Source organism: Papaver somniferum, chromosome 9 (assembly GCF_003573695.1).
Source record: "Papaver somniferum cultivar HN1 chromosome 9, ASM357369v1, whole genome shotgun sequence".
Classification (NCBI taxonomy): Eukaryota; Viridiplantae; Streptophyta; class Magnoliopsida; order Ranunculales; family Papaveraceae; genus Papaver; species Papaver somniferum.
In genome coordinates, this window is record NC_039366.1 from 123,503,647 (window position 1) to 123,575,735 (window position 72,089).

Below are 72,089 nucleotides of genomic sequence, written 5' to 3' on the forward strand. Positions count from 1 at the left end.
CGCATTAAGAAGTAATGGATACCAATAAAGACTAATTAGAAGGGTTCAAGCCATCATGATAAGTTGGTTAAGAAGAAATTAAAGAGATAAAGACTTCACCTATAAATGGCATGTCTACGACTGTTCGATCTGCCTCAACAATTTCCAAAACTCTGATAATGCATGTTTGCTGATCCGGGTTTATAGTCTCTCCAATTATACCTACTGTTTCGAATTCATCAATATGGAAACTTTGGTCTTGCAACTCCGGAGGTCCATCATTGTTAAAATTATAAACTTGATTTTAGAAGTGTCTAAAATTATCTAGGCCCAACTAGTCTATTGTAGATTAGTCCACAATACTCTAGCCCATCTAGAGGCTTCATGGCTATAAGGGCCCAAGCTTACTAGAATATTCATGAATGTACAAAAGATTCTAAACTATCTAGAAATATCTAGCACATGTTGTAGTTAGTTGGGATAGATATTTCTCTAGGGAGTTCTAGAGAATTCTTAGGTTGGCTATAAATAGGGAGGTAGTGCAACCAAGTGAAGGTGTAATTGAGTGAAAAACAAAGTTAGTGGTAAGGTGAGAATTAAAGGGAGTGTGTGTAAGAAGTAAGGTCTTGTACCACCAAACAAAGTTTTGAGAGCAATAAAATTTCATTTCTCTTAAACCACAGTTGAGTGTCTGTGAGCCCATTCTCAAATCATTTTCAATACCCATTTAGCCCATTAACTCCAAAATCATTTCCAACAAAGTGGTATCAGAGCCATAGATCCTAATGGATAGTGAAATGTTTCCGTTTCATGTACCTAAACTCACCAAAGATAACTATGAAAATTGGAGTATCCAAATGAAGGCGTTATTAGGCTCGCAAGATGCATGGGAGATTGTAGAGAAAGGTTATGTTGAACCGGATGATGAAGCGGCGCTTCCGCAAAATGAAAAAGATGCGCTGCGCATTTCAAGAAAGAGAGACAAGAAGCTCTCTACCTCATCTATCAAGGAATGGATGAGTCGTCATTCGAGAAGATATCAAGAGCCGCTAATGCAAAGAAAGCGTGGGAGATTTTGCAAAATTCATTCAAAGGCGTGGACAAAGTAAAGAAGGTGCGGTTGCAAACTCTAAGAGGTGAGTTCGAATCTCTCTCCATGAAAGAGTCCGAATTAATATCGGATTATTTTTCAAGAGTTTTAGTTGTTGTTAATCAACTAAGAAGAAATGGCGAGGTCATGGGTGATAGTCGTGTGATTGAAAAAATACTACGGTCACTTGTTCCTAAATTCGACTATATCGTCGTTGCAATCGAGGAGTCCAAAGACGTTGAATCCATGACCGTGGATGAGCTCATGGGATCTCTTCAAGCCCATGAAGAAAGAATGAGAAAGAGAAATAAAGAGGGAGCGGTAGAAGTTCTACAAGCTAAGCTTACTTTAAAAGACAAAGGAGAGAGCTCTAGTAATAATGCTAGAGGAAGAGGATGTGGCTACTACGGCGGAAGAGAAAGAGGCAAGCAAAATAACGATGATCAGAGAGGCCAGAGGTCAAGCTCCACAAGAGGTCGTGGTAGAGGAAATAATTCATGGCGCAACAATAATAGGCCAAGGTATGACAAATCTCAAGTCGAATGCTATAATTTTCATAAGCTTGGTCATTATGCTTCGGACTGTCGATCTTCTTCAAATAATGTCGAGGAGAGAGCAAACTACGCTAGTAAAGAAAATCAAGAAGACCAGACCTTGTTGGTGGCATGCAAAGGAGGTGACTATGATGAAAACTGTACATGGGTGCTTGATACGGGAGCAAGCAACCATATGTGCGGCACGAAGGAAAAATTCGTGGAGCTTGATGAATCAGTTTCCGGCAATGTGACGTTTGGAAATGGAGCGAAAACTCCGGTGAGTGGTCTTGGCAAAATTTTGATTCGATTAAAAAATGGAAGCCATCAATTTATTTCTAATGTTATTATGTCCCTAACGTAAAAATGAATATATTAAGTTTGGGACAACTCTTAGAAAAGGGCTATAGGATGAACATGGAAAACCTTAGTCTTTTCATAAGAGATAGGAGAGGAAAACTAATTCCAAAGTGCCAATGACGGGAAATAGGATGTTCTATCTGAACATTCAAAATGACATCGCGAGATGTCTGACTGCTTGTGTGAAAGACTCGTCATGGCTCTGGCATCTTAGATATGGACATCTAAATTTTGGAGGATTAAAGTTACTGTCCAAACAAAATATGGTTAGAGGTTTGCCAAGAATAGACCACCCGGATCAATTGTGCGAAGGATGTTTACTTGGAAAACATTTCAGAAAAAGTTTTCCTAAGGAAACACTGACGAGAGCCACAAAGCCACTGGAGTTAGTTCACACGGACGTTTGTGGACCAATAAAGCCAAGCTCGTATGGTGGAAATAACTATTTCCTCATATTTGTCGACGATTTTAGTCGAAAAACATGGGTTTATTTCTTGAAACAAAAATCGGAGGTTTTCTCCAATTTCAAGAAATTTAAATCCATTGTGGAGAAAGAAAGCGGCTTCGAAATTGTGTCTATGAGATCAGATAGAGGAGGTGAATTTACCTCGAAGGAGTTCGAGTCTTACTGTGAAGACAATGGAATCCGTCGGCCTCTTACGGTTCCATATACACCTCAACAAAATGGAGTTGCTGAAAGGAGAAACAGGACAATTCTCAATATGGCTCGGAGTATGTTGAAGACAAAGAGAGTGCCCAGGGAGTTTTGGGCAGAAGCAGTTGACTGTGCGGTTTACCTGATAAACCGATCCCACAAAAAGCGTGTGGAACATGACTCCTTTAGAAGCATGGAGCGGAGTGAAACCCGGCGTCTCACACTTACGAGTATTCGGAAGTATCGCATATGCTCATGTGCCGAACCAGCTGAGAACGAAGCTGGATGACAGGAGTGCCAAGTACATATTTATCGGTTATGACTCTCGGTCCAAGGGATACAAGTTGTACGATCCAATCAATAGAAAGGTCATCACAAGCAGAGATGTGGAGTTCGATGAAGAAGGCATCTGGGACTTCGGTGTTCAAGAAAAGGATTACAATTTTCTCCCTATCGTAGAAGAAGAAGAACAACAACCACCGGTACCAGAATCTCCAGCTAATACACCACCTCCGTCTCCTTCAGCGTTGCACCAAAATGATCCATCATCAGCAGATGAAAGCTCAAGCGAGAGGCCCTTACGGACGAGGAGTTTAAATGATATCTACGGAGACAATATATCTCTCTTTTGTCTCTTTGCAGATAGTGAACCAATAACTTTTGACGAAGCCGTGGAAAGTGAAAAATGGAGAAAGGCGATGAATGAAGAAATTAAGGCTATTGAGAAGAATAGCACCTGGGAGCTTGTAACACTTCCGAAAGGACAAAGAGCAATTGGAGTAAAGTGGGTGTACAAAGCCAAGAAAAACGCAAAAGGGGAGGTTGAAAGATACAAGGCAAGATTGGTAGTAAAAGGATATAACCAAAGAGAGGGCATCGACTATGATGAGGTATTTGCTCTGTTGCTCGTCTTGAAACTATAAGATTAATTATCTCTCTAGCTGCCCAGAATAGATGGAAAGTCCAAAATGGACGTCAAGTCTGCCTTTCTAAATGGGCATCTTGAAGAGACGGTATACGTCGAGCAGGCCGCCGGGGTACGAGTAAAAGGACAAGAAAATAAAGTCCTGAAGTTGAAAAAGGCTTTATACGGCCTAAAACAAGCGCCGAGAGCATGGTATAGCAGAATCGACAAGTACTTCCAAGAAAATAATTTTAAGAAATGCCCGCATGAACATGCTCTCTATGTGAAGGTGGATGAAAAGGGAAATATGTTGCTCGTCTGCCTATATGTGGATGATTTGATCTTTACCGGCAATAATCCTACAATGTTCGAGGAGTTCAAGAAAACGATGACGAGAGAATTTGAGATGACGGACATTGGTCTTATGTCATACTATCTCGGGCTTGAAGTAAAACAACAAGAAAATGGAATATTTATATCTCAAGAAGGATATGCGAAGGAAATCCTTAAGAGATTTAAAATGGAGGAGTGTAATCCGGCAATTACTCCCGTGGAATGCGGAATCAAGCTATCAAAGATCGATGAAGGAGAGAAGGTCAATCCGACTCTTTACAAGAGCCTTGTTGGAAGCTTGAGATACTTAACTTGTACAAGGCCAGATATTCTCTACGGAGTAGGACTAATCAGTCGCTACATGGAAGCACCTACGGTTACCCATATGAAGACTGCCAAGAGAATTCTGCGCTACTTAAAAGGTACGCTTGATTTCGGTTTATTTCTCGTCGTCAGACAAGTACAAACTCGTTGGATACAACGACAGTGATTGGGCCGGAGATTTAGATGAAAGGAAAAGTACTACTGGTTTTGTATTTTTCCTCGGAGATACAGGCTTCACTTGGAGTTCGAAGAAGCAACCGATCGTCACGCTCTCCACTTGCGAAGCTGAGTACGTCGCAGCAGCATCGTGTGTTTGTCGCGCGATATGGCTAAGGAGTTTAATGAATGAACTTAAAATGGAGCAGGAAGAACCGACTACAGTATTTGTGGACAACAAGTCAGCAATAGCTTTAGCAAAGAATCCAGTGTTCCACGACCGCAGCAAGCACATCGACACACGGTACCATTTTATCCGAGAGTGCATATCGGAGAATAAGGTACAACTGAAATATACAAAGTCTCAAGACCAAGTTGCGGACATATTCACGAAACCTCTAAAGCACCAGGTCTTCGTCAGATTGCGAGAAATTCTTGGAGTTACTTCAAATCAAGTTTAAGGGCGGCTGTTAAAATTATAAACTTGATTTTAGAAGTGTCTAGAATTATCTAGGCCCAACTAGTCTATTGTAGATTAGTCCACAATACTCTAGCCCATCTAGAGGCTTCATGGCTATAAGGGCCCAAGCTTACTAGAATATTCATGAATGTACAAAAGGTTCTAAACTATCTAGAAATATCTAGCACATGTTGTAGTTAGTTGGGATAGATATTTCTCTAGGGAGTTCTAGAGAATTCTTAGGTTGGCTATAAATAGGGAGGTAATGCAACCAAGTGAAGGTGTAATTGAGTGAAAAACAAAATTAGTGGTAAGGTGAGAATTAAAGGGAGTGTGTGTAAGAAGTAAGGTCTTGTACCACCAAACAAAGTTTTGAGAGCAATAAAATTTCATTTCTCTTAAACCACAGTTGAGTGTCTGTGAGCCCATTCTCAAATCATTTTCAATACCCATTTAGCCCATTAACTCCAAAATCATTTCCAACAATCATAACTATCTTCTTTACTTTGTTCATCGGAAAGACTATCGTTTCCCCGCTGGTCGACATCTCCATCTATATGTGGGAGGTCATACGGAACACCATCCTCAGGAAACTCATTTATGTTTCCATCACTAATGGATAATGGATATATAATGATAATACCCATGATGGTCTTTTAGCCACTCTAAAGCTAGACGCACATATTCTCGACGTACTACAAATTCTTTTGTTGTTGTATTACCAGTCCTCTTCACAATCAAAATTGCAGGCAAATCTTTCGGCTTATGTGGAAGTCAAAGAAGAGTCATCAACCAAGTCATAAACCAAGGTTAGATGAGGATCAAAATCAGGGAAAATATCGGAAATTGTACCCTCTAAGGTCAAATAAAGAAGAGTCATCGACCGTCATCCCATGCCTTGATCAAATTCCTCTTCATTAAAATGCACATGCAAGGTCACATTTGACCTTATCTATCGCCTCGACATAGAAAACACAAATCTCCTAGACGAGCATAGGGATAAAATAAGCATCATCATACAGTTTAGTTTTTTTTTTACCAAGTAGAAGTGTACGTTGTCTTTTTCATTTGTACAAGTAATGTTGTGTACTCTTGTATGTATGTTGCAAAGATAAACATGGTGAGATATCCAAGTTTATGTGTTTCTGTATCGTTGTTAATGATAAGATCACATCTGTCCTACCACACTTATTTTTTTTGTTGAAATTAAATTTTTTTAATAAAAGCAAGGGACATGGGATAGAGTGTTAAAACACTATATCCCTTTCAAAGTGGATGAGTGACTGACTGTTAGACAATAAATTCTACCATGGGATGGATAGAGTGACTCTCAAGTCAAAGGGGCCTACAAATTATCTATAAATCTAAAAGATAAAAATAAAATCGTGACTCAGAAAGAATCTAAATAGATAAAAATCAAACAAAATTAATTGGTCGGATCCAAAATTAATAAAGAATATATAAAAAATATTGGAATTTTGTTTTTGACGACTAACAAAGTTTTGTCCGATAAGATTTTTTTTAAACCAGCAATAACCAAAATGTCGTCTGAATCCTAATTTTTTATACAATTCATCATATAATGAAGGTTTTCGACCACTCTTTCACTCGACTAGTGGTCGATTGAGTTTGAGGTAAAAGGTGGTTTCCCTCTATCCATAATATGATCAAATTATAGGTAGAGGAAAACTCTCTTTCACCCAAAACTCAATAATGAAAATCTTCATTACATGGCAAACTGTTTGCCATTTGAAATAATACAGAAAAACGACACTTTGTTTAACGTATGGAAAAGAATTTGAATATTTTTTAAACTACACGACAAATAGTTAGACATATGAATATTTTGAACGGCAACCGTTTGCCATCGAGTTCAACAAATTCAAAGAAAATTCTATACGACAAATTTTGTGACTCTTTCTTTCATTTTCCGGAAATGATATCTTCACCGAGGGATTATCCCGAGAGATAATTCGACTGAAACCGAAAAGGGTGCGGCCTCCACCCTTTTAATAGTCCTCCCTGTTTTTTCTTGATGGGCCGCACCGGAATCTGTTTCGGTCGGGACTAGGTAGATGTATCACTTCTAGGGCTGTTCATGGTCGGTTTTGGTTCGGTTTCTAGCCAAACCAAAACCGAAACCAATATTATTGGTTTCTAAAAATCTAAACCAAACCAATCCATTAACCATTGGTTCGGTTTCCAAATGGCTCCAGTTGGTTTCGGTTTGTCCCAATGGTTTTTGGTTAACCAATAATTATGTCAAACCAAAAAAAAAATACACAAATTTACAGATAAAAAAATCGTAGTTGCCGATAGTATTGGTTTACACAAATATACAGACAAAAAAAATAAATCAAGAATAGCTAAAGCTTACTCTAATTCTAGAGATCAAAAGAAGACATAATATATCTTAATTTAGTTATTGACAAATAAAAAAGAAGGAAGACGGGAAGAAAAAAGTCGAGTAGCATCAGCTGTTGTTGGGGGTGGAGAAGGGAGGCGGCTGAGAAAGAGAAAGAGGGAGAGTATCATAATGAAATATTATATTTAGGGTTTCTATTTATCCTCTAAATCAATGGGTAGAATCTAATACTTTTAAATCGACGGTAGAAACTAAGTTTAAAAATTAATCGGTTCCCCAGTGGTTTTTGGTTCGGTTTTCAGGTCAAACCAAAACCAAACCAGTAATGTCGGTTTTTCAACTTTTTTTACCAAACCAATCCAAATCTAAATGGTTTGGTTCGGTTTTTTGCTTATTGGTCTGGTTCGGTCGGTTTCCAACGGTTAACCGCTACCATGTTAGCCCTAATCACTTCCCTTCATTTTTCCCCCGCTGGACAGTGTTGTTTGGTTCGGGATCCCTCAAAGTTTTCGTTCAATTTTGTCAAAATTGCCCCTCCGTGTTTTCTTTCATGCCTGCGTCTTCATTCTTCAGTCTTGCACCATATTTTCCTTATTTTCACACGACCTGAGGACAACAAATTACCTATCTTCATTACTTCTTTCTACTAAAACAAAATCGAACAGCACCAATAATTTACTTCTACTCTCTCGGTTCCTTTCTTCTCCATCGAAACCGAAATCTCTCTTCAGGTGTGTTTGATTAAAGTTAGGTTTCTATTTTTGGTTTCATTTAATTTTGAAATTGGATTAGGTACGTTTGAATGAACTTAGGGTTCTATTTTAGTATTTTTTTTGGGGTTTCATTTAATTTTGAAATTGGGATGTTATAGAAAATATTGAATTATAATTCATTAAGAAACAGTCAACGTTCTATTCAGGTATGATAAAGAAGATTTAATCAGTAGATTGTGATCTTGACAATTAAGCCTGTGAAAATACACATAATGAGTTCTGTAAAGGAATATTAATTATGGGTTTGCTCTGTTGATGTGCTTGAATGGGTTTATGCTTTGTTGTGATTGATTAAGATAAGCAGTAACCACATTTTTGAATAAGTAGTAAGCCTCATTTATAATGAGCAAAATAATCACACATGTTTGTGTTGAACAAGTTGGGTGTTTCCTAGCTCTAGACTGTCGCGAATCGTTAACAACTTCCTTATTGCTGGTGGAAATGATCATAGTTTTAAATGCCCCAAAGCAGATGACTAATTATTTAGATCCTTTCTGTATATATATTGTGCTAACTTTTATTGGTAGATTTTATCTTACTCTGCAACTTGTAAAGTATATAATTTCATAGTTGTAAGTCGTTGCATAGTTTTGAAAACCTGCTACTTCATGTATAGCTTCATAAGGAGCGTGTTGGGACCTGAGAAATTATCTCAGGAACTGTTTTCGATTACAAGTAAGGCTAATAAGCTTCGGCTTTTTGTTGCAGTTTATGAAGCATTGGTCCGATGGAGTTCAGTGTAGGGTCTAGCTTCGCTGGATCTCTCCTCAGATCTTAGGGTGCAAGGCATCATTGTTAAGATTACAAGTGAGTCTCCTAATTAACTTAGTTATTATTGCTTGAAGTAGCTAGCAATTTTAATTTCTCATGATCCGTGGAACGCATCCCTCGGAAACATTGGCCCTGCATTATGTATAGCCTTGCATCATTGGAGGATTTTGCGACCCGCAGCTAATTAATAGATGGGACTACAGTTATGTAACTTGGAGAGCTCTAGGCTGTGTTCAGCCACCCTTGAAGGGATTTGCCTCAAACAGCAAAGAACTTGGAACTGGTGGTATTATTCTTATTAGTTATCATGTTTCAGGAAACATTGGCCCTGCATTGGTTTTAATTCATGGTGATCATATTGAATTGAATGGTCACGAAGACATTCAGGCAAATGTATGTGCAGTAATTGTTTCAAGTATACTTCAAAAACATGTTATGTGAACAAATAATGTTACGAGATTACATTATATTAGCCCTTACCAAGTAATGTTAATAGATGACACTTATGGTTTGGCATTACTTGGCAAGGGCTAATATAATGTATTTCCAAGCTGACACACCACTGGTTTTCTTCAAGGCCATGGCTTGGCATTATGGTTGATAATTCCCAAGCTGACATTGTGGCTCACAGACACGGTGTGGTATGCAGACATTTTATGATTTTTCCTTTTATCCGTCCTTTTAATGATTTTGATTCTTTACATTCTCGTGTCTACTGTTTTGACGAACTGCAGGTTTTGATTCTCAGTGAGAGGCTTCATGGGGCAACTGCTCAGTTTGACCAGTTAAGAGCCACACGGTTTCAAGAAGCTGTTAATAGAGCAACGCCGAGAAGAAAACCGCAAAAGGTGTCCATTTCACACTCAATGGATGCACCTAGATCTGTATGTGCAGAGGTCAGGGAGCCACATGAGTTTCCACCAGAACCTCTTAGGGTTCAGCTACAGCTCTTGGATGATGAAACACAGGCTCTTCAGGTGATTATAATTGTACCTTTAAATTACTTCAGAAACCTTTTTTGCTTTCTGAAAATGTAGTATACTGAGTTGTTTTGCTTCTCCATTTTAGGTAGAGTTGTCTAATCTTCTGGATGCTGTGCAAGAAACTGAAACGATGATGGTCGAAATGTCTGCCCTAAATCACCTCATGTCCACACATGTTCTTCAACTGCAGGCTCAGCACATTGAGTTTTTGTATGAGCAGGTTGGCGCCTTCTTGCTTTTATCAGTTTAGCCTGTTCTTTTATCTTAAGCTCAGATTTTCCTCTGCTTATTTTGTGCATTTATTGAAAACAAAAAATCCTCATTCGACATAATTATATTCCCTTTTGTCTGTTTACGCTTTTGTTGCATCATCAAGCATGTCTAAATATTAAGGTTAATTTGGTAATAGAGTGGCCGATTTTATTACTTTGCAAACGATAACAAATTAGTAAATTACATTAACCCATATGCATACATCTGATTGCACAATTTGCATTTATCCAGTCCTTGTACTTCCACCAAGTCCAAGTGTCTTATGATTTTGGCTGTTTTTTATATAGTTTTTGTTTATAAGTTGACCAATTATTTTGGAGCTTTGACTTTTGATATTCTTTCCTTTTGGTTTCCAATCACAGGCATTGAAGCTACAAACAACGTAGACATGGGTAACAAGGAGCTCACACAAGCCATTGACAGCAACAGCAGCAGCAGCAGCAGACCCTTTCTTTTGCTTTTCTTCTTTGTTCTAACATTCTCTATAGTTTTTCTTGATCAGTACAAGAGCTGAGACAAATAAATCTCTTCAGTTTGTATTCCGCCTTCATATTTTCTTCACTTTCTGTTTGTTCTCCCTTTCTTTGTTTACTTGATTTCACTTGTAGTGGGTAATGCCAAAAATGAAATCAGAAATGAAGAAGAACAGATTTAATGAAATTAACTTTTCACAGTACTGTTTTGCTAGGAAGATGTTATTGTTTGTGACATTTTTTGATGTTTAGATTGGTCCGTCCATTAGCATCCAATGCACTAAGATTGTAATTGCCATCCAAAATGAGTACTGGAGCCCCCTAGCTACCTAATTGGCATGCATTACAATTCCGAGTGGAAAATTCACTCAAGTAAATCTTTATGCTCAGGATAGGATTTGAAGGTACAACAGTGGTCTGTCATTTGTGAGTCAAACAAAAATGTTCAGGGTTTTAAATTTTGAATTTATTTACCCAATCGGTGCTTTTCCTGTGACCTTAGCTTTCTCCTAAGCTTTATCATTAAATTGAGGGCAGCAACAAAGCTGAATTTACAGAGATAATAGACACTAAACAACAAAAACTTCTCTGATCTCTTCTTCATTGTGGAGAATCTCTGTTAAAGTTTTGTTTGACACCATTAAAATTTCTGTTTGAAGCTGCACATATTTTCTTGACCAAAAACATATCAAAATAAATAAATATGGAAATGGAAGGATTTGACTCAATATATTAAAGATATCATCAGTTGTTTGATGTAGATTGATGATTACATTGTGTGATCCATTTTATAATCTCCTGATCAGAAAATCAATCTTCAAACAACTTTCAAAAGGCCTATATATCTAAAAGCTGAAATCATAAAAGACATAAAATAAACCCTAGAAGAAAAAGAAAATCTAGAAAGAAATTCAAAAGACAAGAGCAGCAGCAAACTTAAAAACTCCAAACAAGACCACCTTCCATTTCACTACTAAACCGAACTCAGACAACGGTAGTTCTTCACCATTTCTTAAAAACTCTAAACAAGTCCGACTCTGAAGAAACATTGATCGTCATAGTATAAGTTTCTTCTTCAGCTTCGGGTTCAGGATCATTCTTCCTTTCAGCATACTTGTTGATTTCTTCATCATTAAGTTTGGAGATGTACATCCTTGAAATACCCTCCCAACCTTTGATGTCATCACTCTTAATTCCCAACTTAAGAAACTTAGGATTCACTTCAATACTGAAATTCTTCATCCCCTTCTTATCAGCATAATCAGCAGGCTTCTTGTATCCATCTTTCCCTACATTGATATTAATAAACTTTTCTTTCAAATTAATGCAAACTCCATCCTTTAAACCAGCATGACTACCCCCAATACCAATCATACAGTCAAATCAATAACATTTTCATGTTCAACAGCACTCCAGTTAGATGCTATCTTCCACAAATTCTCAGATGGATTCAGATAATAGTTATTAGGGCTTCCAGCTGCTATTGCTGCATAAGCATAAACAAACCCACATTAAATATTAAAAACCGAAAATGAACAAAAAAATGAAAAAGAAAAAGAGATTCAAAGTCTAAGAAGATACCCAATTTCTTGAAGAGGTGGATTTTTGAAGAAGCAGCCATTACAGTGAAGAAATTAAGAAGCTTTATTTTCTCTCTGTAGTGCAAGCGAAGAGGTGATGAGACAATGTGGGTCGGTGCATTTATAGAGGAGGTGATGATGATTAGTACTGTAGTGGACTTGGGGAAGAGAATAATATTGGATACTCTGTCTATGTAATAGTATAATTTGGTAGGTACTCCGGCTCTCATCACTTGACACGTTTAGCTTTGGGATGATTGTGCTGATAAGATCAACGCTGACTGCAGGATCTAGTATCTACTACCTAAGCCAATCAGTTGACCCCACCCAACAATGTTGCCTCAGACTAAATCATGAGCTTTGGACAAGCTTTTGGACTATGGAGTATCTCATTTCCATACAACATATTTATTTTCTTGAACTAATAAATTCATGAATAAAATTGAATCAAGAGATTTTCAACATGGAAATGGAAGGATTGTACTCAATATATTAAAGATAAATAGACATCATCAGTTGTCTGTTTTAGATTGATGATTGATTACATTGGATGATCCATAATACAATCTCCTGATCAGAATATCAATCGATCTTTAAACAACTTTCAAAAAAAACCTATCTAGAAACTGAATAAACCCTAGAGAAGAAAGAAAAACTAGAAAAAAAATTCAAAAGACAATAGCAGCAGCAAACTTAAAAACCAAGGACTAGACCACCTTCCATTTCCCTTACCAAACGAAAACTCCTTCAGGAGTATGCAACCTTGCAAGATAGAAATTCTTATTTTCTTCAGCTTTGGGTTCAGAATCATTCTTCCTTTCAGCATAACTCTTGATTTCTTCAGGTGTGAGTTTCAAAACATGCATCCTTTCAACATTATTCTTGATATCTTCAGCATTGAGTTTAAAGATATACCACCTTGAAATACCTTCAGAAGCTTTGGTGTAATCACAGGTAACTCCCAACTGAAGGAAGTTAGGATTCAACTCAATAGTGAAATTCTTCATCCCTTTGTTATCAGCATAACCAGCAGGCATCTTGTATCCATCTTGTCCTATGTTGATATTAATAAACTTTCCTTCTACAGAAATGTAAACTCCATCCGGTGCTAAACCACGCATATAGATTGTCAAAACATTACCATCTTGATATTCAACGACACTCCACTTTGATGCTATCTTCCATAAGTTCTCAGATGGGTTCAGATAATAGTTATTAGGGCTTCCTGCTGCTATTGCTGCATAAGAACAAACAAAATCCACATAAAAATTTCAGAACCGACAAATAAACACACACAAAAAATTATGGATTTCAAAGAATTAAAGTGTAAGAATATACCTAATATCTTAAAGAGGTGGATTTTTGAAGAAGCCATGAGTGTAAAAATTAAGAAGAAACTCTGGACTTTGTTTTCTCTGTGAGGCAACGACTAATGAGACAATATAGGTCGGTGATGAGTACTGTAGTGGGATTTAGAGGAGGGAATACTCTGTGTATGTAATGGTAGAACTGGTTAGGTACTTCGATTCTCATCAGTTGACACGTATGGTTAATTGTCATTTTGGATCATTTTAGATAGTCACCTGTTAAAGCTTAATTTCTAGTAGTAGGATTCATCTTTTTCCTTTCAAGAATGGCTTTTTCAAAAAGAAATCAAATACGTTACCACGTGTAAGGAAATTTATGTCCCATCCTGGCGGAGTCAATGTCGCCGTGGACTCAATCAGGAGCCAAATTTTGACAACCTTCATTTGTATCTAAATGTATGGCCATTTTTAGCCCCGATTTTTTTTTTGTTCGTAGTTGGATGGACCTCATCATAATCATTTATGGCCATTTCGAAGCTCATTTTTGTTTCATGGCTAAGTTTGCGCCCTTCACTTGTGTTTGACATGGGTATGTATGACACTGTTTCCGACGGAATTAGTACAGCTTGTGTCTGACATCCCATATGCACCATAACTAAATTACGTTTGAGCAACTGGTAGGATATTTTCAAGACTCAATTCCGTTGGATTTGGAAGTAACCTGCAATCCAAACCTGATTGGCATGCGCATTCGCTAAAATAATAGCTAGCTAGGTCATGAAACAGCCCTACCCAACTGGCATGCACTGGATAATTCGTTCTAATAAACTTATCGCTTTGGAATCTTGGATAGGATTTGAAGGTACATATGTTAAGAGTCGAGTAACATGATTTTTAGGGTTTCAATCATCTTGCTTTTTGGTGTGACTTTAGCTTGTTTCTCAAGGTTTATCATTTTGAGGTTTCATCCAAAACTGATTAAGGCAACAAAGCTGATTTTACAGAATTCACACAGAGAGCTAGCAAACAAAACCATCTCCGGGTTTCTACACCATTAAAATTTCTGGTTGAAGCTGTACATATTTTCTTCAACAAAAACATCTCAACAAATACATAAAATGTAAATCAATATGGAAATGGAAGGATTTTACTAATTAATAATATAAAGATACTGTTAGTTTTTTGGATGATTGATTACATTTGTGAAATGCATATTATGAGCTCCTGATGATCAGATTATCAATCTCTAAACAACTTCCAAAACCCCCTAACTAAAAACTGAAATTAAATAAATCCTAATAAAACAAAATGAAAAACTAGGAAGAAACATGAAAAGACAGCAGCATCAACAAACTTGAAGACCAAAAGACTAGACCTCCTTCCATTTTCCCTTATCACTACTGCCAATCCAGATCAGAGATTCTTCCTGCTGATAATTCCTTCAACTTAGTAATGAACAGATTTGTGGTACCACCGTGATCTGCAGACGCACTGCAAGGAACAACATCACTCTCAAAATCTATTTTGAGGAATTTTGGATTCATCCCATCTTTATGATCAAAACGAGCAGCCTTTTCCTTGTTTTCTACTTTTACTATGACGGTAATAATTTTGTCTTTTGCGATAATGAAAACTCGATCTCCAATGCGACCCATATTGATACTCACTTCAAGAATATCTTCTTGTTCAACAACTCTCCACATGGATGCTATCTTCCATATTCCATAAGTTATCAGATGGATTCAGATAGTAGTCTTCAGGTTTTCCAGCTTCAATTGCTGAATCAAACAAACACATATGCAGAATGTTAAAGATCTATTACACCACAAAAATAAACAAAACAAAAATATATTTTCAGAGTGTAAATTAGTATACCTGATTTCTTGAAGAGGTGGATTTTTGGAGAAGAAGAAGCCATTACTACAGTGCAGAAACTAAGAAACCCTAAACTTTCTCTTTTTTTTCTCTGCAGAGTGTGTGTGTGAGAGAGGAAATGAGACAAAATAAACCGGTGGTTTTTATAGAGAGGGAGTCGTGCGATATTCGTTGAGTTGGGGGAGAATAGTTTGGGTACTCTAGTGTAGGATTGGTCAAGTACGCACTCCTATTCTCATCACTTGACACGTGTAGTTTTAGGAAGATTGTGTACCGATAAGATCAACACCAACTACAGTAAGCCAGTCAAATGAATCAAGAATTATCTTATGTGCAGCTTACAGCGTGGATAGGCTTAAGCCAGTCCGACTCACTGGCTAAATTGCTAATTTTATGAAATTAACCCTCATGAGTCATGACTGCTAGGCTAGCTAACAAAGAGTTGAATATTTGGGTCTGTAAAATATTCCGTTTTCCTCAAGGAAGCAGAATTTGGAACTGGATTTGAAAGATCAGACATGTTGTGGAAGACATATAAACAGTACCACTATAATTTAAACATTTCTTTTTGTCTCTAAAATCGGCTTTCCCAGTTAATGGATGAGTTGCACATTGATACCAGGTTAGGTATTATCAAAGTAATTATACTCATGATACTTGTTTCACCGAAAGATATTTCTGCCAAGAATACTCAGTATTACCGGAAAATGGGAGATATTTCCGGTGTATGCGTTACCTTTCTTTGTTACACTCCCCTTCTAAGTATGATTGGTGGTAATGATGCTTGCAAATTCACTTGATTATTGAAAAAAAAAATTGTTCAATTAATTAAAATAGATTAAATACTGTCTAAAGGGCTAGCTGTGCTACTGGTAGATCAAGAATACACATCCGAGCAAAAAAAAAAAACATTTCCTTTGCGCTTGCATGAAATGTTGTGCCGCTAATATATCAAAGACACAGTGGTTGTTCTCTGAGTACCATCGAGAGTATTGTGTTTGTGTCTGGTCAATGTGGTCATAGACTCATGTATCATGGGCCCTGGTGCGGTAACTTTTAGTAAAACATCTGCAGCTCATTCTTACCATACTGTGTGCAAGAAGAGTACGTACTTAATCATGTGAAGCCCTTTTTCTTTTTTTTCTTTTTTTTTTGTAGATTTGTAGTCCGCCATCCATGAACCTAGCTAGCTGCCTAGGGATAGAAATACGTTTGAGCCTAGGATTTGAAGGACTGTACAAGAGTGAGTTGTCATTTGTGAACAGTCAAGTAACATGGTTTTTTTGGGATTCAAAATTTTGAACTTGCATTACCCAATTTGTGATATACATTGCTTTTGGTCTGACCTCCTTGGCTGGTTTTACTGAATACACCCATAAGAGACTAGCTAGAAAACAAAATCTTCTCTGATCTCTACATTGTGTGGAGAATATCTCTCTATGTATTTTGGTATTTGTGTACGTATTTTCTTGACAAAAACATCTCAAGAAATACATAGAAAGTAAATCAAGACATTGATTTTGATATGGAAATGCAAGGATTTTACTAGTAATATAAAGATAGATAAATACTGTTAGTTGTTTGGATGATTGATTACATTGTCAAATCCATATTATAAGCATCCTTATCATCAGAGTACGAATCTCTAAACAACTTTCAAAGCCCCCTAGAAACTGCAATTATAAAGACATAAGTAAACCCTAAAACGAAATGGAAAAACTAGAAAGAAACATCAAAAGACAGCAGCAACAAACTTTACGACCAATTTAGACTAGACCACCTTCTCCATTTCCCTTACCACCACTTAAGCAGATCAGACGACATTCTTCTTCATTTCTTCAACTTGAGCTTGGAAATGAACAGCCTTATAGGACAATTTGAGAGTACGATCATCCTTAACTTTCAAGTTGAGGAATTTTGGATTCATGATCTCAATAATGAACTTTTTCATCCCATACTTATGATTAAAACGAGCAGCGCCCGTTTCCTTGTTTTCTGTCTCTACATCAATATTTATAAACCCATCTTGTATATCAACGTAAACTAAATCTCCAAAACCAAGCAAATCGGCTGACAGAACAAGAACATCTTCATGTTCAACAACATTCCATTCAGATACCATCTTCCATAAGTTATCAGATGGATTCAAATAATAGTCTTCAGGGGTTCCAGCTTCAATTGCTGAATCAACACACATAAGCATGATGTTAAAATTCATGACAACACAAATAAACAAAAGAAAAATATACAGATATCAGAGTGTAAATTAATATACCTATTTTTTTTAAGAGGTGGATCTTTGAAGAAGAAGAAGAAGAAGAAGAAGCCATTATGGTGAAGAAATTGAGAAGCTTTAAACTTTCTTTTTTAATTTGCTATGTAGAGTAGAGTGTGTGAGTGAGGAAATGAGACAGTAGATCGGTTGTATTTATAGAGGAGGGGAGGAGTAGAGGCATATCACCAGGACCTGCACTAGCCGCTGCCCCAGCACCATGAAGGCAATCAGAGAGCTGCAGATGCTTCTTCTTCTCATCATTAAACGAGGAACAAGGAGGCTGAGAGGCACAACAGAAGGGTTGTGTTGAAGTTGGTGAATCTTCCATGGCCTCTTTTTGTGAATACAATCTTGATGATGGACGGGTTTTTTGGTGTAGTTATGGTTATGCTGCATGTTGATATAGAGGTATGAGGCGATCTTTTTGGGTAATTTTTTTTTTTTTGACACTAGTATTATTTTGATCAAATTTTGATACAAGTCGTAAAAGTTAAGAAAAATTAAATACGTTCCGTGTAAGGAAATTTATGTCACATCCTAGAGGAGCCAATATTGCCGTAGACTCGATCATGAGCCAATCAGCCAAAGTTTGGACAACCTTTGGAGGATTTCATTTGCAAAATTTGTGGCAATTTTTAGCCACAATTTTTTTCCGTTCCTAGTTGGATGGACCACATCATGATCATTCCATTCACATAATTGCTGCCCACATTTTTGTTTCGAGTCCTGCTCTTCGGATAATAGCATGAATGATGCTATAAACAGGATTTTTAATATGGAAATGGAAGGATTTTAGTATAATATAAAGATAGTGTTAGTTGTTTGGATGATTGATTACATATTATGAGCTCCTCCTGATCATCAGATTATCAACCTCTAAACAACTTCCAAATTCCCCTAACTAAAAACTGAAATAAACCCTAAAACAAAATGAAAAACTATATAGAAAATGAAACATCAAAAGACAACACAGCAGCAACAAACTTGAAAACCAAAAGACTAACCACCTTCCATTTCCCCTTATCACTAGTACTACTAATCCAGATCAGAGATTCTTCCTGCTGATGATTCCTTCTTCAACTTGAGTTTGTTCTTGAACAGCTTAACTTGAAAACCAAAACATATCAACAAATTCACTAAATCAAGACATTTTAATATGGAAACGGAAGATATATAGAGAGATCATCAGTTGTTGATGTAGGGTGATGATTGATTACATTGTGGGATCCATATCGAATATCAACAACTTTCAGAAACCCCTACACACTGAAAGTGCAAAAGACAAACTAGACGAAAAAGAAAAATTAAAAAGAAATTTCAAAAGACAGCGGCAGTTGCTAACTTAAAAACCAAGGACTAGACCGACCGCCACCTTATCACTACTAAACCAAACTTCATTCAACACCTGTTCTTCGGGTTTGAGTTAAAGTATATTGAACGTTTCAACATAGAACTTCTTATTTCCTTCAGCTTTGGGTTTAGAAACATTCATCCTTGTAGTAGTATTATTCTTGATTTCTTCAGGTGTGAGTTTAGAAACATGCATCCTTTGAGCATTATTCTTGATTTCTTCAGCATTGAGTTTAGAGATATACATCCTTGCAATACTCTCTGGGCCTTTGGTATAATCACCCTTAATTCCCAACTGAAGGAAGTTCGCATTCAATTCAATACTGAAATTCCTCATCCCGTTCTTATCAGCATAACCATCAGGCATCTTGTATGCATCTATTCCTACATTGATATTAATAAACTTTGATTGTTTTACCGAAAGATATATTGGATCCCCAAATGCACGCATATGAAATGTCAAATTAATAACATCTTCATGTTCAACAGCACTCCACTTTGATGCTATCTTCCACAAATTCTCCGATGGATTTAGATAATAGTTATTAGGACTTCCAGCTGCTATTGCTGCATAAGCATAGAAAAAATCCATATTAAAGTTTCAAAACCAAAAATAATCAAAAGAAAAAAGAAAAACAGATTTCAAAGTCTAAGAACATAACCAGTTTCTTGAAGAGGTGGATTTTTGAAGAAGCCATTAGTGTAGAAATCAAGAAAAAGATCCAGACTAGTTTGTTTTCTCTGTAGGTTCTGTGTGCAAGTGAGGTAATGACTAATGAGACAATGAGTCAATGGTATGTACTATGTAATAAGAGGAGGTGATGAGTTGAGCGAATATTTTGGTTATTCTGCTCTGTGTATATGTAATACACTAGTAGAATGGGAAGTATACTCCGGTTCTCATCGCTTGACACGTTTGTCTTTAAGAAGTTGTGGTGATAAGATCAACGCCCACTACATTATTTTCTACTAGCTGAGCCAAACAACCAACCCCAGCAAATGCATTTTAGATTTATTCACTGTGATTTTTTGGAGATTTTGTTGGAAATAGGCTAAAAGATGGCCACCAGCTAAAGCTTAATATCTAGTAGTACTACTCCAATGGCTTTTGTTGGAAACAGGATTTTTATACGTCCTCAGGCTTCATTCAATAACGTCTGTGCCCTTCTTCCCACCACCAGTAACCAAAGAAATCACAGCTTGTAGTGCACGTGAAGAATCAGTCATGTTGGATTTGGAAGTAACATGCAGTCCGAAATGAGAGTACAAGACTGAAAATGCTGACTGGCACGCGCATTGGATAATACTCCCTCCATCCCACCATTAAGTGATCTATTTGGTTTTTAATTTTGTCCCATCATTAAGTGATCTATATCACTGAACAAAGAGATATTTCTAAAATTACCCTTTTAATTGATTATAAGAAATATAAGAAATATGCATAATTTGATAGGCATATTTATATTCGTTACGTAGGTGTTTTAAAATGCTTTTCAATGGTATAAAGTTTGCGAACATCCGCGGTATAGTTTGAGAGATAAATCATTTCAAAATCATTAATTATTATCCATAAGGATATAATTGTAAAAAATGCTTAAAAATCTTTTTTTCCTTGCTTGTCTTAAAATTTGTGCAAACTTCAACTAGGTCACTTAATAATGGGACGGAGGGAGTAACTTCTTTGAATAGGAATTAAAGGTACAATAGTGAGTTGTCGTCTTTGAAGAGTAACCTGATTTTTAGGGTTTCAAAATTTTACTCAAAAATGTGCTATATATTTTGCTTTTGGTGTGACCCTTAATTAGCTAGCCTCTTTAATATTTTGAGCTTTCAACCAAAACTGAGACTAAAAAATACGTTTGACCAACTAGTAGATTTTTGAAAACTCAATTCAGTTCATTGTGGGCATAACATGCAAGCCAAAATGTCTCTGCATACCCCCTGGACCCTACCTAACTGGAATGCACTGGATAATTCGCTCTAACAAACTCAGTAAGTAACGTGATATTTTGGTGCGACTTTAGTAGTATTATTCTTGATTTCTTCGGGTGTGAGTTTGGAAACATGCATCCTTTCAGCATTATTCTTGATTTCTTCAGCATTATTCTTGATTTCTTCGGGTGTGAGTTTAGAGATAAACCACCTTGAAATACCTTCAGAAGCTTTGGTATAATCACACTCAACTCCCAACTGAAGGAAATTAGGATTCAACTCAACATTGAAATTCTGCATACCATTGTTATCAGCATAACCAGCAGGCATCTTGTATCCATCTTTTCCTATGTTGATATTAATAAACTTTTCTCTTACAGAAATGAAAACTCCTTCCGGTGCTAAACCACGCATATGAACTGTAAAATCAAGAACATCTCCATGTTCAACCACATTCCACCTCCATGGTATCTTCCACAAATTCTCAGATGGATTCAGATAATAGTTATTAGGACTTCCAGCTGCTATTGCTGCATACGCATGGAAAAACCCATATTAAACTTTTAAAACCATAAGTAAAAAAAAGAAAAGAAAAACAGATTTCAAAGTCTAAGAACATACTCAGTTTCTTGAAGAGGTGGATTTTTGAAGAAGCCATTAGTGTAGAAATTAAGAAGAAGCTCTAGACTAGTTTGTTTTCTCTGTAGGTTCTGTGCAAGTGAGGTAATGAGACAATGAGTCGATGGTATGTACTTAGAGAGGAGGTGATGAGTTGAGCGAATATTTTGGTTATTCTGCTCTGTTTATGTAACAGTAGAGTGGGAAGTTGGTGTAGAATGTTAGTACTAGAAATCACACAATGTATAAAACTTCTCAAAGTAAGAGTTTTCTTTTCTTTAAAATCTGCTTTTCTTCCTTACAAACGTGGCCATATATAGGCCTTATGGAATATGCCAATATCTTTTATGATTAATGCTAATAAAGAGGAAATCCTAATAAATATGATATCATGCAAATACTTGCAAGATATCTCTTATTTCCTAACAAAATAACAAATAGGAAAATATTCATACATGGCTAACGGATATTCTTTCGTCGATCCCTTCATTCCAAGTAGGATTCTGCCATATCTTGCACTACATCATTCTCCCCGGGAAAGAGGAAATTCTCCCCCGAATTAGGTAGGGTAGAAAAATCATCATCAGACAAGTCGCCGTGGTAGGGAATGAGATGACGTACACTGAACACATCAGCAGTATGAATATGACTGGGAAGTCGCAGACGGTAAGCATTAGGATTGATCTTCTCAATAATTTCAAAAGGACCAATCTTGCGAGGACCCAATTTGTTGTATGTGCCCGTAGAGAAACGTTCCTTAATAAGTACAGCCCAAACGAAATCACCTACCTCAAATTCAACGTGACGACGATGCTTATCGGCGGCCGTTTTGTACTTCGTAGAGGACGCCACCAAGTTTTGAGCAGCATCAGCATGTATCTGTTGTAAGTGATGCACCAACTCATCAGCAGTGGCATGCACTCGTTGTAAATCTGGCACAGGCGCAAGATCAAGGGGTGAACGCGGATTAAATCCACAGACCACTTGGAAAGGGCTAAACCCGGTGCTCTTATGAATGGCTCTGTTGAAGGCAAATTCTGCTTGAAACAAATGCCTGTCCCATTGTTTAGTGTGAGAACCCACCAGGCTGCGAAGTATGTTCCCAAGAGATCGGTTAACAACCTCTGTCTGCCCATCCGTTTGAGGGTGATAAGCACTGCTGAATTTCAACTCCGTACGCAATAATTTCCAAAGAGACCTCCAGAAATGACTAAGAAATTTAGAATCACGGTCCGATACAATGGATTCTGGGAGACCATGAAGACGATACACGTGTTGGAAAAACAAAAATGCCACATGAACCGCATCCGTAGTTTTTTTGCAAGCTATAAAGTGCGCCATTTTGGAAAATCTGTCAACTACGACAAAAACAGAATCCATTCCATGTTGAGTGCGAGGCAAACCCACAACAAAGTCCATACTAATATCAGTCCAAGGCTTAGACGGAATTGGTAATGGCATATAAAGACCAGCATTTGTCGAAGAACCTTTAGATACCTGACAGATATGACAACGAGAAACGAAACGTTGTACCTCTTTAAACAAGCGCGGCCAAAAGTATGATGTTGAAACCAACTGGAAGGTCTTGTCACGACCAAAGTGACCCTCGTTATGCAGTTCTTGAACGATACGTAAACGCCAGCTACAGTCTGGAATGCAAAGTCGAGTTCCCTTGAAGAGAAAACCATCCAACAGCGTGAACTGGGCATTGTTGCCAGCATGCACAGCGTCCAGAATTGAGCCAAAATAGGGGTCAGTCTTGTACAAATCAGCAAACGACTCCAAACCTAAGACCTCCGTCCGTAGTGACGTTAGCAGACTTCGTCGACGACTAAGACCATCAGCCACACGATTCTGAGTGCCAGCCTTGTGTTTGAGGACAAATGTGAAATCCTGTAGATAATTAGCCCATTTAACTTGTCGTGCATTCATCTTGTCTTGATTGCCGATGTGCTTGAGAGCATCATGGTCAGTAAACAATACAAATTCAGAATGAATCAAATAATGACGCCAGTGCTTTAGGGTTTGGATGATGGCATAAAACTCTAGTTCATACGTGCTGTAATTTCGCTTAGCTCCATTTAATTTCTCACTAAAAAATGCGATCGGTTTGCTGGTTTGGCTGAGGACTGCACCTATACCAACCTTAGAGGCGTCTGTATGAACCTCAAATGGTAAAGAAAAATTTGGTAAAGACAATATAGGGCAGAACAAAGCTTCTCCTTCAGCAAGATGAAGCTTGTTGTAGCTGCGTCTGTCCAAGAAAACTTGCCATTCTTCATGCAGTCGGTGATTGCTGCTGCAATAGTGCTAAAGTGGGGAATAAACCTTCTATAAAAGGACGCGAACCCATGAAAACTCCTGGCCTCATGGATTGTTTACGGACAAGGCCAAGTACGCACAGCATCAACCTTCGATTCATCCACGGAAATACCATCCTTGGATATGACGTATCCAAGAAACAAAATGCGATCTGTACCGAAGACACACTTCTTTGTAGCGGCAAAGAAATTTTGCTGGCGTAAGACTACTAAGACCTCACGAAGATGACGCAAGTGCATATCCAAGTTAGTACTATAAACCAAAATGTCATCGAAATAAACGACCACAAACTTACCCAAGAATGGTTTTAATACTTCATTCATGACACGCATAAACGTACTTGGAGCATTGGAGAGACCAAACGGCATCACCAACCATTCATAAAGTCCTTCCCTAGTTTTAAAAGCGGTCTTCCACTCATCTCCAGGCCGTATACGAATCTGATGGTAGCCACTACGCAAATCCAATTTGCTAAAAATCGTAGCACCATGAAGCTGGTCCAGGATATCATCCAGACGAGGGATGGGAAAACGATACTTCACCGTAATCTTATTAATAGCACGACTGTCCACACACATGCGCCATGAACCGTCCTTCTTAGGAATGAGCAACGCCGGAACTGCACAAGGACTAAGACTCTCCCTGATGAGACCCTTGGCTAAACTAACTCCCCTACCTGACGTTGTAGTTCCTCGTGTTCTCTTGGGCTCATACGGTAATGAGCTCGATTAGGAAGAACCGATCCTGGTACTAAGTCTATCCGGTGCTGAATAGCTCGAGATGGAGGCAACCCCTCCGGAAGGTCAACAGGAAAAATGTCCGCAAAGTCCGATAATACTCCCTGGATACATGACGGAACCTCCACAGCCGTCGCATGCAAGAGAGACCACACAAGATGATGAACACAATACCCTCATCTATCATCTCGGTCTCAAACGTACGCCAAGACAGAAAATTGGAAGCCAGATTAGAGAGTGGTTTGTGCACAGTCTCCTTGGCAGGTACTAACGTGATGCGAGTCGATTTGAACAAGAATGAATATGTGTTTAGCTTACCATCGTGAATTACCTCCCTGTCGTATTGCCAAGGTCGTCCCAATAGCAGATGACAAGCATCCATAACCACGACATCACACCACAAATCATCTTCGTATACAGAACCAATGGAAAACTTCACAAGACAACGTTTGGAAATAGTTACCTCCGAACCTTTACTCAGCCAGTGAAGAGAGTACGGACTAGGATGTTTCTCTGTTGATAACTTGAGCTTTCTCACAGCTTCTTCAGACACCACGTTCTCACAGCTTCCTGAGTCAATGATCATTCGACAGACTTTGCCTTCTATGGTGCACGTTGTCTGGAAGATGTTCTTTCTGAGCCATGACTCATCAGTGTCAACCTTCGGCGTCAGGAACGATGGTCGAGAAATCATCAAGCAGTCACCTTGGTCCCCTGGAAGAAATACTTCGTCGAACTCAGTTGATGTCTCCTCCGCATCAGCAAAGACATCATCAGCAACAGTAGTCTCTACAAGTAAAGCTTTGCCAGGTCGACCAGCCTTACGACAATCGTTCGCCAAGTGACCAGGATCACCACATCGGTAGCATTTAGGACCAGGCCTCTGAGACGTACTAACATTCTGTTGAGCGGAAGCAATCTGTGAAGGAGTAATAGTAGGACGGCCAACAGCTGCTCTAATTGACTTACGGGATAATTGTTTTTCCAAACGCAGAGCTCGTTGGTGAACCTCAGACACAGAAAAATAATCAAACATATTTAGTGTGTCCTGGAAAGTCTCACGCAGACCACCTATATAGCGGGAGACAAGCTGATCATCGGTGTCTGCAATACCTGACCGAGTGACCAAATCATAGAACTCTTTCGTATATTCATCAATGGATCGAAAACCATGACGAAGGTTTTGTAAACGAATATACAGTTCTCTGGTATAGTTAAATGGCAAAAAGGCTGAACGCATACACTTTTCAAGCCTTGCCCAGGAAGAAATAGGAGTTTTACCTTTTTGAATACGGGAAGCTTTCAGTTGACGCCACCAAACAGCAACCCTACCCCGAAAGCGTGTAGCCACAAGCGGAACCAGTCGATCATCAGGAACCCTCTTAAATTCCAGAACTTCCTCCACAGTAGAAAACCAGTCGATACAATCCTCTGGTGTCAACCCGCTACCATGAAACTCAGGAATTTCGATGCGGAATGATGATTCCCAACTCCTAGATTCACGCTCACGCCCAGCAAAAGGGTTATCAGTATCATTATCGTCATCTTCATCAGATGAATTGGACTCATCAGTAGGAGGATGACGGCGCTCATGTCGTTGTAACAGGGTTGCTACCTGACCGGCGAGCTGCTCAACCGTGCGTGATAGTTCATCGTATCTCGTTCTCTCCATTACCTCCTCAACCAAAGCTTCGCGAGGACCACCCTGACCTCTACCACGAACCATGTTGGAAGGATCGATACCCAGTTTCTGAATACCAAATGGTGTAGAATGTTAGTACTAGAAATCACACAATGTATAAAACTTCTCAAAGGAAGAGTTTTCTTTTCTTTAAAATCTGCTTTTCTTCCTTACAAACGTGGCCATATATAGGCCTTATGGAATATGCCAATATCTTTTATGATTAATGCTAATAAAGAGGAAATCCTAATAAATATGATATCATGCAAATACTTGCAAGATATCTCTTATTTCCTAACAAAATAACAAATAGGAAAATATTCATACATGGCTAACGGATATTCTTTCGTCGATCCCTTCCTTCCAAGTAGGATTCTGCCATATCTTGCACTACATCAGAAGTATATTCCGGTTCTCATCGCTTGACACATTTAGCTTTAAGAAGTTGTTCTGATAAGATCAACGGCCACTACGTTATCTGCTAGCCAAGCCAATCAACCCCCAGCAAATGCATTTTAGATTTATTCACTGGTACTATTATAGTGTTCTTAGTTAGTGGCAGGTCCACCCATTAAAGCCCAGTAACCGGAGGTCCATAATTAAAACAAAACATGAAAATGGACCAAATTTTTTAAGCCCAGGTCCTACACACGTGTGTAACCTATTACGTGCATTTTAATAATTCCCAAAATGACCTTCACTATAAATATAACAGAAATAAAAGCCACATTTTCTCAATTTTCTTCTCAGATCCGTTTTCTCTCTCTCGCTCGCTCTCCTCTTCTCTGCTGCAGCCGCTTATGAAGTTTAGACCTGGGGTTTGTGAAGATGTTTCGCGGTTTTACAGGTATCTTATGTAATCTTTTCTCCGGTTCTTCTTTGTTTTTGATTAATTCTCAACTGAATCATGAAGATATGATTGATTTCATGATGTTTTCACTTTCTTTTTCCAGTTTTGGTAGTTCGATTTCATGATGTTCTCTAGTTTTTCACGTGCTGCTGATTTTTAGACTATGAATCAACAGTACATATTTGGTGTACTGAAATATACTGCTCTAATTTTGTTGTTTTTTTTATAGTTTTGGAGATTTTTCTTGTTTGATCCAGAAGTACATATACGGAATACTCAAATTAAAGTGTTTCGATTTTATTTTTTCATAGATTCGCTACTTGTTTTTCACATGCAGCTAAATTTTTGATTATGAATCAGCAGTACATACATGGTGTACTGAAAAATTATGCTTTAATTTTGTTATTTTTGTAGTTTTGGATATTCTTCTTCTTCGATCTAGAAGTATATATATGGAATACTGGAAAAAAAAGTGTTTCGATTCAGTTTTTTATAGATTCATTACTTGGTTTTCACATGCAGCTGATTTTAGTTCCATTTTGGTTTTTTTTATATGCTTTTGAGTTGCTTTTGTGTATTAATCATCGGTACGTATATGATATATTGGTGGATTTTAATGAAACAAATTCAGATCTAAATAAAAAATCATGTTTTATGTTTATTTCATTAGTAGATCTGATATTTTTATGGTTTTTGGTTTCATTTTCAATTTTCTTTTGTGTATTAACCATCAATACATATCTGACGTACTGTTTTCTTTTTTTGTTTACTATGAATCTATAGGTTTTCTCTTATTTTTTTGGTTTGATCCAGGAGTACATATATGTTGTACTGGTTGAAACTTCTTCTGATTCTGTTTTATTCAGAGTTTTGCCACTTTTTTTGGTTTGATCCATGAGTTCGTATGTGAAATACTGAAGTATGTGCTTTGATTCGGTTATATTCATGGATTCATCACTTCTTGACATGTAATTGAGTTTTTAGTTTATGAATCCACGGTACGTATATGTTGTACTGATAAAAACTTCTTTTAATTCTGTTTTATTCATAGTGTTGCCACTTTATTTTGGTTTGATCCATGAGTACGTATGCGAAATACTGAAATGGATGCTAGTTTTGTTGCTGTGTTTTAATATTGTTATATTCTGGTCATATTTACAGGTTCAATATGTCCAACGGATACATACTCTATATGTAAGCAGTGAGGCAGATACATACTTAGATTTGTACGTAGTGTAGCAGATATGTACTCAGATTTGTAAGCAGTGTACCAGATATGTACTCAAATTTGTAAGCAGTGTAGACACACACATTTGGTAGTAATGGGTATTATGGACATTTCCATGTTTTAATTAATTTTGGACCTGCGGATAAAAGAAAGATCCGGTCGGACCCTATTATAAATAACTATATGGACCTAGGACCAAACAAGAAATTTTTATATGATTGTAAATTTTTTGGATAGGGTAAAAGATAGCCACCGGCTCAAGCTTAATTTCTAGTAGTACTACTCAGTCTACTCCAATTGCTTTTAAAAAAAAATTTGAAACGAGTGTTTTATTTTTTTTGATCAAATTTTTATATGATTGTCTCATTGTATCTGTTACTAGTAATTCAAAATTTATGGCCATTTTTAGCCCCAATTTTTTGGGTTCCTAGTTGGATGGACCACTTCATGATCATTTGTTGCCATATTTTTGTTTCGAGTTTAATACATCTGTCCAACACTCAAACTGGACTAACAAGATTTACTTCACCACCAACTTTTTTACTTTGCGGAATCTTTGCAGTTTGCATCCCCAAATCCTCACCGCCTTACTTATTCTCAATATGCTGCACATATTACCAACTTGATTTCAGATATTGGTAGTACTGAGTGTCATTTAGTTGTCTGCGACGCTGACAGTATAAATAGGATTTTTGTGTCCTCGGGCTCATTCAACAACCTTTGTGCTCTTTGTGAGTCCTTCCGTCCCACCACCAGTAACCACCAGCTTGTAGTGCACGTGAAGAATCAGTCATGTTGGATTTGGAAGTAAGATGCAATCCGAAATGAGAGTACAAGGCCCCCTACCTGACTGGCACGCGCATTGGATGATAACTTCTTTGGATAGGAATTGAAGGTATAACAGTGAGTTGTCATCTTTGAAGAGTAACATGATTTTTAGGGTTTCAAAATTTTACTCAAAATGTGCTTTTTTGCTTTTGTTGTGGCCCTTAGCTAGTCTCTTTAAGATTTACCATTTTGAGCTTTCAACCAAAACTGAGACTAGAAAACAAAAGCTTCTCCGGTCTCTCTCTAATGTGGAGAATCTCTGTATGTATTTTGATATTTGCATAGAGATGACAGCACCATTAAAAGCTTTGTTTGATGAAAGATTTTAATCATAGTTTAAAGATGCATGGATAGTGTTATAGCTGTATATTATGAGCTCCTAATCATCATAATACAAATCTCAAAACAACAACCAAAACACCTAGAAGCTAAAATTGTAAAGACATAAACACTAATAACAAAGAAAGATAAACTAGAAAGAAACATCAGATGACAACAAACTTAAAATACCAAAGACTTGGCAACCTTCCATTTCCCTTACATTAGACTAGACAGCACCAGCAACCTTCTTTTCTGCAGATGCTTTGATTTTGAATATGAACATCCTTTGAATACTCTCTGAAAGTCTGATAGTAGGATCAAGCTTAAATCCCAACTGAAGGAAGTTAGGGTTCAACTCGATACTGAACTTGTTCATCCCATCCTTGTGAACAAACCTGGAAGCCTTTTCATTGTTACTTTGATATTAATAAACTTGCCATTCATCAGGGTCATAACTTCATCCCCTAAGCCATCAAAATCGATTGTCAAAACAAGAAGATCTTGATGTTCAACGACCCTCCACATTTTAGCTACTGTCCATAAGTTATCCGATGGATTCAGATAGTAATCTTCAGGAGCTCCAGCTTCTATTGCTGAATAAAACACAAAAAATCCATGTTAAAAATCTATAAACAACTTAAATAAACATATCAGAAGTAAAAAAGAATTGATTTCAGAGACTAAAAGTTAACCTGATTTCTTGAAGAGGTGGATTTTTGAAGAAGAGGCGATTAAAATGTAGAAATTAAGAAATATTTGTTGAGATGATTGATTGTATTTTATTGATTTCAGAGACTAAAAAACTTTCTTTTTTGTGTATGTGTGAGGAAATGAGGTGGTATTTATGGAGAGGATGGAGATATTTGTTGAGATGATTGATTGTATTTTATTGTTTGAATCGGTGGAGAATATCTTATGGAAGATATTCGTTGCTCTGCAGAGTGTGTGTGGGTGAGGAAATGAGACAAAAAACTGGTGGTTTTTAAAGAGGAGGCATGAGATATTCGTTTGAGTTGGGGGTGTATGTTTGATCACGTACTCCTCTTCTCATCACTTGACACGTTTAGCTTTAGGACACGATTGCGCCGATAAGATTAACTGCCGTATTTACTATCTAAGCCAATCAATTAAACTCAGAGTTACCTACTTACGGTGGTGGATCATTTTATTGGAAATAGGCTAAAGTCACTCATCGGCTAAAGCTACTTTTATGAGACTCATATGTATACAATGGAGCTGCACGTTGATACCGGAAGCTCAATGTCATGATTAGATTTCTGATTACGATCCTATAACACGAATTTGGAAATCAGTAGTCATTTTTGGTTTTGCAATACGTGTCCGAGAGTACTTAAAATTGACGCTTAATCCAGTGAGGACATTAGATAGATAGGAGGGGTTTCTGGTAAGCCATTAAATTAACCACCCTTAACTTCGTATGAGAATCTGATATAGATTTGACTAGCTAACTGGATGATATTTTGATTTTTGAAGACGTCCTACGCAACTGGCACATGCACTAGAGGATTCGCTCAAATAAGCTTATAGGATTTGAAAGTACAAGTGTGAGCTGTAAGAGTCAAGTAACATGATTTTTAGGGTTTCAAAATTTGAATTTCTAGTATCTGCTTTTTGGTGTACTTGACTTTAACTTGCCTCTGAAGTTTTACCATTTTAGGCTTTCATCCAAAACTGAGACTCAGCAAAGCTGATTTTTACAGAAAACACACAGAGAGCTAGGAAACAAAACAATCTCTGGGATTCAACAGAGTACACAGGGCAACAGATAACACCATTAAGATTCCTGTTTCAAGCTGTACTTATTTTCTTCAACAAAAACATATCAAAAAATACATAGAAAGTAAATCAAAACATTGATTTTAATATGGAAATGGAAGGATTTTACTAATTAATAATATAAAGATAGATTAGATATTGTTAGTTGTTTAGATGATTGATTACAAATTATGAGCTCATCCTGATCATCAGATTATCAACCTCTAAACAACTTCCAAATTCCCCTAACTAAAAACTGAAATCAACCCTAAAACAAAATGCAAAACTATATAGAAAATGAAACATCAAAAGACAGCACAGCAGCAACAAACTTGAAAACCAAAAGACTAACCACCTTCCATTTCCCCTTATCACTAGTACTACTAATCCAGATCAGAGATTCTTCCTGCTGATGATTCCTTCTTCAACTTGAGTTTGTTCTTCAACAACTTAGCGGTACTCTCAGGTTCAGGAGGACCAAGATCCAGATCAGAGATTCTTCCTGCTGATAGTTCCTTCTTCAACTTGAGTTTAGTAATTAACAGATTTGTGGTACCACCATGATCTTCAGAGACACTGTAAGGAGAAGGATCACTGTTCAAATCTAACTTGAGGAATTTTGGATTCATTACAATACTAAAGTTCTTCATCCCATCCTCATGATGAAAACGAGCAGCCTTTCTCTTGTTTTCTACATCTACTTCAATATTAATAATATTCTTTTCTCCATCTACCTCAATGAAAACAAGATCCCCAATGAGAACCATATTGATACTCAGAACAAGATCATCTTCATGTTCAACAACACTCCACATGAATGCTATCTTCATCAAGTTATCAGATGGATCCAGATAGTAATCTTCAGGGGTTCCAGCTTCAATTGCTGAATCAAACAAACATACATAAGCATAATGTTAAAACTTATTAAACCACAAAAATAAAAATCAATAGATTTCGAAGGCTAATAAAAGTATACCTGATTTCTTGAAGAGGTGGATTTTTGGAGAAGAAGAAGAAGCCATTACTGCTGATTCCTTGAGCTTGAGTTTGTAAATCATGACCCTTGCCAGCTTTGAGGAGTCCTCAGGAAGCACTTTGTAAGTAGCATCATCCTTCGTATTTATCTTCTTGATGAATTTTGGATTCATCTTAATTCTAAAGACCTTCATCCCATCCCTGTGCTTAAAACGAGCAGCCTTTTCCTTGTTTTCTAAAGCAACAACAATTTGAATTTCATATTCTTCTGGCTCTGGCCCAAGCAAAACTAGATCCCCAATAGCAAACAAATCGACACTCAAAACAAGATAATCTTCATGTTCAACGATACCCCAGGCAGATCTTATCTTCATCAAGTTATCCGATGGATCCAGATAGTAATCTCCAGGGGTTCCAGCTTCAATTGCTGAATCAAACAAACACACATAAGCATAATGTTAAAATTTATTACTCAACAAAAATAAACAAAAAAAAGATATATAGATTTTAAGAGTGTAAATTAGTATACCTGATTTCTTGTAGAGGTGGATTTTTGGAGAAGAAGAAGAAGCCATTAGAAGAAACCCTAAACTTTCTTCTTTCTCTTTTTGCTCTGCAGAGTGTTGTGTGTGAGAGAGAGGAAATGAGACAATAAATAGCCTATCAAGTACTCTGTGTATGCAACACTATGAGTTGTCAAGTACTCCTCTTCTCATCGCTTGACACGTGTAGTTTAATTTAGGAAGATTGTGCCGGTGAAAATCAATAACAACCACAGTAATTACTAATTACCTGAACCCAGCAGATTTATTCAATCAATGTGCGACTTATGGTGTTATGCTAAAGGTTTTTTTGTTCCAGAAGTTGGCTGTACTACGCGAAGGTCTACATTGGTACTCCTCCCCAACAATTATGGTTTACTTGTTTACTTGAGATTTGATGCATTTCTAGTGACATATTTTGAAGGTCCACTCCGCAACAATTTTTATTTCTTATTTTTTGTGTAAAACATGCAATGTATATACGCACGAGAACATGTTAACCATTATTAAGGTACTTTTTTTAGTTTAGGAATTTGTAGTATTTATCTTTCAATTTTTTTCTTCACAAATTGCTAATTTGAGAAAATTTGGGAACAACTTTTCTCATTCAAACATAAAAACAAGTTAGAAATTAAATGTCACGCATGGAAGAAAATTTATGTCATATCTTAGCAGAGCCAATGTTATAGTCGGAAAAAGTTTGTTCACACACCTAGACCAGGCACATGATTGATTGAGATGATGCCAACAAATACAGCAAATGTCTCGAGTGGTTACATGAATTCTTCAAAGAATAGGTTTCTGATTACGATCCTATAACACGAATTTGGAAATCAGTTGTCATTTTAGGTTTTGCAATAGTGTGCAAGAGAAGTTAATCATGCATAATCTATGTGAGGACATTACGTATGAGCTGATTAACCAACAAATCGAACCTATGTTGACTGATCCTTGATTTCGTATGAGAATATGATGTAGTTTTAGCTCAGCGAATGTAATCAAATACTAATATATATATCCACTACATTTAGCTAATAGCTAAGCCCGGAATAAAGATGTTTAGATTGATCGCAGTCCATTTCATACCTTATGGCATATACACTAAGCCCGGAATTACGTTTGAACAACTGGTGGATTTTGGCGTGTCCGAGTACTTAACCATGCTGGTCCATGCGAAGCCCCATTAACATTTAAATTGACGTTCGACCATGCTTAAACTAGTGAGGACATTATATAGGAGGGAGTTAACATAATTGAACCTAAATTAACCACCCTTAATTTCGTATGAGAATCTGATATAGATTTGACTAATCACTACAATTAACTAGCTAACTGGATGATATCAATTTTGATTTTTGAAGACTCAATCCAAAATGAGTAGCCGACGTCCTACCCATCTGGCATGCACAGGAGGATAAACTTTTCGCTTTTATAGGATTTGAAGGTAAAGTGTGAGCTGTAAGTTGTGACGAGTGAAGTAACATGATTTTTAGGGTTTCAAATTTTGAATTGCATTACCCAATTTGTGGTATCTTGCTTTTTGGTGTGACTTTAACTTGCCTCTGAAGTTTTACCATTTTGAGCTTTCATCCAAAACTGAGACTCAACAAAGCTGTTTTTACAGAATTCACACAGAGAGCTAGGAAACAAAACCATCTCTGGGTTTCTGCATCTTGGAGAATTCCTGTCTGTATTTTGGTATTTTCATGGACAGGATAGCACCATTAGAATCTTTGTTTTGAAGCTGTACAAGAACAAAAGCATCTCAAAAAATACATGAAAGATTAATCAACACATTGATTTTAATATGGAAATGGAAGGATTTTACCAAAAATATAGATTAAAGATAAACAGATACTGTTTAGTTGTTTGGATGACTGATTACATCTGAGAAATCCATATTATGAGCTCCTGATCATCAGATTATCAATCTCTAAACAACTTCCAAAACCCCCTAACTAATACTGAAATCATAAAAGACATAAATAAACCCTAAAACAAAATGAAAAACTAGGAAGAAACATGAAAAGACAGCAGCAACAACGAACTTGAAAACCAAAAGACTAACCACCTTCCATTTCCCCTTATCAGTACTACTCATCCAGAGCAGAGATTCTTACTGCGGATAATTCTTTCTTCAACTTGAGTTTGTTAATGAGCAGCTTAGCGGTACCATCAGGAAGCCCTCTGAGAGGTTTAGCATCATCCTTACAATCTATCTTCTTGAGGAATTTCGGATTCGTCTTAGTCCTAAAGACCATAATCCCATCCTTATGTTCAAAACGAGCAGCCTTTTCCTTGTTTTCTAAAGCAACAGCAATTTGAATTTCATTTAGCTCTGGCTCTGGCCCAAAGAAAACTAGATCCCCAATGTCAAGCAATTTGACAGTCAAAACAAGATAATCTTCATGTTCAACGACTCTCCAGGCAGATGTGATCTTCCATAAGTTATCAGATGGATCCAGATAGTAATCTTCAGGGGTTCCAGCTTCAATTGCTGAATCGATCAAACACACAAAATCTTAATGTTCAAATTTATTACACCACAAAAATAAACAAAAGAAAAATAAACAGATAAGCATAAGGCTAAAAATTGTATACCTGATTTCTTGAAGAGGTGGATTTTTGAAGAAGAAGAAGCCATTAGAAACCCTAAACTTTCTTCTTTCTTTTTTCGCTCTGCAGAGTGTGTGTGTGAGTGAGGAAATGAGACAAAATAACGGTGGTTTTTAAAGAAGAGGAACAGAGGTATATCCGGTGTATGTAACACTATGATTGATCACGTACTCCTCTTCTCATCACTTGACACGTTTAACTTTAGGACACGATTGTGCCGATAAGATCAATATCTCCGCTACAGTTTTTACTATCTAAGCCAATCAATTGAACCAATAGTTACCTAATGTGCGACTTATTATGGTGTTATGAGACTATTAGAGCATCCACAATCACGATCATATTTGTGGACTATACCCAAATATTGTCTGGAAATGAAGCGTAATGTAACTAACTAAAGCTATATATGGTCCACATTTCTAGGGTTTGAGACCAAAAGTGATCGTCAACCCAGACCAACCCAAATATAATGGGGCGAGACTATAGTCAACGTTTCAAATAGTACGAGAGTATAATGAACGTTTCAAATGGAGCGAGAGTATAATGAACGTATGATTGCGGAGCGTAGATGAAATGAGCGCATGATTGAGGCGCTATTATAATCACCGTTTGGTAAAAAGGATGCAATACCTTCGCCTGACGTGAGGCGCGGCTATTGTTAGCGCCAGAAGGGGTAGTATAATTCATGCACATTCATACGGGGATAATATGTCCGCCCCACCAACAAGTGTTGTTTCGATGTCCGTCTCACGTCTGGCGTGAGCAATAATTTCGCATCATGTCAGGCGCTCACTATACCTGTGTCCCACTCACACGATAACAATACCCACACCTCACCAACGAACTCCCATTAAAGCTTCGTCCTACTTCAAGCCTTGTTATAAAATCCGCCGGACTAAATTATAGTCGTCACCCTCTATGCTTCACCTCAAAAAAAAGCCAAAAAAATTTAGCTTTTGGTATGGCATTTGGTCTTTAGTGCGGCTCATGGTTGTGGATGCTAAAGCCACACATTGGCTAAAGCTACTTTGACGAGACTTAAATGAAATTAACCATGGACTAGTTAAGTTATATAAGGGTGAAAGGTGTAAATTTACCTCAAGGAAGAAAATTTTGGAACTGGATTTTAAAGATGAGGCGTATTCATTTCTCGGATTCATATATGTATATAAATTTGTTTACCATATGTTATAGCATGAGACAAAAATAAAAAGATACAAGAAAATACCGATGTGGAAAACAAAATGAACATGTTACACCAGATAGTACCAGTGTACCACCATTATCTAAAGGATTTTTTGTTTCTAAAGTTGGCCTTCGTCGTCCAGAAATGTACTACACGAAGGTACTCCTCCCCAATTATCTTGGTGCACTAACTTTTAGTAAAACATCTAAAAAGAAGTAAATATTTGCGGATTCGGGAAAATGCAAACATTTACCTGAAAACTGAATCATACTTGTTCAGTTCTTCTGAAAAAATGAAATAAAAATTTAAACTCTCAAAAATTCTAGTCTCTCCAGAAAATCTTACGTTGCGAAGTCTTCTCAAGGATACATTGGGAACGAAGCCAATTAGCCAAATGAACTCTCCGACTCTGTTAGTTCAACGTTCGCTACAATTCCAATACAAAAATCCTAGAATCTGTAGTTTGTTCTTCTTCGTGTTGTTTAATGACATGAATTCTTCAAGATTAGGTGTCCAACTACCATTCTTAAGGATACATTTGGAGATGAGTTGTCATTTCAGGTTTTGCAATACGTTTCCGGGAGTACTTAATCATGTGATTCATATTTAAATTGACGTTTGACCATGCATAATCTAGGTGAGGACATAATACAGGAGCTATGATTGAACCTATCTTGACTAATCCTTGACTTCCTATGATAACCGGATGTACTAGTTTTAGGCTTTTAGCTCATCTTATTAATCAAAACAATCTATATTCTCTGCACGTTTTTGAAAATATTCTCTACATTTAGCTAATAGCTAGGCAGGCGATGCATTATTGCATCCGGTTACGCAATAAGACGAAATTACGTTTTGAAAACTCAAAATGCAGTTCTATTTGGACGTAACATGCTATCCAAAATGGGTAGTGTACAACAACCCCCTACGGCCCTACAGCATGCATGAGCTGTCAATTGTGATCAGCATGATTTTAGGGTTTAAAAATTTTGAAACTGAATTGCCCAAACTGTGTTTTTCTGCTTTGAGACTCGACAAAGCTGATTTCACAGAATACACTGATGAGAGACTAGCTACAAAACAAAACCATCTCTGTTCTCTACATTGTGGAGAATCTCTCTAGTATATTATTTTCATTGACAGGGCACCACCATTAGAATATGAAAATTGTTAGTTGTTTGGATGATTGATTACATGCTGAAATCCATATTATAAGCTCCTGATCATCATAATACTAATCTCAAAACAACTAACAAAACCCCTACAAACTGAAATTCTGAAGGCATAAATAAACCCTAATTAAAACAAAATGAGAAACACTAGATTGAAACATCAAAAGACAACAGAAGCAACAAACTTTAGGACCAAAAGACTACACCAGATCAGACAACAATATTCTTCTTCATTTCTTCAACTTGAGCTTGGAAATGAACAGCCTCGCAGTACCCTCAGACAATTTGAGAGTAGGATCATCCTTAATTCTTAAATTGAGGAACTTTGGATTCAACGCAATAATGAACTTCTTCATCCCATCCTTATGATCAAAACGAGCAGCGCCCGTTTCCTTGTTTTCTTCCTCTACTTCAGTATTTATAAACCCATCTTGTATATCAACGGAAACTAGATCTCCAAAACCACTCAGATGGATTGTCAAAACTAGAACATCTTTATGCTCAACGACTATCCACTCAGACACTATCTTCATCAAGTTATCCGATGGATTCAGATAATAGTCTTCAGGGCTTCCAGCTTCAATTGCTGAATCAAACAAACACACATAAGCATAATGTTAAAATTTATATTACACCACAAATAAAGAAACGGAAAATAGATTTTCAGGGTGTAAATTAGTATACCTGATTTCTTGAAGAGGTGGATTTTTGAAGAAGAAGAAGCCATTATAGTGTATCAGAAATTAAGAAACCCTAAACTTGTTTTTGCTCTGTAGAGTGGCGGCTCCAATGTCTGAGGAAATGAAACAATAAAGTGGTTTTTTTATAGAGGAAGGAATAGAGTCATGAGATATTCGTTGAGTCGTCATGTGTATTCTGTGTATGTAATAGTAGGATTGCTCAGAGGACTCCTCTTCTCATCATTAGACACGTTTAGCTTTAGGAAGATTGTGCCGATAAGATCAACATGCAGTAACTGCAGTATTTACTAGATAGGCCTCATGACTGCTACAGGGTGTATACTGGCGAAATATTATGAGTTGCACAATGATACCGGAAGCTCAGTGTGATAGGTGAGGTGTTATCAATGTAACTATACGCATGATACTTTTTCACCGAAAGATATTTCTACCAAGAAAATTCAGTCTTAAAAGGGAGACATTTTCAGCCTCATGTATGCATTGCTTGTCTTTATTACACTTCCCTTTGTATTTATATGTTTTTTCTTGAGCGTAAGACTTAGAAATTTACACGGCACCTTGGCATAACTTGGGAATTTTTTGACGCGCGGGAATATCCATCGGTTAAATAAATATCATGGCCCAACCAACGTACATGGATAGGGAAAGTTAGGCGCAGGCCCAAAAAAAATAATATTCTCATTGTCAGGCCCACAATTAATTTTTGGTACGGTGACATCCATAATTATTTCTGTGACACCCATAATTATATGAAATTATTAAAAATGTCTGCATGACGGATTATGCATCCGCATGAAGGGTTATGCATCAGGGGTATAATTGGCAACGCAACTTGGATATAACATATTTAAAAATCCGCGTCTTGGAATTTTACAAATTTTATATCGTTGGAAATCTTTTAAAGAGAGCTGCACAACGAGTACAAACAACAATATCAAATTTTTGATTTTCACGAAAAAATCGGAGGTGATCATCATTTTAGGCAAAATTTTCGAAAACTGACTACATAACCATTATGCGGCCACCAAAAAAGACGCATAACACATTCTGCAGACACATAACGAATTATGCAACCATTTTCTCGACTGCATAAAAAATTATGCATCTGCATAACAAAGTTATGCATGTATAACAAGTTATGTAACCATTGTTTTGGTTGGTTTTAGTGCGTATATAAAAAAATTGATGCATAATGCATTATGCATCCATATTTACGGATGCATATCAGGTTATGCATCTATTTTCTCGATGCATAAAATATTGTGCTATAATTTTCTCGATGCATAATGCATTATGCAGTCATATTTTCGGATGCATAACAGTTTATGCATCCATTTTCGCGACTGCATAACATGTTATGTAGATATTATAGTAGGTGCATGACAAGTTATACAATCTTTGTTTTTATTGGTTTCAATAGTGATAAAAAAAAGTTGTTGCATAACGTGTTATGCGACCATTTTCGGGACTGCATAACAAGTTATGCAACAAATTTGTTAACAACATAGACCTTGAATTGCTGCTCTTGCCGACTCCCTGGCCTGAATGCAAGCCACATACTTCACTGAATTGAAACCCCAAACTGCAGTACATCTTCCATCTCAGACAACCATACAATCTATAGCTAACAACATAGACATTTTACTACAGCACTCATATCAGCACATTCCTCCACTTCTCAATTGAACCCAGTTTTAATCCACATCCAAAAATCCTCCGCAAATCTGTGTTTTTGCTGTTGTTGTAGACCACTGCTGCCTGCAATCACCCAATGAGTCACTACAGCTTCATTGCATCTTCGACTTGGTCTCTGAAGCACAGAAATGCCCAAGTCTCTCTTCGTTGCTCACTCTAGTCTCCATCAGCAATGTAGTAGAGAAGGAACTGGCAGCGACAAACACCATCTTTTTCAACTCCCTTTGTTCACAGCGTCTAAAGATCTGTCTAGCACAACCATCAGTTGGCTTTGAAGCTCGAGTCCTTCTCCATTTGTGCCTGCAATTCTGCCCGACAACCATAGTTTAATCAACAACAAAAACGGGTAAGAACCCATCTCCACGGAATCGATTCAATTAACCAAAGACCCCCAATTTCAGTTCAAAACCAGAATTCCCCAGAATCACATTTTAGTTTCTGCCAGGTACTGTTGATTTTTCAATTACAAACCTCCAATTTCAGGCCACAGCAAAACCCCTATTGACAGCAGCAGTGGCATCTATTTCAGCTGGTTTTCCAGCATAACCAAAACTCCACCAAACTCTGTCTATATCCAGAGAACACTCGACAGAAATCAACACCAATTTGACCTACAAACACCACCATTACCTTCATAATTTCTATCTCAATCGAGCACCACACTGAACCCCAACAGATCCATCTCATTTATCCAACAACTCCATACAAAACCCATTTCAGTTAACTTCAAAAAACCCCAAAATCTGTTGCTTAAACTTCTCGTATACAACCATGAATCGATGGAAGAAACCCTAAGTCAAATCATCGAACAACACCAGTTCTTCAATCAACATACCTCAAATTATACCACCTGCAATCAATCCACAAGCAATCACACCCAAATTCAATCGTTTTTGTTGAGACAATTGAAGCAATTGGCTTGAAATTCAACCCCCAAACACCACAGATCCATTCTCGTCATCGCTGCTTCAATTAATCCTTGATGTCTCCATTTCAAATCAACTGCAGAAGCTCAAAATGATGCTCAGATCCCCTTTCAACCTCCAAATACGAAAATGTTGAGATTTACCTGTGAATTGAAGCTCCAATGAAGAACTGAGACGAAAACAGTAGGGAGATACGAATCGCAGAAGAAGAAGAAAAAAGACCGAAACATAATTTCAGAAATTATGGGTTTGGGAGATATTTTGTCGTAGAAAATGGGTGCTCCCCTGTTTTTTTTTTGAGCGTGGGTTGCATAGTGGGAAGAATCTGTAAAATGGGTCTGTTAACATCATAACACTTCACCCATGATACTAGGCTTCTGGTAAATCCATCAATTTGGGGAGGAGTACCTCCGTAGAGCTTCACATAGTGCTCCTCATCATGGTGAAAGAGTTTAAAGACAAAAAAAAAACACCTTTTTTTTTCTTCTAAGAAACAAACTTTTCATTGACAAAGAAGCAAGTTACAAGCATACACAATCTGTTCCCTCTCAAGGTAGTTCAAAAAAGGAGGACATGAAACCCAAGTTGCTTTAACACATAACTTCCTAGCCCGGCGTGCAAGCCGGTCTGCAAACTTATTCATAGCACGCTTAATATGTACAAGCTTAAAATTAGAACTACTAGAGAGAAGGTAGCAACAATCTTGAAGAATATCACTGCATCTCCATCCGGCCGAGTGACTGACTCCATTCACAAAATCTACCACTTGGAGACAGTCACTAACAAGAAGAACTTTGGACAATTTCAGCTCCACTGCCCAGGAAACAGCCAAAAACAGTGCCATTGCTTCAGCACTAACTGCATCAGGAGCAATCCCAAAGTTCGATTTACAAGAAATTATTCTTCCTGCAACATCACATAAAATCAAAACAGTTCCCATGTTAGAGCCATCAATGAATAGTATATGATCAACCTCAGAAGTGGGAGTTTTAGTTTCCACACGAAATACAGTCGCAAGGGGAGGATGAATATAAGTATTCAACATTCTTTTAATGTTGAGGATAACTCTATCAAGATTTATCTCAACCTTCTGAAAGGTTACTTCACATCGCAGCTTCCATATACACCACATAATAATTACTCCTACACTAGGCCAGCCAACAAGGAAAGGAGACTGACCTAGCCTTATATCAAACCATTTTAGAAAGTAATCATCAGTCCACAGAAAGTCGAAAGATATCAAATGTTATAGAGATAAAGCAAACCAGATGTGAGACGCCACAGGACAATGAAAAAAGAGAGGAAGGACAGTTTTAGAATCATCGTTGCAGAGAGGACAGGATTGATCAATAGTATTGTTATAAGCATTCATAGTAGCATTAACTGGCAACATACTAGCAAAAACCTTCCAAATAAAGAACTTAACTTTTGGAAGACAGTTCAGCGACCAAACTTTAGACCAGAAATAAGACTCTTCAGCTGTAGCAAACTCATTTGTATACACTTTATAAGCAGACTTAATTGTAAAATTACCATCTTTAGTGTGTGCCCACATAAGCTTGTCCTCATGAGAAGTATTCAGGCGAATCGAACGAATTTTGATAACATCTTCAGGACAAAACAAGGAATTCAGAATATCTAGGTTCCAAGTATTATGATAAGGGTCTATAAGCTCACTAACAAAAGTGTAATCATTATAATTAGGATCAATAGATAAAGGAGGAACAGAAGAACAGGGTAACCATATAGAAGACCAAATTCTAGTGGAGGTGCCATTGTTGATCTTATAAACAATATTGGATTTTAGAAAGCTTAGACTATTTACAATGCCTTTCCAAATCCAGGAGGAGGTGTCAGCAGCCTTATCTATTTCTAATAAGTTTTGATTAGGAAAATATTTATCTTTTAGAAATTTTGAAATCAAGTGACCAGGGATCTGAGTAATTCTCCATGCAATTTTTGATATATAGACCTTATTCAGAGCATAAGAATTTCTAATACCCAGACCACCACATTTTTTAGATTTACCAATGTCAATCCAAGATCCAAAATAAACTGTCTTACGGGGATTTTTCTTAGCTCACCAAAAAGTTCTCTGAATGGAGTCAAACTTTGAATTAAGCTTCTTAGGAAGGGGGAAACATGACAATAAGAAAACAAGTCTAGCATAGAACTTATCAATAAGAAACATGTCGAGTAACAACAGTTCTACCAGCACCATTGAGATTAGTTTTCTTCATATTACCAAGTCTAGCATAGAACTTATCAATAAGAAACTTAAAGGATTTAGTCTTGTCTCTATTAATAAACAGAAGGGTTCCTAAGTATTTTTATGTGCTTGACAAAAACTTTATTCCTAAGGATCTAGATAGAATTTTGATATGTTTGTGATGCATATTCACACTTGTAAAAAAAACCTGACTTTTCTAGATTAATAGCCTGACCCGAAGCTTTGGCAAACTTATTTAAAATGTGCAGCAGATTTTTTGCATACAGTAAAGATGCTTTAGAGAAAAGCATATAGTCGTCCGCAAAGAAAAGATGCGAGATAGAAGGGCTATTGGCTCTAAGTTTAAAACATGGAATAAGTTTATCCGATTCAGCTTTTAATAACATCTGAGACAGGACTTCCATACAAAGGATGAAAATATAGGGTGAGAGACAGTCTCCTTGTCTGATTCCTCTACAGGGAGAAAAAACTTCTCCCGGAGAACCATTTATAAGACTCGAATAAGAGACTGTACTGATGCATTGAAGCATCAGTTGGCACCAATAATTTGAAAAACCAAGTTTTTGAAATACATCAATGATAAATGTCCATTCTAATATGTCTAAATCTTTCGACAGATCAAGCTTAATATCCATATAACCCTTTTTAGTTCTTTTTTTCATTCTTTTAAAAGAGTTCAGAATCTCATGACTTATTATGATGTTATCCTGAATTTGCCTATTAGACATAAAAGTCGACTGAAAAGGGGAAATAAGTGAATCTAGTAGAGGTTTGAGCCTATTGGTTAAGATCTTAGAGATAATTTTGTAAACTGAGTTTGCTAAACTTATGGGCCTAAAGTCATTAGGCGAGGAAGGATTGGAAACTTTAGGAATTAAGGCTATAAAAGTGTAGTTCAATTGTTTCAGCAAGAACTTAGTTTTGAAATTTTTTTGAATGTGCTCAATTACCTGAACAGAAACTATATCCCAATTGTCGCGGAAAAAACCTGCAGGGAAACCATCTGGGCCAGGAGAATTCCATGGCTCCATATTTTTGATGGTGGACAAGATTTCCTCCGGTGTAGGGATAGCCACAAGAGACAAATTTACTTCATTAGTAATGATTGGCTGAACATCTTTTAAAACTTCTTGAATATCAGCAGAGCAAGGTTGAGAAGAGTGATAAACCTTTTTAAAGTGAGCTTCAAACAGAGCAACAATTTGTTCTCTAGTCCAACCAATTACCTTGTTCATCCTTAACAGTATGGATGGTATTATACATATTTCTGAGTTTGACAGAATTATGAAAGAACTGAGTGTTCTTGTCATAATGGACAAAGTAATTAATCCTAGATTTTTGCTTATAGAAAGAGTTTTCAATCTCATACCAGAAGTCTAGCTACTTTGAGTAATTTAAGATAAAATTACCAATAACTGGAGTAAATGGTAAAGATTGGAGCTTTTCTATTTCTGCATTGAGCTTATATATAGTATTTTTAATGTGACCGAAAGAGTTGACATTCCATCTGCTAAGATCAAATTTGACATTGCGGAGTTTTCCAGCAACAACAAAACTAGGAGAACCCTTTACTCTCTTAGACCAAGAGGAGGACAGGACTCAGTTGCCAGCACTTGAAGAATTTATAGGGGATGTAATTCTTTTTTTCAAAATGAAAACAATTAGCAAGGATATGACTATGGTCTGAATAAACTCTACCCAAATTAGTGACTCTAGTCTGAGGCAGAAGGGACACCCATTTGTCATTCATAAACCCTCTATCAAGCTTTTCAAAGATCAACTCAGCAGGATTTTTAAACCTTCTATTACACCAGGTAAACGGATTTCCAAAAGCAAATATTTCATTAAAGTTAAGGTCTATCATCTTTTCTCTAATGAAATCAGGCACTAGAGAGTTAACCGGAATACCACCTTGTTTTTCAGAATCATGCATAATAAAGTTGAAATCTCCTAACAACATCCATGGACGGTGAATATCATCATTAATACCCTCTAAAACATTCCATTGCGCTTTCATACCAACAATATTCAGAGAACCATAAACAAAAGAAATCAGACAGTTTTTTATTCTTGGAGTAATATCACAAACTATATGGATCATGTTAAGAGACGAGTGAATAACCTCAATATTAGACTTCTCAAAAAAAAAAACAGCGCAAGACCACCTGATTTGCCAGTTGGGGGAATAACCACGAGTCGAAAGGAATATGGTGATAATATTTTTCACAGTGTCATTATCTACCATAGTTTCAATAAGACAAATTACATCAAAATGAAATTTCCTAAATAAACTAGAGATATGCAACCATTTCTTATCTGAACAGCAACCATTCATGTTCTAACTTAAAAATTTCATGATTAACTAGGAGGGCTTAAAAGGAAAACAGAGTGAAAAACAGCAAGCAAAGACAATGAAGCAACTATAGAGGAATAAAAGAGTTTGGATTGCAGCAAACAAAAGGATAAATGCGAAAGATAACAGGTAATGAATGGGTACTTACAAGGTTATGAGTTGAGGAGGAATCAACATCCATAGAAAGGGGGTCCATCATCATGAGATCGATATCTTTGTTAAATTCTTCTTCGGCAACTACTAGTTCCGGTGGAAGCATAGATAACGGCATCGGCTCAAGAATAACATCCTCCTTAAGATCATTGATCTGATTATTAGGGTTTCCAAAGTCGCATTCTAAGTTTGCACTCATAAATATTTCAGATGAGTAGTTCATTTCAGAAGCAGCATTAAAAGCAAGACCAGGAGAAGTAAAGACATCTTGTGAAAATGAGGTACAAGATGCAGACCAGAAAATATTTGTCTCAGGAGGACCATTACTAGATGAGACCCCTACACTTCCCACATTGAAAGAGGTATCTGTGGAGGATTAAAGTGAGGCAAAGAACTAATAGCAGGCCAATGAGTTAAAGACTTCAATGAGGTAGATGATGAAAAAGAGGTAGTGCTAATGGATTCCGTTTCAAAGGAAGTTCTAGGCCTTTTTCCCTTCCTATCATGGACAAGACCATCCAGTCCAAAAGTGAGGTTATAAAAGGGGGATACATTGAAGCTATTATTTCCAGTACTAGGAGTAATGGGTGCAGAAGGTGTGACCTTATTCACAGGTTCTTTGATAGTTAAAGAAGAAACTGCAGGCAATACAGAAGACATAGCAGGGACAGAAACAGATGAACCTCTGTTTCCAAAAGCACCAACTGGATTCAAACTAACCGAGAAAGCAGTAGGTCTTGAGGAACCATTTGATACAACTCCAGCAGGGCGAGATTTTGAGGGACCTGAAGCACCAGAGCTTTCTCCCATCTTCGACGGCATTCTTGTGACAGCAACATGGGTATCTCGTGGAGAGGGAGCAGGCAGAGCACGAACATAAATGTGGTAGGCTTTTAAGAGTGTAAAATAAGAGCAAGAAAGAAGCCTACTTGTTATACCTGTAAGTGCACAGGGTCTATTGTAGTAGATGTGTGCAAGTCAGGGTCGAACCACAGAGACTAGGTGTGTGATTGAAGGTTTCCTAGCTAAGCTAGATCTCTAAGTGTAGCAGTGGCAGTGAGCTAATGAAACAAAGGCAATGAGCCTAAGGCAGTGAAGTGACAGCAAAGAAGTAAAGGGAATCAAATAAAAACAAGAAACAGTAAAGGAAAGAGGGATTTTGGGTGAAGACTAGGGATTAGATTCCACCATTTCACCTAGACTAAGTTATCCTAGTTCCACATAAATCTTGTCCCTTGTATAGTTATCAGTGAGCTTCTTGGCTCAACTGACTAACTAGATGGCAGTGGAGGTTCTATGCCTGCTGCTCATCAAAGGGTTGGGTTAGAAAGGAAGCTAAAGGCACTAAGATAATTCTAATCCTAGTAGTAGTTGGGGCTCTCACACTGCAACTACCCACAGAGAAGCCACTTAGGTGTTTTAACAACCTAAAGGATGTTCTAATCACAACTAAAGTATTCATCCTAAGTACTAATTGTTTGATTTAGAGTACAACTAGTCAGAGGATTCATAACAGACAATTAAGCATGAGTTGTAGCACAATCACATGGTGGTTTTCTAACTACAATGCATACATGATATGCACTGTGAGAGCAAAATGTAAAGTGCTTTGATTAAGACTATCCTAAACATTTCAAGCACAACAAGAATTATGTTTATAACTGAATGAAACTTAGCAATGGCTCAAAGGGTTTCCTCATCACCCTAGATATGAGCTTAGAACATGGAAATTACACTTGAAACAACATTGCATTCAAAGAAAACATGAACTGAAGATAACACAGTTGAGGAACTGGCTAGTCCAGTCCTCTTGAGTGAAGCTCTGGCTAGCCCAGGCATGGTTTCTACAACACCCATAACATCAATTTATAGTTTTTACAAAACCCTAAATTTCTACAAACCCTAATTTGAAAATCCCTAAATTTTTGAATTGAAAATTACCCACTGATTTTGATCTGATTTTGTCTCTGACCCAGGTTTTCTTCTTGTCTTTTGCTTCATCTCCTGCGCTTCTTGTCGTCTCTAAAATACTAGCTCGAGATGTTTTACAACCCACACCCTAGGGTTCAGAGAAATAGGTGCGAGTTTTGTAAAATGTCTAGGCTAGTAGATGGTAGGCTTCTAAAAGGTCCTACAAATTATAACCGCAAGTGCACGGTGTCGAAAGTGGCAAATGTGCAAGTACGGGTCGATCCACAGAGATCGGGTGTGTTTTGGAAGTGTTTTAGCTAATTGGGTTCCTAAATTGCTATTGGGCTATGAAGCCTTTTGGCTTAAATTGGGCTTTGAGTACTAATGGGTTTGAATGCCCTTTGAATGAATTGGGCTTAGTGGGTTTGTTAACAATAAAAAGAACTGAGCTTGGGCTCAGTTATCTTTGAAGTGTAAATGGGCTTTGGCCTGAACTTGGGCTCAACAGTTCACTTGTGAATTGGGCTCAGTGTCTTTTGTTGTGAACTGGGCTTTGGATTCAGTCAAGGTTCTGGGCCTTTGGGATGAAATGTATTGGGCTTGGCTATTGAACTAGGCCTTTGGGTTAAACAACTGAACTTGGCTTGGCAGGAGAAGTAGCAAGTCTGCACAGCAGCTGCACAAGCAGTGCAAGTAGCAGCAGCAGTTTGCAAGGCAAAGGAAGGCAGCAGGAACTGCAGAAAAGCAGCAGCAGCAGAAGTGGCAGCAACAGCTGCAACAGTGCAGGAGAAAGAGGTGCAGGGTAAGTGCAACACAAGTAGTAGCAGCAACAGAATGCACAAGCAATGGAAAGGAAAGCAAAACAAGAGAGTTGCAGGGCAGATGGAATAAGAGAAGCAACAGAGCAAAAGCAATGGAAAAACTAAACAGCAACAACAGGGTGAACAAAAGCAAAACAAAACAAGAATGAACGTGACACAAAGGCAACTAGCCCAAGGCAGGGGAAGATGGTTAAGCTAACATGGAGCAAAACTAAGGCACTCTTTTAGAGTGGGAAGAGAGCTAGCTTGCTCATTGTCACTAGTGAGCACTAGTTTCTCCCCACTACTCAATTAACACTATGCAGCAAAGTTTAATCTAACACTCCATTACTTAACAGATATCACAAACTTAACACTAAGCTAAACATGGCATTAACAGTGACAAAACAATGAACAGGAGACAACATAACAGAAGCAGTGAAACTAAACAGAACATTAACAGGAAATTAAAAGGACATTGCACAAACATTATGAACATAACCAACTGAAATTAACAATGAACACACACAAACATCTAACACATTAACAGGATACATCATAACAGGACACAAGTAACATGAACATGAAACTGAACTGAGCTGAAATTGAAAATTAACAGGACATGAAAGTCCTGGATGTTGGCTACTCCAAGCATGGTTTCTACAACACACCACACTATTTATACCCCCAATTACATCATTAGGGTTTTCCCCAATTTTCACCCAAAAATCCCCAAACTGACAGAGCTAGGGTTGGTGATTACTCACCTAATTTGATGTAGCCACATCAAATTGAGCTCGACCCATTACTCTACTTGTCCTTCTCTACCTCTCCATGCCTTCAATTGCTTCTCTAGCACACGTTAATCCATCAATCCATAACCTAGGGTTTAGGTTAGGTAATGAGTTGATGGGATAAAGGGCTAGAATGATGGGGGAAGGTGTTCAATCACACAGTGTAGGATGATGACGGAGGTGGTATGGTGGTGTTTGGTGGCGGTGTGGTGGTGGCAGTGGAGGTGAAGAAGATGGTGGCAGGACATGGTGTCTCTGCAGAGGGGGTGAGGTCGATGGAGAGGAAGGAGGAGATGTTTGGTTGAGGTTAAATGGTTCGGTTGCTAGGGTGTTAGGCGGGATATCAAGGTTCGATGTCCAGCGAAGGTAAGTCACTGGATGCGAAGCTGGTAGGTAGATCGGACGGTGATGTTAAGTGAAGCTTGTAGAGACCGTCATATTTTTTGATACAACGAAGTTAACGGCTCTAGATGGGGTTAGGTGTTGTAGTGTAAGGCGGAGATATCAAACGTTGATGCACAGCAAGGGAGAGACCGTTGGATTCAACTAACATCTAATCTGAAGGCTTGGAATTTCAGCGCTGTGGTGCTTGGCAGAGACTTCAGATTTTGATGCTCTATGAAGGAGCGACCATCGGATGCTTTGAGAACTGATCTGATGGCTGAGAACGGAGGCGCTTTTGTGTGTAGAAAATGAGGTTGTGCGCACCATTCTTCGCGGTTTCCTTGCGTAATTTCTCCCGGCTTTTCACTACTTTTCTGCTCTTTTCGCTCCGCGACTCATCCGAACTTTATTTATTACCTAAAAATGCAAAATTAATTAATAAAAATATTTATTCTTGAAAACAATGAAAATACAGAATATGGGATAAAATGTAGAATTAATGCACAAAAGATGAGTTAAATGCCAACAAAAAGGGATAAATATATACAATATTTGGCACTCATCAAATACCCCCAAACCTGAATTTTACTTGTCCTCAAGTAAAACAAAACTAAGGAAATCCTAACTATACCACTGTCGCTGGTCTCTCGAATGCATTTAGCGTATGCACTAAGCCTTTTAAACCACTAAGTGTCCCTAGTGGACGAGTTGAAGTCTCGTGAAGGTTTACCAGAGGTGTGCCTACAAAACCTAAGGACAAAATATAAGCTCATATTCCATCAAACGTGACATGTGCAAAACAGTTTAAGCTCACAGCAAAATGGAGATGTCAATCTAGCTATCGAAGGCACAATCCTAGCACTGCTAACAAATAAGGACATGTGATAAGAGTGTAAAGTGTATCTACACATGTGTAAAGAAAGATCTAAAGTCATGACTACTAATCACCAAGAGATAGTTTCTCAGGCTAAGAACTGAGGTCGAAATCTAGCTAGCTGTCCGGACTTTACGAGAATTGTGAATGAGTTGGAGGTTTTCACAATTGCTCGCGTTGTACATCAATGGCATACACCCTTCCTTGCTTATTACAAAAAAAAAAAACAACAAAAGATGACTCTTTACATGACTCTTATTTACATTGACTACTCTCTTTTTATTTTTGGATCAAGAGATGATGGAATTGATAAATACTTGATTTTTTTGTATTTTTCTGATATATTTTTTTTTTCTTTTTTTTTTTTTTTTTTTTCTGATATACATCGTGTTTTTTTTTTTTTTTTTTTTTTTTTTTTTTTTTTTTTTTTTTTTTTTTTAGAACAAGGAAACACTTTACATAACAAAAAGAAACAAAAGATTACATGACACTTTGCAAGAGGTAGCCCTTTTTGATGCACCCAGTTAAATTCGATGGTTGTCTTTCTTAAAGTAACCTCCACCTTCTATCCCAACCAACCAAAGAACAAGCTAGTCAAGTTTCGTTCAGTATTCTAAAGTGATTGGCAATCGTAACTTCCTATCAAACACCTTGAAGATCGAGGCCATACATGTATTGGTAGATCGTGCGCGTGCAAATTTCTTATCACTATGTGAATTGTGCTAGAATCAGGGTGCCTAAATATCTAGACTAAGACTCCTAATAAAAATACATATTTGCACAAGAGTTAACATTTCAAGGTAAATGAGCTCCATTTTTTTTATGATTTTTCATTTTTTTTAATTTTTTTGAATTTTGACTTTTCAATTTTTTTGGAATTTTTCAATTTTTTCAAAAAGAAGAAGGAGTTCGTTTTTAATTATGGCAAATTATCATGGTATCTACTCTATACCCCCAAACCTAAACTAAACATTGTCCTCAATGTTTCAAAATATGGAAAGAATTAAAATGCAACATATGGAAAGGGACATGCTGAGTAGAGTAAAAGGAGAGAGGATACCCGATTTCGGCGAAAGCAGAATTAAAACTCCGTTATTCAAGGCAAAAATCCAACATATTTCAGCCGAGATCATATTGGATTAGCAAAAATATATACAAAAGGAACAAAAGGGTTTTTAAGAAATTTTATCTACTGGATTATATACAAAAAATTCACCATACACTAACAATCTAAAGAGTTGAGGATCAACCCAAAAGAAAAAGTGTAAAGACATAGAAAGTTTCAAAACACTAAAATTGGACTTAAATGGGAGTGAGAGCGAAAAACCGAATGAATCACCCCTAAACCTAAATTTTTCAACAGGTTTACTTTTAAGCACAAAATCTAACAATTTTAGGGGTTCAGGATTCAAAAGGTCTAACTCATAATGGACTGTTTTCGGGATGGGCAAACATGAAATTTCCAACTGTGGCTCTTTAAAAGTGTTATATTTTGAAGCAAAATAGTCCAAGAGGACTTGGGAGGCACACAGTTCCAATCCTAGATTAGGAATTTTCAGAAAAATCGGTTTGACAATATGGGTACAAACCAAATCTAGGTTGGGTGGAAGGCCATCAGATTGTGACTTAGGTAGAAGAATAGGTATATCATTATCAATCAAATCAAAATCTTCTAACTCATCTACACATGTCACATCATGCTCACAATCATTAATCAAATTGGCAAGATCGCAATCAGAATTATCAACATCATCAACAGATTTATTCTCGTGTATCGGCACATCAGAGGAAACATCACATGGAATACTAGAAGAAATATCATGCATTAAGGTCGGGGCAGAGAAGCCTAATGTATTTGAACCCAAAGGTTCCATAACATTTTCAGTATAGACATGTTCTTCTAACATAACATCATAATCATCATCATCATCATGATAGGCATTTTGCAATCTAGGATAATTTTCAATCCTAAGGTCGGAGCTATTACAAGAATAAAACTCTAATTCATGGGGATGATTCATATCATGTGGTGTTGTTCCTGTTTCCCTAACGGATTCCCATTGATGGGTTTTTTCTGCAATCTCGGCTAAAAAATTCCATGCATCATCCACAGATTTATCAATAAACTCACCATTACAGATAGATTCAACCATGGTTCGAGATTTAAAGTCTAGTCCCTCATAGAGGATGACGACAAGTCTCCACTTCTCAATTCCATGGTGCGGACATTCACTCAACAAATCATTAAAACGTTCAAAATAGTGAAAAACAGTTTCCTCATCCAATTGGACAAAACAATTGATATTTTGACGAATAGCGATGGTCCTATGGTGTGGAAAAAAATTTTGAAAAAATTGATTAGTGAGTTGTTCCCAAGTGGTGATTGATTGTGGTCTCAAACCGTAAAACCATGTTTTGGCCCTTTCTTTTAAAGAAAATGTAAACAAACGCAATTTCAGAGAGTCTTCGGACAAATGATCAGGTTGCATAGTCCGACAAATTTGTTCAAACTCTCTTACATGAGTATAGGGGTTCTCAGAATCGAACCCTCGAAATATAGGAAGTATTTGTATCATGTTTGCATTTATTTTAAAAGGGTTATTGGTTTGAGGTAATACAATACATGATAATGGAATTTGTATTGATGGATACATGTATTCATGGAGAGCACGAGGTTGGTCCATTTTGAAATGACAAAAAGCCCACTATTTGGTTTTTAAAGGGTTTTCAAAAATTTGGTTTTTGATGGGTTTGGATTTTTGGGAAAAATTTGGTTTTGGTGGGATATAAAAGAAATTTGGTTTAAAATTGGGAGCAAAAGATTTTTTTTTTTTTTTTTTTTTAAAAAAAGAAAATAAAATTAAGAAAATAAAATTTGGTTTTTGAAATGGGAGCAAGGTAGAAATTTGGTTTAAAATTGGGAGTGAATTTTTTTTTTTTTTTTTTTTTTTTTTTTTTTTTAAAAAAAAGAAAATAAAATTTGGTTTTTGAAATGGGAGCACGCCCACTGTTTGTCCTCTAATGGAATGGAAGGAAGGCTGCGGCTCAAGAAACACTAAGTTTTAATTTTGAAAGTTTAATTTGGCCCAGTTGGTTAAGGCCCGACGTTTGTTTTAAAACTTTGGTTTCGAGGTCCACTTACAAGTCCACAATCAGTTATAAGCTCAGCTGGGTTTAAACCCAGAGTCCAAAATACAAGTCCAATGGAAGAATTTAAACAAGCCCACACAAAATAAATACAAGCCCACAAATTAAACAACAAGCCCAAAAATAAATTATTACAAACCCAAAATAGAAAAATAAAAAGCCCAAAAAAATTGGGTTAATTATTACAAGCCCACAATTAAAGAAATTTGGAAGCCCACAGGTTGGGTTCTCTCAATGAATGGGTTTAGGCTTACCTTTTTAGCACAGCCCAGCTGCTCTGATATTGTTGCAAAAACCCAGTTGGGTTTTGGTTCTTTTCCTTGGTGGCGTCCCAGCAGAGGAAAAACAGGTAGGCTTCTAAAAGGTCCCCGGCAGCGGCGCCAAAAACTTGGTGGGCTTCTAAAAGGTCCTACAAATTATAACCGCAAGTGCACGGTGTCGAAAGTGGCAAATGTGCAAGTACGGGTCGATCCACAGAGATCGGGTGTGTTTTGGAAGTGTTTTAGCTAATTGGGTTCCTAAATTGCTATTGGGCTATGAAGCCTTTTGGCTTAAATTGGGCTTTGAGTACTAATGGGTTTGAATGCCCTTTGAATGAATTGGGCTTAGTGGGTTTGTTAACAATAAAAAGAACTGAGCTTGGGCTCAGTTATCTTTGAAGTGTAAATGGGCTTTGGCCTGAACTTGGGCTCAACAGTTCACTTGTGAATTGGGCTCAGTGTCTTTTGTTGTGAACTGGGCTTTGGATTCAGTCAAGGTTCTGGGCCTTTGGGATGAAATGTATTGGGCTTGGCTATTGAACTAGGCCTTTGGGTTAAACAACTGAACTTGGCTTGGCAGGAGAAGTAGCAAGTCTGCACAGCAGCTGCACAAGCAGTGCAAGTAGCAGCAGCAGTTTGCAAGGCAAAGGAAGGCAGCAGGAACTGCAGAAAAGCAGCAGCAGCAGAAGTGGCAGCAACAGCTGCAGCAGTGCAGGAGAAAGAGGTGCAGGGTAAGTGCAACACAAGTAGTAGCAGCAACAGAATGCACAAGCAATGGAAAGGAAAGCAAAACAAGAGAGTTGCAGGGCAGATGGAATAAGAGAAGCAACAGAGCAAAAGCAATGGAAAAACTAAACAGCAACAACAGGGTGAACAAAAGCAAAACAAAACAAGAATGAACGTGACACAAAGGCAACTAGCCCAAGGCAGGGGAAGATGGTTAAGCTAACATGGAGCAAAACTAAGGCACTCTTTTAGAGTGGGAAGAGAGCTAGCTTGCTCATTGTCACTAGTGAGCACTAGTTTCTCCCCACTACTCAATTAACACTATGCAGCAAAGTTTAATCTAACACTCCATTACTTAACAGATATCACAAACTTAACACTAAGCTAAACATGGCATTAACAGTGACAAAACAATGAACAGGAGACAACATAACAGAAGCAGTGAAACTAAACAGAACATTAACAGGAAATTAAAAGGACATTGCACAAACATTATGAACATAACCAACTGAAATTAACAATGAACACACACAAACATCTAACACATTAACAGGATACATCATAACAGGACACAAGTAACATGAACATGAAACTGAACTGAGCTGAAATTGAAAATTAACAGGACATGAAAGTCCTGGATGTTGGCTACTCCAAGCATGGTTTCTACAACACACCCACAGTCTATTTATACCCCCAATTACATCATTAGGGTTTTCCCCAATTTTCACCCAAAAATCCCCAAACTGACAGAGCTAGGGTTGGTGATTACTCACCTAATTTGATGTAGCCACATCAAATTGAGCTCGACCCATTACTCTACTTGTCCTTCTCTACCTCTCCATGCCTTCAATTGCTTCTCTAGCACACGTTAATCCATCAATCCATAACCTAGGGTTTAGGTTAGGTAATGAGTTGATGGGATAAAGGGCTAGAATGATGGGGGAAGGTGTTCAATCACGTGTAGGATGATGACGGAGGTGGTATGGTGGTGTTTGGTGGCGGTGTGGTGGTGGCAGTGGAGGTGAAGAAGATGGTGGCAGGACATGGTGTCTCTGCAGAGGGGGTGAGGTCGATGGAGAGGAAGGAGGAGATGTTTGGTTGAGGTTAAATGGTTCGGTTGCTAGGGTGTTAGGCGGGATATCAAGGTTCGATGTCCAGCGAAGGTAAGTCACTGGATGCGAAGCTGGTAGGTAGATCGGACGGTGATGTTAAGTGAAGCTTGTAGAGACCGTCAGATTTTTTGATACAACGAAGTTAACGGCTCTAGATGGGGTTAGGTGTTGTAGTGTAAGGCGGAGATATCAAACGTTGATGCACAGCAAGGGAGAGACCGTTGGATTCAACTAACATCTAATCTGAAGGCTTGGAATTTCAGCGCTGTGGTGCTTGGCAGAGACTTCAGATTTTGATGCTCTATGAAGGAGCGACCATCGGATGCTTTTGAGAGCTGATCTGATGGCTGAGAACGGAGGCGCTTTTGTGTGTAGAAAATGAGGTTGTGCGCACCATTCTTCGCGGTTTCCTTGCGTAATTTCTCCCGGCTTTTCACTACTTTTCTGCTCTTTTCGCTCCGCGACTCATCCGAACTTTATTTATTACCTAAAAATGCAAAATTAATTAATAAAAATATTTATTCTTGAAAACAATGAAAATACAGAATATGGGATAAAATGTAGAATTACTGCACAAAAGATGAGTTAAAATGCCAACAAAAAGGGATAAATATATACAATATTTGGCACTCATCAGTAGAGGGATGGGTTTTGGGGGAAGGACTGAGCTGATGGAGGTGGTGGCAGTGATAGAAATGGTTGCGGCAGAGGAGACAGAGGAGGAGGTGGTGTTGCAGACGAGAAGAGAGTTTTGCAGAGAATTTGGGAAGAAGAGAGGGGAAGAGATCGATGTAAATGGGATTATGGTTCGTTTGGTTGAGGGTGTAGGTTTCTGATGCTAGGGTGTGAGGCGGGTGTATCAAAGGTTGATGCTCAGCAAAGCGAAAGCGTATGATGAAAAGGTGATGGAATGATCCAACGGCGCGATAGGAACGACCGTTGGATGATGAGATACAACAGAACTGACGGCTTCAGATGGAGTTAGGTACTATAGTGTTTGACGGGAGCTTCGGAGTTTGATGCACAATGATGAGGCGATCGTTGGATGATGACATGGATCCAATCTGACGGCTCTCATGGAAATGGGTATGGATAATGGAAATGGATTTGGGTAAGGGTTTTGGGTCTTGGGTATGCCAAGCCCATATCTTCTTTAAGAACAATTCTTCCTCTTCAAGCCCACTTCTAGTTGATCCGGCTCTTGCAAACATCATTCTTCGCTTCCTCCTAGCGGGAGTCTTTGCCGTTCCTTTGCTCTTTTCGCTCCGTGAGATAACCAGGCTTTATTTAGTACCTAAAAATGCAAAATTAATTAAGAAAAGTATTTATTCTTGAAAACAACGAAAACACATAATATGGGATAAAATGTAGAATTAATGCACAAAAGATGAGTTAAATGCCAAGAAAAATATATAGAAATATGCACTTTTTAGCACTCATCAAAATGCTGGATTGTATTTCCTTACACAAAATGTCATCATGGAAAAGAACAAAACATTCCTTGCACAAAAGATAAGGAAGCTTAGGATAAAATACTGTCATGATATAGGTACACTTAGAAGTATTGATGACCACCTTTTTGGTAAGAGTGGTATTAAGAGGTACCATCACCTTTGCATCAAAATAATTTCCAGCAGCTAATTCAGCAGAAACAAAGGTGCCAATTTCATCCAAAACTTCCCTCGCCTTTCCTTTGTTGACCAAATCTGAAGGAATGGAAATCTGCACAGGCATTAGAGTTTTGTCCCAGACAAGATCAAAAACATACTCTAATTCACCAAGAGGCTGGACAGCAAACAGTTGACCAAACATGAGTGTAGGTCTAGCATTAAAAGCAATATCCCTATCCCGTATTTTCTTGAACATGACCACAAAAAGGTTTTGAATACCCATCCCTTGAACATATGGCTTAGCAAGCTTAAAATCAGAAGATGGAACAGTCCAGATTTTGTTGAGGTTGTGCTTAACTGAGGTTTTGTGGTAGTAGTTGTTTTTGTTGCAAATGAGAGCAGCAAACCTAAACGGAAATTCTTCTACATCCTCATCTAAGTCCAAGACTCTAATTTGAGCAGCAGGGATAGCCATGAAAAAGACTAGAAAAGAGATGAAATACAATGTATTTTCTGTAAAATTGGTAATGGGTGTGAGAAGAAAATGAGAGAACCCTAAGAATAAATAGGAAGAAAATCAACTGAGCATGCTGGGATTATCTAGGGAATGAAAATTTCCAGACATGCAGTAAAGAGAAAATTGCATGCTTGTAGTAACGTTATAGACAAGTCAATCAATATGGAATTAACCATTGAGAGTTGAAAACTGAAAAGCTAGGTAGACTTAATGATCAAAACTTATATTCTCAACAGAGAATAATAACTCTGCTAAGAATATATGCCAAGTGTAGAAAAAATTCTGATCAGGCCGCCCATTACTGAGAGAGTTCTTGGGTTAAGTTAATTAATCACTTAATTTTTAACTAAGTAAATTTAATAATGGGGCATTAAGAATCAAAACACTGCTTTTTAGGGAAAAACCAGTAGTAAATTATCTTCGACAAGAAACCCAGACTGTTTAAAAATGAAGATTCACATATACCTCTCAACCAAATCATCATGAAGAAAGTTGATTTATCTCATAATTTTATTCCCGAGAAGATAAAAAGAAGAAAATCTTCAATAAATAAAATCTCATAATCTAATCCCTACTCAAAGTAGGATCTCAATATCTCAAAGATACTTAGAATGACATCTCATCAAAGCTCGGAGTGAAGTATCGATGAATAACAGTAGCAAAGCAAACTTTATTGGAACCTAGAGCCATAGATCAGGTAGGAGTGTTATTAAGAGTTACCCAACATATATAGAGCACAACTTCAAATCCATTTCTGTAGATTTATCGAATCTCATGATGATGTTCCTCAGTTTACCATGGATGCACCTCCATCAGCTCATAACCTAAAATAAAGAGAGAGAAAAGAAGAAATCAGAAAACAAGACAAATTAAGATAGGAAAGAAGAACTAGTAAGAAACTAAATCAGTATCCAAAATAATCAGCCATGATTTAAATCTAAGTAAAAAATCAGAAGGAGAACATGAAAGAATCGAATTAGGTTAAAATCAGTTTTAGGGGAAAAAACAAATTCAACAAATTTCCTAAAAGATTTCAACTGATGTAGACAAAATTTATATGAAAACAGAACAGAATTTTGTAAGGAACATGATTAAATTGATGGATTTAAGTTTAGTTTTCTCTATTGATCATGAATTCGAAGAAAAAATCCAGATTGACTAAGTCAACGTCGCAGGAAAAATCGCCACAGAATCGCCTTGACTTTCTTTGACCTCTGTCCCAAAAATAATCTTAAAAAAAAAGAACACTTAGAAATAACCAAATGATAGCTTTTTTCTTTTTCATGGCGCCAATGCTACTACTTAATTAGAAATTTTGTTATTCGCATAAAAACATGGTAACCCTTACTAAAGGTATTTCCTATTTAGGAGTTTCTAGTATTTATTATCCTTTTCTTTACAAATTGCTACTTAAAAAATTTTGGAATAATTCTTTTTTATTCAAATTTTGGAACGACTTAAAAGATCAAAATCAAATGAGTCACATATAGAAGAAAATTATTTCATATCTTTCCGAGACAATGTTGCTGTTGGGTTATAGTCGTTTGCTTGCGCACTAGTTGGGCGTAGCATCCTCATAGACGCATGATTGGTGGTGATGCTGCTTGAAATGATTAATGAAAAAAATCTGTTCAATTACTTGAGTTTATTAAATATTATTTAGGTCTAAATGCGACTGAAAGATCAAAATGCACACCCGAACAAAAAAAGAAAATCCTTTGCGGCTGCAGAAAATGCTTTGCGGGTAATCCATCAAAGACACAACCGTTGTTCTCTGAGTAAAATGGAGGGAATCGCTTTTGTGGCTGGACCTGGTGATAGACTCATGTACTATGGGGCCTTGGTGCAGTAACTTTTAGTAAAACATCTACAGCCCATTCTTGCCAGATTGTGTGTAGAAGTACTTGATCATGCGTAAGTCCCATTTGTATATTCTTAAATTGATTGGGTAGCGTTCCATACTCCATAGCATCCGATCCATGAGCCTAGAGCTAGAATTACGTTTCAGCAACATGGTAAAAGGAATTTTATGAAATCTCAACTCAGTTCTAATTTAACGTAACATATGCAATCCAAAATTGAACGTACTTGTTCATGTGAAGTCCCTACCCAAAACGTACTTTACCCTTTGGATTATAAGATAGGAACTGAAAGCGTACAACAGTGACTTGTCATTTGTGATCAGTCAGTCATTCAAAATTAATTTTGAATTTGCATTACCCAAAACGTGTTATTCTGCTTTCGATGCAACCTTATCTAGTCTCTAAGCTTTACCATTTTGAGCTTTCATCCAAAACTGACCAACAAAGTTTTGCTATACACACAAAGAGTAGAAAACAAAACCTTCTCTGGTCTCTCTCAGTCTCTACATTGTGGAGAATCTCTGTACGTATTTTGATATTTGCATAGACAGGACAGCACCATTAAAAGCTTTGTTTGATGAAGCTCTACATATTGACTCGTATCAAAAAAATTAAACTAATGTAAAAGAAATGGAAGGATTTTACTCATAATCAAACATAGATACTGTTAGTTGTTTGTGATGATACAGATTGATGATATATTATGAGCTCCTGATCATCATAATGCCAATCTCAAAACAACTACCACAACTCCTAGAAACTGAAATCTCAAAGAAAATGAAAAAACTAGGAAGAAACATCAACTGAGAAGCAGCAACAAACTTTAAAACCAAAAGACAAGACCACCCTCCATGCCCCTTACACTACTAGATCAGATCAGACAACATTCTACTTCTTCAACTTGAGTTCCTCAACGTTCTAAGTTGAGGAACTTTGGATTCATCTCAATGCTAAACTTCTTCATCCCATCCTTGTGTTCAAAACGAGCAGCCTTTTCCTTGTTTTCTTGTGTTATTTCAAAATTTATAAACTTTTCTTTTACCTCAATCAAAAGTCCATTACCAAAGCCATACATATTGATTGTCACAACAAGAACATCTTCATGTTCAATGACTCTCCATTCAGACACCATCTTCATCAAGTTATCCGATGGATTCAGATAGTAATCTTCAGAAGTCCCAGCTTCAATTGCTGAATCAACACACATAAAGAATCCATGTTAACATTCATTACACCACAAAATAAACACATAAGATTTCAATGTCTAAAAGTATACCTGATTTCTTGAAGAGGTGGATTTTTGAAGAAGAAGAAGCCATTACAGTGAAGAAATTGAGAAGCTTTTATTAAACTTTCCTTTAATTTGCTCTGCAGAGTAGAGTGTGTGTGTGAGGAAACGAGACGGTAAAGAGGTTGCATTTATAAACGAGACGGTAAGGCCTCATGGTACATGAGATGGGATATCCGTTCAGTTGGTGGGGGAGGAGGATATCTTGGGTATTCTGTGTATATCAAGTACTCCTATTCCCATCGCTTGACACCTAAGAAATTTTTGAAACAATTTTTTCTTCATTCAGAAACTGAAACAAGTTAGAAATCAAATGTCACGTGGAAGAAAATTTATTTCATATCTTGCGGGGCCAATGTTGCAGTCGGAGAAGAGTTTGTTCTGCACTGCTCTTGAGCATAGCATTCTCACAAACAACGTCTTAGACACATGATTGGTCGAACCGTGACGATGCTCGCAAATGCACTTGAGTTAATTGACTAGTTACTGTCCATATGTCTCAAACTGCTGGATCAAAAAAAAAAAACACGCGAGCAAAAAAAAAATTCCAATCCGGTCAACTAACCATACAATATGGGTAATCTACCAAAGACACGGTGGTTGCTTAAGACCAAGCGAGGGATTCGCATTTGTGTCTGGTGATAGACTCATGTACCATGAGGCCTTGGTGCGGTAATTTGTAATAAAACATCTGCATGCAGCTCATTCTTAAGGGGATTGACATAAAAATTAACCTAAAAACTGCAAAAACTACAAAATAAAAAAGCAAACATTTGCAACAAAAATGCAAAAACTTACCTAAAAACTGAAAATGCTATTTGTTCAGTTCTTCTGAAAAAAAAAATGAAAACTCTCTAGATTCTAATCTCTCCAAAAAAAAGTCCATCTTTGTGGAGTCTTCTTTAGGATACATTGGAACGAACCCAAATCAATACTCTTCGAGTTCGATGTTTTCTTTTTGCACAAAATTGGTTAAAAAGACCAAAACCAATAATTCTTGGGTGAAAAAGACTTGTACATTTTGATACTGTTTAAATGGACAGAAATTAAAAAGATACTGTTCAAATGGACAAAAATATAAAAATAGCCAGGATGTAACCAGTTTCATCCTACCTATTTTCAAATATTTTTTTCTTATTTTTAATTTATATCAGGATGCATCCAGTTTCATCCTTGCTATTTTTTAAGTTTAAGCCGCGATGAATCCAGTTTCATCCTTGTTTTTTTTTTGTCCATTTCACCCATACTAATTTTTACTCGTCCATTTGAACTATGTTTTAAAATTTTTTGGACAAATGACCCATTTTCCGTTCTTTTTGAATCTTTTATGTTGGTGACGAGCTCAACAGAAACATAAATTAACCTTCCATCTTGTTGCCTAGTATTAAAACAAATTGTCGCTTTGTAATGAAACAACACAAAATTGGTTTAAAAGACCAAAATTCCATAATTCCTGAGTGAAACAGACTGGTAATTTTGATACTGTTTATATGGACATGAATCAAAAAGATATTGTTCAAATATCTTGTTTGGTTATTTGACCCAGATTTTTTTTATTGATTAACTAGAACAGACTAATATGCCCCTATCTTCTTTAAATGTTTGCAGAGACCTTTGGATGATAGATAATACCAGATTGAATTACATGATGCTTATGAGAATTCATCGAAGTGAATCAATCAGTGGAACTAATAGATGATTAAGGTGGTGATCAAGTTGTGAATTATGAAGCTAAGCAACTAGGGTTCGAAGTAAAATATCTTACAAAGTTAGATTAGGGTTTTTTTTTCAGATTAGGTTTTGAAATTTTATGGAATTGATGAGAGTATTGAGTTGCTGATGGATGAAAAACGAAAGGGTTTGATGTGGAATTGTTATCGTGGATCAATTTCATGAAGAACCGAAGTATCAGGGTTTGAGTGTTTATTTGGGAATTAATGGATGAAACCAGAAGGAGAAGGATTGAGAAATTGATCAGTACATATTATTCAATTGAGTAACATTGAGTAACATTAGGTCTTGTGATGGAATTGTTGGTCATGTTAGAGAGATTGAAGTTAAGAAGATGAATCTGTTCCAGCCGTGGGTTGTAGACAAACGAGGAGGAGACTATGATGATGTTTCTGAATCGAGAAGAGGTGAAGAAGAAATTAGGGATTTGATGTTAATTCGAGAAATGAATGAAGCCGCTGGTGTTGAGGATGGATCTGAAGAATGATGGTGAAGTTTTTACAGTGATTGAGATAGGGAATCGAAGATTGGTGACTGATGTTGTTGATTTTGAGGGATGGATTGAATCTGGGTTTCAGAGGAGATGTTGGGCAAGATGAGACTGGTTTCATCCCGCATATATTGTATACAAAAAAACACATTCATTCTGCACGTTCAAGAATAGATAATTTTGAATTGGAAGAAACCAGTTTCGTCTTCGACGTTTTGACGAAGAATATTTTTTTGTCAAGATGTATCTGGCTTCATTCTGCACCATCTTTTGTGGCTAATTGTGTTTGTTGTGTTTTAACCACTAACAAGTTTTAGAATTTGGGTTTACAGAATGTATTTTGGCAGCAAGATGGGTCGCGTATGTGAGGTGTTGGTCGAGTTCGAGAAGAAAAACAACATGAATAGTTGCAGCTGCTCGACTGCACCATAACCATGGTTCAACGACACTGTATGAAGTGTATTTGGCAGTCGCGAGGGGCTTGTTTTGAAGTTAATATTGGAAAGTTGTACAGAAACTGTAGGTGTTGGCATACAGATCAGTTCCTTGTGATCGCGTTACTGTCTGTATGGATTAAATGAGCCTCAATGTTTATAAGTACATTCATCCGTATTTCAGTATTGCAACTAGTATTTGTTTTGACACATTCAAAAAAATGTATCTTAATAACTTTTGTTGGTTGTTTAATTGTAGATATCTTTCAATTTTTCAGGTAAAAACTTGAATTAATTCAGGGTATAACAAAGATTATACTTGGATGAAACCAGTTTCATCCCGTATATTCTGAAATAATAGATTTTTTCGCCAGGGTGAAACTGATTTCATCCTGCATATTCTGAAGAAAAAAAGTGCACAAACTCACAGAAATATTTTTTTGCCAGGATGAAACCAGTTTCATCATGTATATTTTGCAAGAAAATATATTTTCTCCTAAAATGTATCTGGTTTCATCCTGCATATTTTGAGATAAGATCATCTAAAATTACTGACAGCTCGAAGTATAGGCTAGTTTAAGTGAACCATTTCATATTTATTTGACTTGCAATTAAGATACATGGGCATTCATATATCTATGCAAATAAAGGTTTGGAAGAAAAAAAACTTAAGTTTAAGCTACATCAATAGGCTTTTGTAGCGACCTATTTGCTAAATATCTTAATGACATCAACGATTTTAGTTATCGCTCAACTTCCAGCAACTGCAGATGTTATAAACTTCATTGATTTCCCCTTTTCTCCAAATTTTATACATCCATTTTGCTATCCACGTTCACGTCATGCATACTGCTTCTACATGATTCATCATCCACGTTTACTTCATGCCTATTCTTGGCTCTTAATTCAGCAATCCTCTTGCTATTGCTTCCTGCAACAATTTATAATATAAATAAGTTACATCCTTTTTTAAATCTATATGAAAACCAGTTACAACCTATATTAAAGCTAGATGAAATCCAGCTTATGCATGTCAACTTTGGAAACAGTATAAGAATCACATTACCCGATCACATAATACAAAAGAAAACAAGTACATAAGATAGGCTTATGTCCCTGCATCCACGTACACTATAATATTTCGTCACATTCCAAGGCCATAGAAACTCAGTAACATTCCAAGTACAAGCAAAGTTGCTACTTGGCAGGCTTAGTGATATATGCATAACCTAACTGCAGAGATGCTATATGGATCACATTTAGCTAACTAGGTAATGTTATATGGATTACATTTAGCTATAAAGATGTTATTTATATGTCATAGAAACTCACACAGGCATTCTTCCAAACATGCTATGAATATTTTTTTTCCCATCAACAGATGTTTGGGCAGGGTGAAACCAGTTTCATCCTGCATATGTTAAAAATACAGATTTTTTGTCCAGGGTGAAACTGGTTTCATCCTTCATATCCGGAAAAAAGAAACAAATTTTTTGTCAGGGTGAAACTGGTTTCATTCTTCATATATATTATGGCGAAAAAGAAATATCAAACCTTCATAATGAAAATAATTTTGGATAGGATGAAAATTGGTTTCATCTTCTACCTATTTTGGCATTCTTACAAACACTTGTAGAATATGACTTCGATAATGGAGAACTTCTGCTTTTGATTTATTTGCCCATACAACACATATAACTAGATACCAACCATTTTCATCTAATATATACAACCATTAAGTTCATTACAACAATCAACTAAAACCAGTTATATCCAATTAAATGAAAATAAAAATTCAACCAATTCAACAAATCAATCATGCAATTCTGAAAATAAAATCAAAACAAAATTAAGGTTTCGAAAACTTACAAGTTCTGCTAGAGATTTCATGAAATCGATCGATTCAATACCTATTTAGGCTTTAAGTTTTTCATACTGGAGTTGGTGTCGGTGTTTTACAAACGGCGGAGAAACCAATTTCGAAGATAGTGTCTTCAATATCAACTACAAAGACTGATAATACTAGAATTGATGATGTCTACAACGACGATGATATTGTTGATGTCGTTGTTGGTAAGCAGAAGGAGAAGGAACCGGTTTCAATGGTTGTGATGGAGAAACACAGAAGGAAGAGAAAGGAAGACGATGGAGAGAAAAGGAAAGAGTCGATGAAAGTGTAATGGAGAAAGGGTATTTGTGTTTGTTTCAAATACAAATATCTCCCGTCCATTTCACCCATATGGAAAGTTACCCCGTCCATCTGAACCAGGAAAAGTACATTTTTGGCCAAATCGCCCATTTTCTGTTGAAACAATTTTTTGGCAACTGCCCTATAGTAATGGATGGCTTTCATGGTGGCCGGTGGGTCATGCTGAATAACATGGTGACACAGAATGCTTTAGGAACTATATCGATCCATTGGTAGAAGAAGATTATGATGATTAGACCTTCGCGTAGTACTCCTCATCACGGTGAAAGAGAGTTTAGAGACGAACAAAAACATAGACATAACTTAATGATAACAATATAAAAACAAGAAATGAAAATGTAGGAGACATCTTTTTTTTTCTTTTTTCTGTTTTTTTGCCGGAGGTGATGTAGATTTTACTCGAAATAATTGAGATAAGGTGATGCCAAAGAGAGATGTATCTGTTTATACAGCCTAGAGTTTAGTGGTAGTTTAGTCATGTAATTGAAGATGGAGATGGTAGAATCATGCCCTGAGACTCTTAGAGGGAGAGAGTAGTTTAGTCATGCCTGTTGGAAGTTAAGTTCAACCGAGACTATTGGAGCTGCAACTAGTTAGGAAATAAGTTATGCTTGGTTGTTTTTTTGAGTTATGTCTAGAATATTCTGGAAGTTTGCAGAACTAAACTTGGAAGTTATGTCTGTTCTTATTTTTAGTAGTTTTCTTGTCTAGGAAGTTTAGTTATTTACGGAACTTTTGCTTAGTGTTCTAGAATTTTGTTTGCCTTTGAACTAGTATAAATAGGCTACAAGCCTTAAGAGTTTTGTATGCGCATCAGAAGGGTTTATTGTTTTAATAGATTCTTGTTTGAAAAACTTCTTTGAGTGTTCTATATCTTCTTGTGTTATCTTCTTTGTCGGATTCTGCAGGTATATGTGCATATGCAATGCACCCAAATACTACTTTGAGATGTTATCTTTGATGAATTAAGTCAGTGGGATTGGAATTCAACAAAAGAGAGTAATACTGTTTCTGAAGAACAAGAAATTGCAACATTGCAAGATAATGTTATTGTATTTGATGATATTATTGTTACTACTACTAATATCATGGAGTCTTCAACACAACAAGAAGGGGTAGTATCATCACGTCCTTTACACAATCTTGTTGTACCAAGACGACTTGAAGATTTTGTGGTAACATGAGATGATGAAAGTGAAGATGAAGATATAATTAACTTTTCTTTATTTGGAGACTGTGATCCAATTAATTTTGAAGGTTGGATTGAATCTATGGATAATGAAATTCAAGCAATATCTATAGAAGAATGAAACTTGGGAACTCACTACACTTCCGGATGATAAAAAGTCCATTGGAGTTAAATGGGTTTACAAGATAAAATATAGACCTAATGGTGAAGTTGAACGTATCAAAGCTAGATTGGCCGCTAAGGGTAACAAACAAAAGCCTAGAATTGATTACTTTGAAGTCTTTGCTCCTGTTGCAAGACTTGATACAGTGTGATTGTAATTGCAATAGTTGCACAACACAAATTCAAAATATATCAGATGGATGTGAAATCTGCTTTTCTGAATGGTATACTTGAAGAGGAGGTGTATGTTGAACAACCTGATGGATATATAAGAAAAGGGCAAGAAAATTGTGTATACAAGCTACACAAAGCCTTGTATGGATTGAAGCAAGCACCGCGTGCTTGATATATACAGATTGATACGTACTTCATCAACAATAGTTTTGAAAAGTGTCCATATGAGCATACACTTTATATGAAGACTGATTCCCAAGATAATATGATCATTGTGTATCTATATGTTGATGATCTTATCTTCATGGGCAACAACTTGGAAATGATCAAGGAATTTAGAGAGGCCATGATAAGAGAATTTGAGATAACTGATCTTGGTTTAATGTCCTACTTTCTAGGACTTGAAGTTCTTCAAACAGGAGATGGAATTTTTGTTTCACAATAAAGATATGCAAAGGAGACTCTGAAGTGCTTTAAGATGAATGACTGCAAACCTATTTTAACTCATGTTGAGAGCAAACTAAAACTTACAAAAGAAGGAACTGGTGAACTTGTAAATCCAACAGATTATAAGTGTTTGGTGGGAAGTTTACGTTACTTGACTTCTAGTAGACCAGACATTATTTTTGGAGTAGGGTTGATCAACCGGTTCATGGAATCTCCTAAACAATCTCATTTGCAAGCTTCAAAAAGGACTTTAAGGTACATTAGTGGAACGATTGATTATGGAATTCTATATAATTCTACAGAAATTATGGAGTTAGTTGGATATACTGATAGTGACTGGGATGGAGATATAGAAGAAAGGAAAAGCACTTCAGGATTTGCTTTTTAGGTTATTTTTCTTGGTCATACAAGAAACAACAAGTGGTTTCTCTATCTACAACAGAAGCAGAATACATATCTGCAGCTTCATGTGCAGCACATGCAGTTTGGTTAAGAAGAATGTTGAAGTCTCTATATCATGAACATAAGTCTCTTACTCAGATTGTGTGTGATAACAAAATCAACTATTGCACTTACAAAAAAACCTGTATTTCATGGGAGGAATAACCATATTGACATCAAATATCATCACATACGAGAATTGATCAACTACAAAGAGATACTTGTCGAGTTTTGTCAAAGCAATGAGCAGGTAGCTGACATATTCACAAAACCTTTAAAGGGTGACACATTTGTGTACTTAAGAGGAAAACTGGGAATGATGGGACAACATATTCTCGGCTTGAGGGAGGCTGTTGGAAGTTAAGTTCAACCGAGACTATTGGAGCTGCAACTAGTTAGGAAACAAGTCATGCATGGTTGTTACGTTTTGAGTTCTTTCTAGAACATTATTGAAGTTTGCATAACTAAACCTGGAAGTTGCGTCTGTTCTTATTTTTAGTAGTTTGCTTGTCTTGGAAGTTTAGTTATTTACGAAACTTTTTCTTAGTGTTCTAGAATTTTGTTTCCCTTTGAACTAGTAATAACTAGGCTACAAGCCTTAAGAGTTCGTATGCGTATCAGAAGGGTTTATTGTTTTAATAAATTCTTGTTTGGAAAACTTCTTTGAGTGTTCTATATCTTCTTGTGTTATCTTCTTTGTCAGATCCTACAATGCCTAAATTCTTGTGCTTTCTTTTTCTCTCTTTTCGTCAAACCGAGAGAAATGGTGTTATCTTATTAATGACATTGTTTCGCATGCACTTTCTGGTTACCTTTTTTTTTTACTTAAATTAGGATTTGATGCATTTCTAATGGCATTTTTTTGAAGGCCCACAACAATTTTGATTTCTTCTTTCTTGTGTAAACATGCGGTGTCTATAAGTATACAAGCATATTAACAATCGGTTTTCTAGTGTTTATCTATCATTTTCTTTACAAATTGTTACTTTGAGAAAATTTTAGAACAATATATTTCTTTTTATCCGAATTTTGAAACAATTTAGAAATCTAATTTGTCACATAGAAGAAAATCTATGTCAGTTGATCGATTGGTTGTTTGCTTGCAGCTGGAGCCAATGTTGCAGCTAGAGAAAAGTTTGCATGTTTGCATAATCTTCGACTATAGTATCATGCAACCATGCACTGGTAGTTGTGATGATGCATGTGTTACTGTACTTTCTTTATTTTTTGAAGAGAAAAAGAGTATACAATGATGCTTGCGACTGCAAATGCACTTATCTTTAATGGAAAGGTTATATCATATTAATTAAAAAGTATAAAGGGGGAGGCATTCACTTTTCCAGACAACTAACACTGATATTGGTTGAGATCTGAAGCTTCGGTTTTCTAGACAGAAGCTTTGGCTCTGTTAATAATAGCTAAGTGGGTAGATTTCATGTTTCCCTCTAAACACCTAATTAATTCTACTACTCCACAAAGACCGAAGGATAGTAAGAAAAAAGCATTGGATTTAGTCAGGAAGTTTATTAGCAGTATCAATTAGCCAGTACATGAGCCAATCTAAAAAGGACTTATCCTGAAAAAGAGAAAAGATATTATGATATGGATAGGCACTAAAGACGGCTATGTTTCTGTTAAGTCTGCCTAATTTTTTATGCGATAGAAACCATGTTAACATACCTGTAGATTGGAAAGGAATATGAATCTCAATATACTTCCCAGGGTTAAAAATTTTCTTTGGATAACTTTAAGTGGTTGCTTGCATGTTAGGGAAGTCTTAGGTAAATACACTCATATTGATGTCAACTGTCCCTTATGCAATAATTATGTGATCGAAACAATTGATCATCTATTTACTGAACGTGTGTTTTCTTAAGCAATCTGGAGAGGGCTTTCTTTCTCTCAAAATTTCTATTCTGCTACTAATATATCCTACAAAAATTGACATATCACACGTCCACACTTTTTTTTGGAAAAACTCCTTCTCTCTCCTAAAAAAATTCCCTCCTCTGGCGATTTTTTTAGGGGTTTTCAAACTTTCATTTTTTCATCTGTTCTCTCGATCATCCTTGGGTGATTTGAGATGGGGGATAGTTCTCAAACTCCACAGTTGAGAACCCTCACTTACGCTGATAAAGTTAAGGTTAAACAACAATTACCAACAACCTCAGTAGATCTAAGTTCGTTACCTACACCAACATTGAAGGAAGGGAAACCAGCTGTGGTTCTTCCTAAATCTTTTTATTTGGAAGGATGTGATATTTGGAAATTTATCCTTATTGGGCGTTTAGATTTAAAAGGAGCTAACTTTCAGGACGTGAAGAATCACCTTGAGGAACAATGGAAGTTAGGTCAGGGACGTGTCCAGTTCGTTCCAATGAATAGGCGTTTCTTTATCATCAAGTTGCTATCACAGGCTGATAAAGACAAGTTGTTGATTGTTCAAGCATGGTTTTTCGATCATCAAAAGCTAAACCTAATGGAATGGTTTCTTGGTTTTGATGCTGATAAGCAAATGACCTCACATGCTTCCGTGTGGGTCATGTTACCGGGCTTGTCGGTGGAGTTTTGGATTGAAAAACCTCTTTTGGCCATGGCAAAATCGTTGGCTACTCCAATAGGGGTTGATAAGCGTACACTTGCACATAAATATGGACACTTCGCTTCAGTTTTGGTGGACATAAATTTTGCAGAACCTTCTACAGATTCTATTCACGTTACTGTGGGAGGTTTAGATTTCTGGCAGCCGGTGGAGATTCAAAAGAAGCCAAAATTTTGCTCAAAGTGCAAGATAATTGGACACAACGATCAGGAATGTAAAAAGCAACCAAAAGTCTCTTTTGTTCAGCAAAGTATTGTGCCTGCGCAACAAAAGACTAATGCAAATTAGTCTCAAAATTATAGAGATAGGGTTAACAACAATGGCAGTCAAGGAAACAATGTTGGTGGTGAATGGCAAGTTGCTAAGCATAAGAAGGGTAAGAATGTGCCAAAAATTCCAGTGGTTCATGAAGTTGTGGTTACTAAGGTGGTGGAAGCTAATAATTTGGAGTATACTGCTCAGCTGGTGAAGGCTAAGCAGTTGTAGGCGGCTTATACAAAGTCCAAAGCTGATTTTGAATCTGCATATGTTGAATTGGCAAGACCTAAACATGTGCATGATTCGAATTCAGTTTTTGTTCAAAGTGGCAAAGTGGGTGAAACTAGGCCACCGGGTACTAAGTCAAGTCTAGTTGGAAATAGGATTCCTAACCCTGATAGGACTCTTTTTTCCCCTTCAACTCATCTTTGTGATAAATTATTAGCAGGCGAATTAGTCCTGACGAATAATAAATTTGATATTCTCAATTCAGCTTCAGTTGCGGAAAGCTCCAGTGATGCGAAATTTAGAGCTGAACAAGAAACTAAGAGGGCTAGGATGATTTCGTTACAACGAATGGTTAATAACTCATCAGCAGGCAGGGTAGCTATACAAAACACAGTTTCGGAATCCTTGCCAGACTTGGAAACTGATGCATCCAATTTAAATAGCCGTGTTTTAAGTGGAAATTCACCAGGTTTGAATGTTGGTGCTTCTTCACAGCTGGTTAATAACTCCTCCAAATCTAGTTTATAATGTGTGTTCTTTTTTGGAACATCAATGGTTTTGCTCGTGAGGAGTCACAGTGCAAATTGAAAGAATTACTTAAGGAGTTCAAGCCTGATGTTTTTTGTCTTGCTGAACCTAAGGTACATTGTACTTTTAATTTATTGCAAGGTTTATATGTGGATGGTTATAAAAAAGAAGTTATTCATAATTCAGTTGGTTCGTCTAAAGGAAATATTTGGATTTTTTTGTCCATTGATATGGCTACTTCGGTGGTTGT

At 37.0% G+C, this 72,089-nt stretch overlaps 4 protein-coding genes across 5 annotated transcripts; 2 read left to right on the top strand and 2 right to left on the bottom strand.

The window, feature by feature from the left end:
• The first annotated feature begins 991 nt into the window (after positions 1-991).
• Positions 992-1,966, top strand: LOC113312528. The gene has a single exon (XM_026561276.1). It carries the CDS (start codon positions 992-994, stop codon positions 1,964-1,966), a length of 975 nt encoding a protein of 324 aa, XP_026417061.1.
• Positions 1,967-8,747: 6,781 nt separating this feature from the next.
• On the top strand, positions 8,748-10,628 carry LOC113313588 (syntaxin-81-like). The gene is made up of 4 exons (XM_026562380.1): positions 8,748-9,344; positions 9,438-9,680; positions 9,772-9,906; positions 10,322-10,628. Exons 1-4 carry the CDS (start codon positions 9,297-9,299, stop codon positions 10,343-10,345), a joined length of 450 nt encoding a protein of 149 aa, XP_026418165.1. The 5' UTR covers positions 8,748-9,296; the 3' UTR covers positions 10,346-10,628.
• Positions 10,629-18,437: 7,809 nt separating this feature from the next.
• Positions 18,438-32,694, bottom strand: LOC113309595. 2 transcript variants are annotated; one of them, XM_026558047.1, is made up of 4 exons: positions 32,617-32,694; positions 32,089-32,514; positions 31,465-31,995; positions 18,438-18,473 (listed from the first exon to the last, which is right to left on the bottom strand). In XM_026558047.1, the coding sequence occupies exons 1-3, from the start codon at positions 32,660-32,662 to the stop codon at positions 31,496-31,498; spliced, it is 972 nt and encodes a 323-aa protein (XP_026413832.1). In that variant the 5' UTR covers positions 32,663-32,694; the 3' UTR covers positions 18,438-18,473; positions 31,465-31,495. The 2 variants fall into 2 exon arrangements, with proteins under 2 accessions (XP_026413832.1, XP_026413831.1); XM_026558046.1 differs by lacking the exon at positions 18,438-18,473 and having other exon boundaries at positions 31,235-31,995.
• A 27,595-nt stretch (positions 32,695-60,289) lies between these two features.
• LOC113308643 lies at positions 60,290-61,039 on the bottom strand. The gene is made up of 2 exons (XM_026557107.1): positions 60,935-61,039; positions 60,290-60,849 (listed from the first exon to the last, which is right to left on the bottom strand). Exons 1-2 carry the CDS (start codon positions 60,975-60,977, stop codon positions 60,569-60,571), a joined length of 324 nt encoding a protein of 107 aa, XP_026412892.1. The 5' UTR covers positions 60,978-61,039; the 3' UTR covers positions 60,290-60,568.
• Positions 61,040-72,089: the final 11,050 nt, after the last annotated feature.

Excerpts from the sequence above, each read along its gene's own strand:
- LOC113309595 (XM_026558047.1), bottom strand. The coding sequence starts at position 32,662 with ATGGCTTCTTCTTCTTCTCCAAAAATCCACCTCTACAAGAAATCAG. Across the intron at positions 32,515-32,616 it reads CCACCTCTACAAGAAATCAG|CAATTGAAGCTGGAACCCCT; the intron begins GTATACTAATTT and ends TGTTTGATTCAG. Across the intron at positions 31,996-32,088 it reads CCACCTCTTCAAGAAATCAG|CAATTGAAGCTGGAACCCCT; the intron begins GTATACTTTTAT and ends TGTTTGATTCAG.
- LOC113308643 (XM_026557107.1), bottom strand. The coding sequence starts at position 60,977 with ATGGCTTCTTCTTCTTCAAAAATCCACCTCTTCAAGAAATCAG. Across the intron at positions 60,850-60,934 it reads CCACCTCTTCAAGAAATCAG|CAATTGAAGCTGGGACTTCT; the intron begins GTATACTTTTAG and ends GTGTTGATTCAG.
- LOC113312528 (XM_026561276.1), top strand. The coding sequence starts at position 992 with ATGGATGAGTCGTCATTCGAGAAGATATCAAGAGCCGCTAATGCAAAG.
- LOC113313588 (XM_026562380.1), top strand. The coding sequence starts at position 9,297 with ATGGTTGATAATTCCCAAGCTGACATTGTGGCTCACAGACACGGTGTG. Across the intron at positions 9,681-9,771 it reads ATGAAACACAGGCTCTTCAG|GTAGAGTTGTCTAATCTTCT; the intron begins GTGATTATAATT and ends TCTCCATTTTAG. Across the intron at positions 9,907-10,321 it reads TTGAGTTTTTGTATGAGCAG|GCATTGAAGCTACAAACAAC; the intron begins GTTGGCGCCTTC and ends TTCCAATCACAG.